The 60,948-nt window shown below is 38.3% G+C and overlaps 1 protein-coding gene across 1 annotated transcript; it reads left to right on the top strand.

Moving 5' to 3' along the window:
* The first annotated feature begins 21,056 nt into the window (after positions 1-21,056).
* Positions 21,057-60,645, top strand: RANBP9 (RAN binding protein 9). The gene is made up of 14 exons (XM_063298936.1): positions 21,057-21,712; positions 27,258-27,369; positions 40,686-40,738; positions 43,140-43,307; positions 48,978-49,000; positions 50,081-50,265; positions 52,070-52,182; positions 52,991-53,099; positions 53,884-54,074; positions 54,801-54,948; positions 55,739-55,860; positions 57,465-57,616; positions 58,807-58,918; positions 59,688-60,645. Exons 1-14 carry the CDS (start codon positions 21,283-21,285, stop codon positions 59,816-59,818), a joined length of 2,049 nt encoding a protein of 682 aa, XP_063155006.1. The 5' UTR covers positions 21,057-21,282; the 3' UTR covers positions 59,819-60,645.
* The last annotated feature ends 303 nt before the right edge of the window (positions 60,646-60,948 follow it).

Consider the following 60,948-nt stretch of genomic DNA (forward strand, 5'->3'; position numbering starts at 1 on the left):
ACTGTGTGGACCATAACAACTTGTGGCAAGTTCTTAGTGGTATGGGGATACCAAGTCATCTTGTATGCCTCCTGAACAATCTGTATAACAACCAAGTAGCAACAGTAAGAACAGACCACGGAACAACAGACTGGTTTAAGATTGGGAAAGGAGTACAGCAGGGCTGTATACTCTCACCCTACCTATTCAACTTGTACGCAGAACACATCATGCAACATGCTGGGCTTGAGGAATCCAAGGCTGGGGTTAAAATCGCTGGAAGAAACATTAACAATCTCAGATATGCAGATGATACCACTTTGATGGCTGAAAGCGAAGAGGAACTGAGGAGCCTTATGATGAAGGTGAAAGAAGAAAGTGCAAAAGCTGGCTTGCAGCTAAACCTCAAAAAAACCAAGATTATGGCAACCAGCTTGATTGATAACTGGCAAATAGAGGGAGAAAATGTAGAAGCAGTGAAAGACTTTGTATTCCTAGGTGCAAAGATTACTGCAGATGCTGACTGCAGGCAGGAAATCAGAAGACGTTTAATCCTTGAAAGAAGAGCAATGACAGATCTCGATAAAATAGTTAAGAGCAGAGACATCACACTGACAACAAAGGTCCGCATAGTTAAAGCAATGGTATTCCCAGTAGTAACATATGGCTGCGAGAGCTGGACCATAAGGAAGGCTGAGCGAAGGAAGATCGATGCTTTTGAACTGTGGTGTTGGAGGAAAATTCTGAGAGTGCCTTGGACTGCAAGAAGATCAAACCAGTCCATCCTCCAGGAAATCAAGCCAGACTGCTCACTTGAGGGAATGATATTAAAGGCAAAACTGAAATACTTTGGCCACATAATGAGAAGACAGGACACCCTGGAGAAGATGCTGATGCTAGGGAGAGTGGAAGGCAAAAGGAAGAGGGGCCGACCCAGGGCAAGATGGATAGATGATATTCTAGAGGTGACGGACTCATCCCTAGGGGAGCTGGGGGTGTTGACGACCGACAGGAAGCTCTGGCGTGGGCTGGTCCATGAACTCATGAAGAGTCGGAAGCAACTGAACGAATAAACAACAACAGTCTCAGGCTTCATAAAAATATCTACTACTGTAACGGTTGCCTATTCCAATGAAAGGAGTCTCACCAGTAATTACTAGAGAAAACTGCTTTATTCAATGAATAGTATGCAAAGTACAAAGAAAGCTGAGAATGAGCAAAAGCGCGCCAAATACAAACTTAAAAAGCCTTGCTCCTGTTGCGAACCCTCCCCTCAGGCTAGCATAGCAACCACCCACCCCAGATGCTAGCAACCGTTAGAATCGGCCTGAGAAAGTAACCTTGAACAACAGAGATAACCCAAACATACATTCCAGAAGATCACAAGTCAGCACAAAGGAAATTTACCAGCGTGGCCAGGCAGGCACGCAACCGCAGACATGACATGTGAAACGTTACGAGGAACCATAAACATCGGAACAGGAACATGACATACCGGCCCCCCCCCACAAAGAAAAGAAACTTAATGGTTAAGGCGCGGGTTTATCAGGGTAAGCAGCGTGAAACTGAGCAACCAAGTGGGGAGAGCGCACATCCAGTGCAGCGACCCACTCCGGATGAGGGAAATGCTTCCAGCGAATCAGATACTGCAGAGTGGAATGGAAACGTCTAGAGTCTAATATTTCCTTGACTTTGAAATGTTGTTGACCATCAATCATTATGGGGGGAGGTGCAGCCGGTTCAGGATGCCAATGTGTAGACTCCACGAATGGTTTAAGCAAACTGCAATGAAAAACAGGGTGTAAGCGCTTGAGATTGTGAGGTAAGTCCAACTTAAAGGTAACAGGATTAATCTGAGCAACAATAGGAAATGGACCTATGAACTTGGGCGCCAGTTTTTTGGATGGTTGAGGGGATTTGATGTATTTGGTGGAAAGGTATACTCTATCCCCTATTTGAAAAATAGGTTGTGGTGCCCTTTTTACGTTGGCATGTCGTTGATAAGTGGCTTGAGCATCGGCTAAAGCTTGCTGTATTTTTGGCCAGGAATCTGCCAGTTGTGAGGCCCAATCGGTCGGGGTGGTGGGTGAGGTAGACGGTGGAGGCAATTCAGGAATAGGGACAAAGTCACGCCCGAATACAGTACGGAAGGGCACTGCCCCACTACTTTGATGCACAGCATTATTGTAAGCAACTTCAGCAAACGGCAGGAGGTCTACCCAGTTGTCTTGTTGATAATTAACAAAAGCACGTAAATATTGTTCCAACGTGGCATTGACAGCCTCAGTATTTCCATCTGTCTCAGGATGGGACGCCGTGGATAACGCCTGTTTAGTGCCCAATAGCTTCATAAATTCCCGCCAAAAGCGTGACATAAATTGTGTTCCTCTGTCAGTCACCAAGCGGGTGGGGCTACCGTGTAATCTGTACACGTGAACCAGAAAGAGGCGTGCCAGCTGTTGTGCAGATGGTAGAGACGCACAAGGGACGAAATGAGCTTGCTTAGAGAAAAAATCCTTAACAACCCAAATGACAGTCTTTCTCTGGCTAGGAGGTAGATCCACAATAAAGTCCATAGAGATTTCCTCCCAGGGGTGGGAGGGATTGGCCACTGGCTGCACAAAGCCCTGAGGTTTCCCCCCTTTTCGTTTTGCAGTAGCACAGACAGGGCAAGACTTGACATAGGCTTTTACATCTCGCCGCAGGGTTGGCCACCAGAACTGTCGGCGCACTAGATGAATAGTTTTTGTAAAGCCAAAATGCCCAGCTGTTTTATCGTCATGAGACCTGAATAGCACGGTTTTGCGCAAGGTTACAGGCACATAGAGGCGATCATCTTTCCATGCCACACCTTGCTTCAAAGTAACCTCGCTCTGATTGTTTTGCAACCAAGTATCCGATTTCAACTCTGTCAGAAACTTTTGTTGCAAATCTGCAGGAACGGATACAAGTATCGTGCTAGGACTGGGAGAAGTGTCAGGTTGCTGCGCTCGCGTCTGACTGCGAGTCACTGCTGCTAGTGCCATTTGGGAATCTGTCCAGAGGGTGCCCACCACATCTGGGGCTGTTCCCGAATCTTGGGGTTGCCGAGACAGTGCATCAGCTAAAAAGTTTTTCTTTCCCGGAATGAATCTGAGTTTGAAATCAAAGCAACTGAAGTACTGAGCCCATCGCACTTGCTTAGGGCTGAGCTTGCGAGAGGCAGTAAGGGACTCCCAAGTTTTTATGATCAGTCCACACTTCAAAAGGGTGTGCCGCCCCCTCCAATAGATGCCTCCAATTCTCCAAAGCGGCTTTAACCGCAAAAGCCTCCTTTTCCCAAACATGCCAGTGCCTCTCTGTCTCAGAGAATTTACGTGACAGATAAGCACAAGGCTTTAATTGTCCTTGCTCATCGGCTTGCAATAAGAGGGCACCAATAGAAAAGTCTGAGGCATCGACTTGCACCACAAATGGTCTGTCAGGATCAGGGTGTTGCAAGATTGGTTCAGAGGTAAACAGCCGCTTGAGTTGGTCAAACGCCTGTTGACAAGCAGGCGTCCATTTTAGGCGTGTCCCTGGATTCTTTGATTTGCGGGTGTCTCCTACACCCTTTGTTTTGAGTAATTCAGTCAGGGGTAAGGCAATCTCAGCAAAATTTTAAAAAAATGGACGATAGAAATTCGCAAATCCGAGAAAAGATTGTAGTTGTTTGTGTGTGCGTGGGGGTTCCCATACCAAAATAGCCTCAATTTTGGCAGGATCCATTTCAATGCCTTTATCTGAAATTCTATACCCCAAATAATTTGTGTTTTATGAAATGCACATTTGGATAGCTTGGCATATAATTCAGCATTTCTCAATTTGGTTAACACTTGCCTAACCAATTGCACATGTTCTTTCATTGTTTTTGAATATATTAACACATCATCTAAATAGACCAAAACACCATTGAACAAGTGGTCGTGCAAGGCCTCATTTATCAATTGCATAAAAACCCCAGGTGCCCCAGACAATCCAAACGGTAACACCTTATACTGAAAAGCCCCAAATGCACAATTAAAAGCTGTTTTCCATTCATCCCCCTCCCGAATGCGAATGCGATAATACGCCTCCCTTAAGTCCAATTTAGAGAAGATTTTCCCCCCCGCCAAGTGGGCTAACATTTCCTTGATGACCGGAAGAGGAGATTTGTTTAATAGGGACACTGCGTTTAACCCGCGGAAATCCGTGCATAGTCTTAAAGTTTCGTCTTTCTTTGATCTAAAGAGTACTGGAGCACCCACTGGTGAACTGGCTGGTTCTATGAAGCCCCGCTGTAAGTTTTTGTCTATGAACTCACGAAGAGTAGCCAATTCCTTTGGGGTCATTGCATATACCTTTGGTCTGGGCAACTTTGCATTGGGAAGAATTTCAATGGCACAGTCAGTTTTCCGATGAGGTGGCAGCCAATCCGCCTCCTTCTCCCCAAACACATCGGCAAAGTCCTGGTATTGGTCCAGTAGCCCTTCCAACGGTACAGCGAGGGTATGCCGCGTTGACACTGCTGCCCTCCCCACATTGCTATCCTCCTCATCATCATCCCCAGGAAGGGCTTTATAGAACCCATCTGCAAAAGTAACAGTTCGGTGTACCCAGTTTATACTAGGGTTCTGTTGAACAAACCAAGGCATGCCCAGAATGACCAAGGGACCACCCACCGGTGCCACCACAAAGGGCAACTTTTCCCAGTGGCTACCCAGTTGCAAAGCCACTAATGCTGTAGACTGGGTGACCGGTTTCCCCCCCGATATAGATCCATCCAATTGGGTGAAAATCATGGGACGTTTCAAAGGGAAGGTGGGTAACTCCAAAGCAGCTACTACATCAGGATGCATTAAGGAACGTGAGCATCCCGAATCAATCATAGCCCATAGTTCCACAGTTTTTGTACCCAGCTTAAGTCTCACGGTCAACGTTGGGAAATTTCCACTCACCGAGACATGATCGCGCCCATCTTCCACCTGCTCCTCAGCGCTTTTTAGAGCAGGTGGCTGGAGTTTTCCGCTGGTTGGGAGGTTTCTTTTTCGTCTTGTCCGCCATAAAACAAGTCAACATCCTCCACCAGCTCTGCTACTGTCGCTTTCATCTTCCTCGGTGCCACTGGTGATTTCCCTGCCGATCTGTCTCTCCGTTCCTCTGGTTTCCTGCGGGGACATGCAGCTGCCAGGTGCCCCTCCTTTCCACACCACAGGCACAATCCTTTGGCAAAATGGCTTTCCTTCTCTTCTTGCCACGACCGTCTCACTGGTTTGCTAGCACTAGCTGCTGGCCTTGTAGGTTTTGCCATTGCTTGTTGTTTGGGACCTCTTTTAGTTTGAGTATACTTAGCTTGGGCTTGCTCAACCTTCGCAGCCAATTGTATCCACTCATACAGCGTTGCTGGGTCGTCCCATACAACTGCCCATTGTAGTATATCTGGTCTTAGTCCATCTTTGAACATCTCTACAAGGGTGGTGGCAGACCAATCCTCTACTTTGCCAGACAGTGCTTGAAACTCCAGCGCATAATCTGACACTGATCTGGAGCCTTGAACCAACTCCCTTAGGGCTACCTTTGCTTTTTCCTCAGCTAGAGGATCACCAAAATGCATTTTCATTGCCCACATGAAATCCTCAAAGCAATCCAACTCCAAAGCGTCCATGTCAACCAGTCGCACGAACCAGTCTGCTGCTCTCTCCTCTAGTTGGGTCGCGACAGCATTAATCTTAGCCCGTTCAGAACGAAACACGCTTCCAAACTCTTCCATGTAGCTTTGGGCATTAGTCAAAAAAAATGACAGATTTGTAGGATCCCCATTAAACTTCACATTAAAGTCTCGATATCGGACCCTGGTTGGGCTATCGTGTCTCTTTTTGTGCTTAGCCTTTCGTTGCTGTGGCGGCTCTTCCTCCTGCACCTCTGGAGCTATTTCTTGAGCCTCTGCCAGTCGAACTTTCACACGCCTTCCCCCCTCCCGGCTCCGTCCTCTCTCCTTCCGCTCCGTACTTGGGGACGGTAAGGAGGCTTTCTTTGGAGGCCTGCTCGGCGGGGGCCCTCCCCCCCAATATTTCCGTTGCTTTCCCTGTTTGTCTATTGGGGGGGGTGTTGGGGACGCGGAGGTGTCAGGAGAGTCACTGCGTTCTTCACCTCCCATCTTTTCCTTTTTTTGAATGTCCCTGGTAAAGGTTAACTTTGCCAACAAATCCTCTATGGATTTCATCCTCGCCGCCAGCTGCTGGGATTTCTCCGTCTCTGTTGGTGTCACTGCCTTCGTCCTTTTTGTGATCTGCACGGTTGGAAACAGCAAGGAATACACCGGCTTGGCTGGGGCTGCTGGCGACCCATACAAGGGTCCCTCCGTTTTCTTGACCACCACTGACTTCACTGCCTTCTCCGTATCACAACTGGAATCTGTTGCCTCGGAGAGGTCATCCGACCCTGGCGTGAGAGTCCCCTCTCTCCGCGGTCCCATGGGCTCTCTTTCCCCACCTCTGGAGAGCTGACTTACCCCCGAGCTGGTGGTTGATTCTAGGGCAGTTTCAGTCATCGCTAACTAAACTCACAGGAAACTGGATGGATGCTAGCAGACTGATATTAAAGATTCTCAGCTTTATGTAACAGTTGCCTATTCCAATGAAAGGAGTCTCACCAGTAATTACTAGAGAAAACTGCTTTATTCAATGAATAGTATGCAAAGTACGAAGAAAGCTGAGAATGAGCAAAAGCGCGCCAAATACAAACTTAAAAAGCCTTGCTCCCGTTGCGAACCCTCCCCTCAGGCTAGCATAGCAACCACCCACCCCAGATGCTAGCAACCGTTAGAATCGGCCTGAGAAAGTAACCTTGAACAGCAGAGATAACCCAAACATACATTCCAGAAGATCACAAGTCAGCACAAAGGAAATTTACCAGCGTGGCCAGGCAGGCACGCAACCACAGACATGACATGTGAAACGTTACGAGGAACCATAAACATCGGAACGGGAACATGACAACTACATTTGTCTTACGGGCCATATGAAGTTTAAATTACACACTTCCAAAACATTATTAAAATATCTTTTTCCAGTTAACTTCTTAAATATCTGTGTTAACTTCTTAAAATTTCTGTTGGGTTATATTGTACTTCTTTTTCCTACAAGTTCTGTTGGATAGAAAAAAGAGACCAACTGACCCCCCAAAAACTCCCTAAAATGTATGGGAATGTTTCCAATGTTTGCTGGAAATGTAATAAACAAGAAGGGTCATTTTATCATATGTGGTGGACGTGCAAGGTTGCAAAGAAATTTTGGTCCCAAATACGTACGTTGACGCAGAGTATATTAAAGATACAGGCACCATTGAAGCCAGAATTATTTTTGTTGGGGATATTGGATTTACAAATAGAAAAGCACCTTGTCAGAATTATACAATATATGATCACTGCAGCAAGACTTCTTTATGCACAACTTTGGAAAACTCAGACTTTACCAATGATACAAGAATGGTTGTTAAAATTGATGGACATGGCAGAAAACAATAAATTGACTTGTTTGTTGAAAGAAAACTTAAGTTGTTATTATCTCAAAGAGTGGAAACCATTACTGGATTATTTACAAAATTCAGGAGGGGCAAAGCTTACATGGGGATTTGAAGATTAGATTGTAAATATAATAGGATATATTAGACAAAGAATTATTTCTATATATTGTATGAAAAACTAGTACTTAGGATAGTTTCTTATGTTCTTATGAGCAGAGATAGATTGGAAGTTATTTATCTTTCATACTTTTATCGTTCTATTACTTTACTACACTTTTTCTTTTCTTTTTCTTAATTTTGTATTTCTATTTCCTTTTCCATTTCTAACTTTTAATTATGTATTTAAAATTTCAATAAAAATTTAAAAAAAACAGAAAAAAAAAACAGACCAACTTACACCATGAACTTCATAGCTGAAATCTAAGTATCTTGTGGCATTCCTCCCTTGACAAGTTAAATCCCAAACAAATAATAGTTTGTTGAATAAGCCATAGTGGTCTGGTTCACACATAACCACAATGACTTGGCTTGCAAATTGCTGTAAGCCAAAAGCATTAAAATGTCATTACAAGTAGTACTACGTGCAAATGAAGCCTATGTATCTGAAGTTGATTAGTACTAATTTTTGCGGTACAAATTTAAGCATACTTGTGCTCTTCATGAGACTTACTCTGTGGTAAATGTACACAGGACTGCATTCTCATATAGTCTCATGCTAATAGGGCAGTTGCACTGCAGAGGCCAAATTACCAAATTATTTTATACCATATTCACATCATACCACATATTACTTAGAGGCTACAAGGAGAAGAATCTATTCTTGGGTAAGGAAAACCAGGGTTCAGGGAAGCTGCCACATTGAGGTCTGAATAAAAATAAAATCTTGTGCTCAAAATATCTTGTCTACAGCATTAGTGTTAATGAAGGTTTGCCTGAACACAGTGGGCAATTAGATAGCAGGTACTTGGCATGAGATGAAATACTGAATAGATACAATATATGGGAACAGGACATACTTAACACAATGAGAAATCTATCTTTTTTAAAATTTGTGGTTGTAAGCTCTTCTCCCCTCCCCCCCAAAAAAAATTCCCTGTTAAAGAGACCGGGGTTTGACTTTTTTAAAAAAGTGAGTTACAGAAAGAAGGAATAAATATGGCAAATAACATAAAAATATGGTTTTTATTAACTTAATTGGTGTTGCTTTTCTTTCCATGGCCTCATTAGTTTATTTTCCAGCCCTGAGATCTTTGGGATGACATGGAAGAATTAGGTCACTTGGCTCAAGAGCAGATTTATTGTTCAAGGCAAAACTGTTAGCTGAGTTTTAAATGCACATTTGTCATCTGATTGGCTGGACAAGGAAAGCAAAAACAGATTTCAAAGTCAGGTCTAAGAGAGGTAAACATTAGGCACTTATGGGCTTATTAACATAATTCAGTTTTACAGTCACAGCTTGATCTGCAGCAGTGTAACCAACCTTTATTATTTATTTATTACTCAGATTTAGCCACTGCCCATCTCCCCCAGAAGAGGGACTCTGGGTGGTTTACAATAAAATCCTACACAAAACATAAACATTAAAATCACATAAAACAATTATGATAAAACACCATAAATAAATAAAATCCAAGAGAGATGTAAAATCCAGGCTGGTGGGAGGGACTAGGGTGTGAGCCAACGCCAAGAATGGTTATTCACTTTCCCGCCCTAGGCAAGATGGCAGAACCAGGTCTTCAGGGCCTTCCGGAAGGTCAGGAGTGAAGGGGCCTGCCTCACCTCCGGGGGCAAGATATTCCAGAGAGCGGGGGCCACCACAGAGAAGGCCCGCTTCCTGGACCCTGCCAGATGAAATTCTCTTATGGACGGGGTCCGTAACATGCCCTCTCTGGATGATCAGGTGGGGCGGGCCGATGTAATGGGGATGAGACGGTCCCTCAGGTAACCTGGCCCCATGCCATGTAGGGCTTTAAAGGTAATAACCAACACCTTGAATTGGACCTAGAAGCAAACTGGCACCCAGTGCAGCTTGCGCAGCAACGGTGTTCTATGTGCCCACCTAGGGGCACCAAAAATAGCCTGCGCAGCTGCATTTTGGACCAGCTGAAGCTTCTGGATACTCTTCAAGGGTAGCCCCATGTAGAGTGCATTGCAGTAGTCTATATGGGAGATAACCAGGGCATGAGTGACTGTTCGGAGGGCTTCACGATCCAGGAACGGGCGTAACTGGCGCACAACCCGAAGTTGCGCAAAGGCCCTCCTGGCCATGACTGCCACCTGCTCTTTGAGCAGGAGTCGTGAGTCCAGGAGAACCCCCAGATTACGCACTGAGTCTGTCTGGTGCAGTGCCACCCCATCCAGAACTAAAGATGACAGTTTCCCGGAAGATGAAGCCCCATCAATCCACAGCCACACCGTCTTACTAGGGTTCAGTTGAAGCCTGTTGTTCCCCATCCAGACCCCCACAGCCCCCAGGCACTGAGAAAGGGCAGTCACTGCATCACTTACCTCACCCAGGATAGAGATGTATAATTGGGTATCATCAGCATACTGATGATACCTCAACCCATGGTGATGGATGATCTCACCCAGTGGTTTCATGTAGATGTTAAACAAGAGAGGAGAGAGAACCGAACCCTGCAGCACCCCACAATGGAGGGGTCGAGGGTCGGATCTCTCCTCTCCTATCACCACCGACTGGGACCGGCCCTGGAGGAAGGAGGTGAACCAGCACAGAACTACGCTGCCCACCCCCAACTCCCTGAGCTGTCCCAAAAGGATACCATGGTCGATGGTATCGAAAGCTGCTGAGACGTCAAGGAGAGCAAGGATGGATGCACTGCCTCCATCCCGCTCCCGCCAGAGATCATCCATAAGTGTGACCAATGCAGTTTCTGTCCCATATCCTGGCCTGAAACCTGACTGAAAGGGGTCCAGATAATCTGTTTCCTCCAGGACCCTCTGGAGTTGTAACGCCACCACCTTCTCAACCACCTTCCCTAAAAAGGGGAGGTGGGAGACTGGATGAAAATTGTCCAGCACAGTTGGGTCCAGCGATGGCTTCTTGAGGATGGGGCGCACCAGTGCCTCCTTAAAGGCGACCGGGAACACCCCCTCACTCAAGGATGTATTTACCATCGCTTGGACCCAACCACACGTCACCTCCCAAGCTGCCTTCACCAGCCAGGAGGGGCATGGATCTAAATAACAGGTGGTGGCATTCACAATCCAGAGGATCCTGTCCACTTCCTCGGGTCCAACCGGATCAAACTACTCCCAGATAACAAGGCTAAAATGTTCCCTCGGTATCTCCACAGACCCTGCTTCATGCATGGAGTCCAACTTAGACCAGATCCGAGTGATTTACATGCAAAGGAAAGCAAAAAGAAATAATCCATTGCTTTACATAAGTCATTGTACTACCTGTCAGTGAGAACATAATCTTACTTTCACTGTGTTGTGAAATCTAAAAATTATAAGATTATCTTCAGATGGCAGTGGCCCATCAGGTAGTCATATTGCCAGCTCCTTCCCTCCATCTTCTGTTTTGTTTTAAAACTCCATAGCAGCTAGAAAGTGCTATTCTGTTTCTGCTTAAGTGGGAATAGTCTGGTAGTGATGGTAAAGGAGATACAGAAAGATGAATTACCTGCATACTAATTAGAAGGATATTTACAGAAATATAAATCTTTAACAGCAGTGCTGGTTGCACATAAAAAAAGGGGAAGAAAAATACTCCAGTTGTATTAGGTACCTCCTGAGATCTGGACGGGATCCAGACTCAGATTCAAACTAGGCCTATTGAGCCTATTAGGACTTAGAGAAATTATGACTACTTTGCTCATTTATTTCAATAATAGACAACTGTGAAAAATGGGGCTGGAGGGGGAAGCCCAAGCAAAAATAAATAGAGGAAAGTATGTTATTGGTGCAAAAGTTTCAAAACATTTCATTTCAGAATATAGTGTCTACAGAATTAAGATTTCCCATTTGTAGTTATGACTATGAGCTCTATGTGCACATACCCTTTTATTGATGTCTCTCAAAATCATAAACAATTTCCTAAGAGAATAGCATTGCTGTCCATAAGATTTATAAGATGAAGAAAAAAATCCCCTCTTCATTAGAGGCTGTGAATAAAGAACTTTTTGCAATGTTCTTAAAAAGGACTCAGGTATATCTAAAAGAACTGATATTTTATTCTGCGTCAAAGGAATACTGTCCTTAATACTCTTGTCTAACAGAAAAAGTCTTTTCCATACAAGCAGTAGGGTGCCATTACCTGTACACACTTTAGAATACCACTGATCCTTTACAAAATGTACCTAGAGAAATAGTTTGAATCTTGCCTATAGATGCATCAGTGCAATTTTAATGGCTTTTGCTTTATACCTGTTGACAGCCCCTTGGCTCCATGTCATGCTGTTACCTGGCATATGCAGACACATAGGTAAAGATAATAAAATTACAGTTTCACTACAGAAGTAGGCCCATAAGAAAGCAGTTCTGAAATTGTTTCTTCCTTTGATCCCAAGCTGTGATTGCTGGCAGTCTAATATAACAGACTGCTTGAACAAACTAGGGCAATGAAAGACTAAGAACTGCTGATTATATGGAATGCTGAAAACAACTCTCCTCACAGTACTTGTTTTCCTAAATGTAGCCTTTCTGTGCATTTGTCATTCTGTTCCTCAGTGCAAAGACTTTTAAGGTTTATTTAAATAACACAAAACCAGTGCTTTGCTTTAAATAAATGTTTAATCAGGAACATCAACAGTTTCATTATTTAGCTGATGTTCTAATATCCTGACTTTGTCCCTCTGAGGTTCAAGATAGCATTCTTAGTTCTTTCTTTCATTCCTTTGTATTTGTACAAGTACTGTGCAACTTAATCTGAATGATAGTGAATAGCCCAAGGATGTTCAATGAGCAGAGGGTTAAATCTGGGCATTCCTGAAGATACAGTTGTAATCAAAATTATTCAACCCCCATTGCAAATCAGGTTGATTCTCAAAATGTACAGACTTTCAGCTGTTTGCAATGAACAAATCAAACAAAAGCAGTTGAAATAGCTCAACACAATGAATGCTTCAAGTGGGGTCCCCAAAGTCAACTGAAAATGCAACTTATGACAACTTCTCCAGTCTCAAAATTATTCAACCCCTTCATGGCAAGCATCTTCAGTACGTAGTAGAGCACCCTTTTGCTGTTATGACCTGCTGTAAATGAGATGCATAGCCAGACACCAGCTTCTGGCAGCGTTCCTGAGGAATCTTAGCCCATTCCTCACGAGCAATGGCCTCCAGTTCAGTAATATTCTTGGGTTTGCATGCTGCAACCGCCTTGTTCAAATCCCACCAGAGATTTTCTATGGGGTTCAAGTCAGGTGACTATGATCGCCACTGTAGAATCTTCCAGCACTTCTTCTGCATCCAAGCCTTAGTGGAATTTGAGGTATGTTTGGGATCGTTGTCCTGTTGGAAGGTCCAATGACGCCCAAGCTTCAGCTTCCTTACAGTCGGCATGACATTTTCTCCTAGGATTTCCTGATACTTCAATGAATCCATCTTGCCATCCACACGCTGGTTTCCAGTGCCAGAGGATGCAAAGCAGCCCCAGAGCATCACTGAGCCACCACCATGCTTAACTGTAGGCAGAGTGTTCTTTTCAGCGTATGCATCATTCTTCTTCCTCCAGACATACCACTGATCCATCAGGCCAAAAAGTTCCAGTTTTGTTTCATCGCTTCACAGAACAGAATCCTAAAACTTCTGTGGCTTATTTATATGATTTTGAGCATATTGGAGCCAACTTTTCTTGTGCTTTTGGGTCAGTAGTGGTGTACATCTTGGCATGGGAACCTTCTGTGTTTAGTACGCACCTTACTGTGCTCACTGAAACCTCAGTGCCTGTTGCCACCAAGTGTTGCTGCAGATCTTTTGCAGTCACTCAAGGGTTTCTCTCAACCTGCCTTCTCAGAAATCTGGTTGCAGCTATTGAGAGCTTTTTCTGCCCTGTCCAGGTAATGTAACCGCTGTTCCTTTAACTTTGAACTTGCGAACTATGTTTCCAATGGTGTCTCTAGGAACATTCAGTGCCTTCGCTATCTTTTTGTATCCTGTTCCTTGTTTGTGAAGGGTGATGATCCCTTCTCTTACCGTTTTGGACCATCGTTTTGACTTAGCCATACTGTATTTCTAGCATGCAGTCAAACGTGACACTCAACAAACCCCTAGCCAGTTCCAGTACTTCATGTGTTCCAGCTCAAGCACACCTGGTGCAACTAATGAAGCCCTTGATTAGTTGCATCAGGTGTGCCTGAGACAACACCTGTTTTGCATACTGTATGTGTGCTGTTGTGACGGATTCTATTCAGAGGGTTAAATAATTTCGAGACTGGAGAAGTCATTATAAGTTGTATTTTCAGTTGACTTTGGGGACACCACTTGAAGCATTCGTTGTGTTGAGCTATTTCAATTGCTTTTGTTTGATTTGTTCATTGCAAACAGCTGAAAGTCTGTACCTTTTGAGAATCAACCTGATTTGCAATGGGGGTTGAATAATTTCAATTACAACTGTAGATTATAGAAAGAAGACAGACATGTTTATAAGCCACTTTGTATCTTTTTTCTTTCTATTTTTTACTTTTTTCCTTTCTTGCACTTTTAGCTTTCTCTTTGATTTTTCTTTTTTCTTCCTTGCTTTATATTGGTTTGCATTACTGCTTATCTTCCTTTTTAAAACTTTTAATAAAATTATATATATTAAAAATGTTAATATTTCTCCACTCTACTATATTCACAGATTATAGCCATGTTTAAAATCACCAGAACCATATTAGGGAAGTATGTTTGTTGGGCCACAGTGAAGTTTTAAAGATGCCTGGAAGATAAAATTGCTCAGATTCACTTGGATTTTGACACCAACCGAGCAAACAACATCCTGCAAGTTTATCTGGGATGAATCTCATCCTGCTGGTCTTGAGGAAGTGGATAGGGTTAGTTCCACCTCCTGTGGCTTGGATACCTACCCTTCCTGGTTGGTGAAAGCTTCCAAGGCAATAGCAGAAGGTGGAATCAGGGTGATGGTTAATGCATCCTTGAGGGGGGATGGCTCTCCCAGGCTTGAAGCAATGTTTTCTTCAAGAAACCATCTCTCAGCCTAACAATATCAGATAATGACCATTATCAACCTTCCTTTTTCAGTTGTGGAGAGCCCTACAGGCAACAGATTATTTGGACCATATTGATCATGTTTATCAATGTCCTGTGGTGGGACTGGGATAGGGGTATTGTGACTCTCCTGGTCCTGTTAGAATTCTCAGTGCCTTTTGATGCCATTGGTCATGGTAGTCTTCTGAGGGTTTACTATGGTTCTTCTCCCTCTGGAGGGGGTGGCTTGTGTAGAAGTGGTTGTGGGTGCCATAGGGCTTGGCATTCTCACCCCTACTTTCAACATCTGTATGAAACCCCTGGGATAAGACATCTATTGGCATGGGGTCAGACATCATTGGTATGCAGATGATACCCAGTTATACAGTATATCTTGACCCAGGCTGAACAGAAGATGTGATAGAAGTCTATCCCAGTGCCTACTGACTGTTGGGATTTTGATTAGGAAGAACAGACTCAGGCTTAATCTGAGCAAGACAAAGAGGCTGTGGTTACAGAAATGTTCTGATTCCATGGATATTCGACCTATAGTTCTGGATGGGGATCACACTTCTTCCTGCAGAACTGGTTTGTAAGCTACAAGTCCTCTTGGATTCATGGCTCCTGTTCAAAAAGCAAATGGCAGCTGCAGCCAAGAAAGTTTCTGCCCAGTTACATTTTACACTGGTGTGCTAGTTACAACCATTCCTGGAAGAAGTGACTCTGTAACAATCACTCATGTCTTAGTCATCTCTGTTTGGGTTAGTACAGTTCAAAGGAGGTTTTGCCCTTGAAGATAACTTTAAAGTTCCAACTGGTCCTGAATGCATCTGTTCCAGTAGTGATGGAACATGAAAGCTCCCCCATGTAACACCTCTGCTTCACTGCACTGGTTATTAGTTTGCTTTCAGGTATGAAGGTGCCGGTTGTCACCTTTAAAGACCTACATGGCTCAGGCCCTGTGTATCTATGAGATCACATTTTTTCAATGACTTCTGCCTATCCAATAAAATCAGATAGAGGAGACTCTCTCCGGTCTCTTCTTTTGGGGAATGTCAAAAGCCACAGAGCCAAGCTTTTTCAGTTGCAGCCCCCTTCTTTGGAACTGGCATACTTCAGATTATCAGATAAGCTCCCACGCTGTTATGTTTTAGAAAAGCCATTATATCCTGGCTTTTCAAGACAGTCCTTTGGGTGGAACTGTTATGAACAATGAGCCCCCCTCCTGAGCTTTTAATCTGATGCCTGTTTGTTCCTTGTATGCCAAAGTTTTTGTAACTGCAACTGCAGCTGTAATTATAAATTGTTATGTTGTTCACTCTGATTTGAACCTTCTTTTTGTAACAGGGGAATATAAACTACTCAGAGTCTTGGACTGGGGTAGCACATAAACCTAATTAAGTAAGTAAATACATGTCCCCCTATTAGGCTGTTGTTAAAGACTAAGAGTTTTCCTGTGTATAGTAGTAAGTGGCAAATGCTATAATACTGGATTCACACATTGCCTAAATCATAACATGGTTTTATCTCAGCATGTTGTTTGAGCCATTTGGCTTATAAACCATAGTCTACAGTTTAGCACAAGATATGAACCCGCTCAACTTTGATTTATTTTGTATGGTGTGGTTAAATAATCCATAGTTTAGTATGATGTGTAAGCCAGTCTGTCCATTATAATCTGAAAAAGAGTTCTAAACTAAAGATAGTAGTTTTCTAGCTTTCCCATGTAATTTCTACTTGTCCAGAGCTAAGCTGTAAAAGCCAAGCTCTCAAACAGCCTGTCATCAAATCAAGGCATAGTGATGTAGCACAAATAATTACAAACCCCAACTTGTAATTGTGAGGTCCCGATCTATTGACAAGATAGTCAAGTCCCAATTTACTGAAAATATGAGTGGAATAGAAAAGAAAATAATGAAAATACCCAATGCTGTTGCCCTATGTGCTATAAAGCTGACATTGTATTTGTGCAGTGAAGGGATAATAGCAGCTATTACATATTGAACTACGTGACTCTACTAAAGCAGATTCTCTATTGTTATTTTCTCCAGTGTGGTGCTATCCAAAAAAGTTCAGCAGAAGGTGGTGGGAATTGGAGTTCTATATATCTGGGTGGCACCAAGATGAGGAATGCTAGAAAACTATTTAAATTGTAAACTTCAGACATATAAATATAGAATGAAAATGCTACTTTTAAGCTGTAGTATTTTATTCTCTTCCACTCTACTTATTTTTATATGACTTCCTCATCCTCTTGTATAGATTTTTGATAGGTAAAGCCAATTTCTACAATATTTATAACCTTTAAGGTCCTGAAGACAATTCCAGGCATGCTAAATTAAAATAAAAACCAAGCATTATACAAAATGTATTTTTATATCAAAATATATGAAATATTCTCAAAATGTCAAAAAATCATAAATATTTTTTAAAGGGCTATGTTGGGTGGAATTTGCTGAGACTGGGAAAGATACCCACAAAACAAGAAGATGAACTTTATTTTGAAAACTCAGTGTTATAATGCAAGATGTGGTGAACTTTGTTTCTGAAAAGCTAGGTCAGTTTTGTGCCATTCATTATAAACACATTTCAATGCACTTAGAAGTAATTCCAAGCTGTGAAGTTGGCCACTGCTTCAAGATTTTATTATGAGCTGTGAAGGTGGCTACAGGATCTGCAGTAGAGCCTTCAGCTTTCTCAGTAGTATGTGGCTTTGCAATTGTGCCTCTAAATTATTCCTTAAAACATATAAGAATTGTTGTTCCATCTGTGCTTGTGAAATATCCTAATTTGTATAGGTAATTGTCATTTGGTGGGAATTCCAAGCATTTTCAGGGTTACTTCAGAATACATATCAGGGCACTCTCAGCACATTAGTTCTTCCTGCCAAAATGAATACTAACTGACCCAGTCTGGTAGTGATAAAAGTGTTGGACTAGGACTGGAGAGGCTCAGGTTCAAGTCCATCTTTAGTGATAGAAACTCACTGGGTGACTTTGGGCTAGTCACACTCTCTTAGCCCAACTTACTACAGGGTTGTTGTGAAGGGAGATCTCCATATACAGGAGGTTGCCTTGAGCTCCTGGAGAAAGGGCAAAATACATTTTATAAAAATATAATGTTACATATATTTATATTTACAGGAAATGTGGGTGAGTTTTATGAGGGGATGTTTTGGAGGGAACCTGGTTTCTTTAAAAGAGCCCCTAGATATCACTTTTTACTGATGCAGAACTTCTTTGGTTATTGGAACCTCTTAATTTTAGAATGACAAGCTCACCCTGATAACCGGCAAATGATTTCAAGTCCTTGGCAAATGCTCACACCAGCACTTAGCATTTGCTAGCAGGAGCTGTGCAGGGATATTCAAAAGGTGGTTCTTCTGCTTCAGATTCTCCCTCGCCCACTTCAGAGGAAAAATCTATAAGAATTCCTCATCCACATAGTCCCACACAGTTTGTAACTCCTGGCAGCAGAGACAGATACTGATAAGGGGAAAAGGTGTTTATAATCTGCCTTTAATCCTTAAATAGGCGATGTACAACATGCAATCTTCAAAGGTTGCAAATTTGTAAATTTTAATGTTATAAAAATGTCAGAAATTTTAATGTTATAAAAATATCAGAAATTATATTTAATTAATTTGATTTAAAAGAAATTGCATTTTATCCTACTGTTTGCATGCCACTCAAGGCCAAACACAGTTCTAAGTTCGAAAAAGTATTTAAACTTAGATGTCTTATATGTTCCACCATTCTAGATTTCTCATACCTTTGATCTGAAAGTTTGAAAATCAGTGTAAAATAACACAAAAGTTGTACGACATCTCAATTTACCCATGCAACTGGCAAATCAACATTAGGAATATAGTTAATTCTGCTATTCTACACAAACACATCCATATCTGAAAGGGATTCCAGGCTCTAGTTATGGAGTTAGCTACAAAGGACCTTCCAGAAAGTTAGATGGCTGTGCAAGAGTTTACCAGTACAGAGCAAAATTCTGTGAAGTAATAATTCTAGCATAACATATAGCAACTATGACATAGTATATATGTACATATACTATGACTTAATAGTATATGTACATGGGTCAGGAGTTTTCCTTCACTAACATGTAATGAAAACCAAGAATCTAAGTAAGTAGATTATGTTTTTTAACTGCAGAAAGCAGGCTCAATTTGCAGCACCTGGAAAACATGCTTCTCTATTACTCATAAGTAAGGGACTGCATTTGTTTTTAGAAATAACCCGTACATCTACTGCATTTATAAACAAAACCACCAAAAATGATTAGTGCTTTATACTGAACTCCATATAATGGACTAAATTTGTATTCCTCCCAAATTTTAAATAAAACATCACGATAATAGTCCTGAGAATCTTTTGCTAATGAGATTAAATCAGCTAATTTACTGTGTACTAAGCAATGGCTAGAAAAGCAACTGGTCTTGCAGGAAAAGGTAATTGTTTTAAAACAGGCTGAGACCTAAGACAGAGATAGTAGTCAAGAATACTGATTTGCTGATATACTGTCAGAAATTATTCACATGAAAGTCAGCCTTCCATGGTTCAGGTATATCTGCATATAATGTCCCTGAACCATAGACAATATGTTTGATTAGGAAAATAAAATACTGACTAGTTAACAAAGCCAGATGCAGGTATGACTCCATTTTCTTTTCTCTGTTTTATGAAGGTGCCTCATTCTTTTAAAAGAAGGTTTAAATACAATTGTTTGATGATATCACCATTTATTATATTAAGACTGTATTTCTTATATGTATTACATTTTTATTCTGCCAAATTCAAACTAACGATCTAAAGGACTTTCACATAGCATTCTATCCAGTCACTGATTAAATCCAGACTACCCAATATTATGTGCCTTTACATTTAGTTTATAACCTATTGTGTTAAAAATACTATAATTTTCTGACATTCCTGAGTTATTATCTAAGTACCAATTTTCATTAAATAAATCTATGTGATAGATGATTTGTTTGTATTTATTTTAAGGCTGCTTTAATGTACATGTACTTGTCCTCATAAAAATACTTTGCACAGTATATCCATGAAAATGGACATGTATTTATGTTATACTTAATTTTACTTAATGGTAAGAGAAATGTGACATGGAATCAATTATTGAGAGAGGAAATGGGCTTTTCTTCATTAAATGTGTTTAAGCAGAAGCTGGAAAGCCAACTCTTGGGGATGCTTATTTGGATTCCCTCACAGAACAGGAGGGTAGAGTCAGTGACCAAGTGCCAGCTCCAATTCTGTTGTTTCTGGGCTTCCCAAAGTCAGCTGCTTTGAGAGTACAACACTAGAAAGGCCAGCAGTCTCATCCAGCACATTTTTTTCCTTTTGTTTTTAATTCTATACATGTTCACTGTCATTCTATCCATTGGGGAGTCCTCCTACTGAACTCAGCATGTTAAGATAATAAATTAACTTCTATTCGGCAGTGACACTGATCAGCATATTTAATTTTACTCAAAATAGCACCTACTATTTATTCCAAGTTGTATTTCCACAAGGATCCAACAATGGGGATGGCTGTCCTTTAACTGTCAGGGTGAGGGAAAGGCAAGCCTCCAGTTCCTATTGCTGGACACAATGTCAACTGTAACTGAGTAACTGAAGTAGACATTAAATTAAGGCTATACCTATAGAGCTACCTGATCTGGCCTGCAAAAATTCGGATGGCCACTGAATGGCAGCAAGGAGACAGAGAAATCCCTTACTCGTCTGGGGGGTGTGCGTGTGCACGCGCGCGCGTAAAAATAAATAAATAAAAACGGGGCCAGTAATAGGAATTATATACTTGCTTCGTTTTACAAAATCTAAGATATACTGAGATAAGACAGACTCTACCCTGAATATATTTTCTTCCTGGTTACGTCGCAGCCTCCCACTCCCTGTCCTGTGGACAACTCTTAAATGGCAAGGAGCGGAAATAGTCCTGTTGTGCGACACCGCGGGGCGAGGTAGCCGGTCTGCCCTGCAGGTCGCCGCCTGGGCCATCTGCAGCTCCAGCCCCGCCAGCCCACTTCCTCGTTCCTTTCGCCCGCCCCCTCTCGCGAGTGAGGCAACCAGCACGACCCTCGCTGTCGTCCCCTCACGCACTCCATGTCACTGGCAGGCAAGCGCCTCCCCTCGGCTCCTGGCGTTGCCACGCCGCTCAGCTGATTGAAGAGGACGTTCTGCGGCGGCAGCGGCGGCGGTTGCCGCTGCTGAGTTAGGAGTAACACCCGCGGCGGCAGCGGCAGCGGCAGCAGCAGCAAGGAGGTTCGCGGCCAGAGCTCTCGACTCCCTCTCCCCTTCGCGTCACGCGCGCGCGCAGGCCCCCGAACTCAAGGCCGGGCAACTCGCCCGCCTCCCCGCACGCGCCTGCACACACGCGCGCGCGCGCGCGCGCGCACCCCCGCTCGTCATCACCTTCGTCGTTTCCAATCCCTTTCTCGTAGTCGCGCGAGCTTCCTCAGCCGAGCCGACTCCTCCGCCTCCCCCACCCCCCAGTGTGTGGCTCCCCAGCTCTCCGCATCTCGGACTGTCACTCCGGTGAGAGCTGCTCGCATAAACCCCCGTTCTAAGCCTTCGCTTCCTTCGAGAGGGACGAGGCCGGCATGTCCGGGCAGCAGCCACAGCAACTGCCGGCGACGGCTCCTCTACCACCGAGCAACCCGACTCCCTCGCCGGCCTCGGCCGCGCTTCTCCTTCACCCTCCGCCGCCGCCACCACCGCCGGCCACTTCGGCCCCTCCGCCTCCCCCTCCTCCGCCCGCTGTGGCGGCGACGGCGGCGGCAACAACAACAGTCTCCGCTGTCTCCTCAGCTGGGCCCATGTCTGCCGGGAGCGGCAGTAGCGCCCCGGCCCCTTTCCCTCACTGCGGCGATCCAGCCCTCAACGAGCAAGAGAAGGAACTCAAGCGGCGCCTTAAGAGGCTCTACCCGGCCGTGGACGAGCAGGAAACCCCACTCCCTCGGTCTTGGAGCCCGAAAGACAAATTCAGCTACATCGGCCTCTCACAGAACAATCTGCGCGTCCACTACAAAGGTGAGAGGAAAAAAGGGGCGACAGACAAGGCCGAGGCCAGCCCGCTTCTTTCCCCGGCCTTCCTTCGGCAGAGACGCCCAGGCAGCCAAGCAGGTTGTGACAGGATGGTCAACAGCTCCCGCAAGAGTCCGAAGGGTTGTCTATCTTTTCCACTATCTAGAGAGTGAAACCCCAACCCGAATATTTCCTGGTCGACCCTTGTTCCCAAAACACCACCCCAGTTCTGCCAGCAAAGCCCTCCCAGGACTACAGTAGAATTGACTGCCCTCCCAACCCACTTGCACCCACTTGCACCCACTGGTGTGAATGGACTATACCCCACTTCTTAAAGCATCATTTTTTGCTTCCACCTTAAGCAGACAATACTGACGCCACCACTCTCAACTGTCCACTTTCCAATAGATCGAATGGCATATTCTTTCTCTTTTCCTACAATCAACCCCGTTCTTGATGCCTTTTGTTTTTCTGGTCTCTTTTTTTTTTCTTTCTGCCCCCATCTACCTCCACTTTCCATAACTTCATTCCTTTGAACAGGATTATGAGCAATCTGGCCTGTTCTTTTAGAAACTAGGCCTGGGATTACCTGTTTTTAAACCAGATGCTCCATCTCTAAACCCCTGTCCTGACCAACATTTTTTTTCCTCATTGGGGAGGAAGCATCACTTTTAGAAGAAATCAATATGGGGGAGGAGAAGTGTTAAAAAATAGAACAACAGGAAACAAATCTCATTGGGTCCTCTGTGAAAAAGTTAGGAAGCCAAGTAGCTTCCCTCTCAGCTTCATTTTTTCACCCTCCAAATATAGGGACGCTTGGATGATCCTTTACTTTTGGGTTGGGGGTGATGAGAGGAGAATGGGTATATAAACTGTCATTTTCTAAAGCTGATCATTTCCCTTGTAGAATAACAACTTGGGGTCAGGGGAGGAGAAAGCAAGTCAGTCAGTGTGATGTGTCCAATTAAAAATAACCGGTTAGGGCAAGAAATGTGTTTGTTTAGCAAGAGAGTAAAGGTCAGCAGAAGTTAGAAGAATAAATGTAAAACTGTTAAGCATGTAAAAAATGAAGAAAAAATATTAGAAAACCATTGTTAGTTTTTGTGAATTCACCCTGCATGATGGTGGACATTAGCCTCAATATTGGCTAATGAAAATTTAATTCCTTCAGATTTGGTTTCTATTATGTGTTGAATTTATCTTCCTTCTTCTGATATTAATATCAGGAAGTAAAGAGGTAAAAACTGATGTACAAAAGAAGCTGTATTTTCTGTTGTGCTGAAATCATTTGGGACAGTTCATGTTTCCTTCTGCATTACACACACACACAAACACACACACACACATACATACATTCATCTAAAAATGGAATAGGAAAGCAAGATATAGTTAAATGAAGCAAGATGAAAGAGGAGGCAACTGGTTACTAATTGCACATTGTAGAAGACTTGTCTATTGTTCTAAAGTTACCTTTTGGATTTAAAAAACACAGGCTTTGTTAAAATTGTATACAGAAAGGACCTGACTAGTTGGTATTCACAGAATATAAAATTGTGTGTCTGTCTGTCTCTCTAAACAAACAAACAAACAAACAAACAGCACTTTGCCTAGAAAGTAGGCAAATGGAAACAAATCAGACTCTATTATGTAGTTTTCTGATTTGCTTCTTAGTACATAGCAAGTACCAAGTTCTCAGTATTTGGAAATGAGCATGCATCTTCCACAAAAGGTGGTACAGTGTACTGATAGTCTGACATTCCCTCTAAGAACTGGAAGAAGTTTCCTTGTTTTGATACTGAATTCCTACAGAGTGAAATAATATTTTTAAGTCCAAGCATAAAGATTTAGATAACTAGAAGTTTGGAGTTTTCCAAGCCAAGTTTTTCTTAGGATGACTATCTTTTGTGTGTTGTATGGTAGTGCTGTAGTCTATATAGGAAATATGTAACAATTTAATGGTTCAGAGATAAAGCTAAAGTACTAAATTATCGCTGAGCAATATGAGAATGATTTTCTTTCCTTAGCCTTGCATGCTTCTCCTTGTGGCTATGAGAAGGACTTTAGAAGCCATTGCTTCTATTTTTATTAACTGCAACTCTTCATGTCATCAAAAGCCAGATCAGCTTTGATTTATCTTAGTCATGGTTAGAAATAGGCTAACTTCAGCGTATTATAAAGCTATGCCCACTAACCATAATTATCAAACTGTAAAATTTGGGAGACATGCTAAACTGCACAGGCCCGCAACTAGGGTCTGTGTCACCCAGGACAAACATGGATTCCATGCCCATTTTGGTGCCCCCCCCCCCAGTGCAGCATCTGGGGCAATGCCCCGCTTGTCCCCCCCCCAGTTGCGGCCCTGAAACTGCAGATAAACTGAAATAGAAATGGATGCTTTTGAACTCCTTGCAGCCTTGCTGAAGGATGAGGTGGTAGCAAGGGGGAGCATAGAGACTAAACTTGTTCTTGTTAGGCTAACCATGGTTTATGTACTGCTATGTCTGAAATGCAGTAATTAACTTCCTATGGATTTTTGGTTGGCTTTGAGTTAATAAGCTTATTATGATTTACATTGTTAATCAGGAGATACATTATACTTTGAGAATAATTTGTAGCTATTCCATAATCCTCATGTATTTTATTTTGTATTGTACTTCTTTTTTGTGTGATAGTTTGTTAACAAGTAAATGTAGTTTGGCTTAATGTAAAAGTATAATAGTTGCTTCTTTTTTTTCTTTTACTGCAATGCACAAAAATAGTTCCACTTCAGAAAATTTGGATTGAGCTAACTTTACCTATTCAGAAAAAGAAATAAAACTACATAATTCATTATTCATAACAACTATGATTCATTAGCAATTATGGTAATTCAAACATATATTTAGTTAGCTGAAGATATGTAAAGAGAAGAATATTGAAGATTTGGCTGTATTGATACCGTTTGAAATTTATCTCAGAAAAAGTATACACGGAGAGAAACTATTTCAGTTCAAACAGTGTATAAGACCTAAAGAGACAATTGGAGAGTGCATCTTTTCTCAGTCTTAGGTAAAATTCTCAAATGTAAAGAACAATTCTTCATGCAGATAGTAGCTTTGCTGTATAAGCTACATAATCTAGTAGTGTCAAACAACATGTAATAAAAGACAGTAGAAAAAGTAGAAAATCTGTGCAGTGACTAAAAAACTAGAAAACGAAGGCACTTACTCAGGAAAGAAAGACATTGTGTATTTTACCTGAAGTTCTGAATAAGCTGAATAATACATTTAATAGTTTTGATACTAGCTATATAAATTTAGCATTTTTAAACTATAATGGATGTTCCATTAAACTTTAGATTCAAATGAAAGTTTGTAACTGATATATAGATGTGCCACAGCAAACTTTGTTATTGTGGAGAGGAAAAAATGGTATACTGTGGTTTTTTCCCTCAAACAGTTACTTGAATGAATTTCTTAGCAGTGATTCTTCAAGCATATTCTACAGCAATAGGATTATATTGGAACACACAAACTATTTTCTATAAGTGTCTGCACTAATTTTCAGATAGGTGAAATCCAAGTGCTGCTGATTAAAACCATCCCAGCTGAGCATTAACTTACATTGAACTAATAGTATAGCCTTGTTTCTTATTATCATTTTATAGTGTAATTACAAATTAAAAATATATGTTACTGCTTAACCCAAGCTGCATATGGATATGAATGGAATAGCATTGTTACTTTTTTTTCCTGCTCTTTCTCTTGCTCAAAAACTCTGAATTGAATGTTGCTCTTCAACCCTGTATTTTAATGGGCTGTTTGCTATCTTTTGTTTTCTTAGCAGCAATATGATTGTCTGCATAAGCATTTAACTCAGCATTAACTTTTACTTTGATTTAACTTTTTAAAACTGTTAATCTGCTCCAAGAAAAGGAGGAAGTACATTTGTAATTTATCCATAGGGCAAAGACTACCTGTGCCAACAGAAAATAATGTTGGTATAAAATTTGCAGTCCCTATTCTGGCAGTTGGTACTATACTTATTGTTTTAAAGCAGTACAAATTAAGAAAAGTGATTGGTGGATTCCACTAGATTCATTTCTCCTTCCACCAAATGTCACCTGCCAGCAGGAAACAGTTATCATTCACTTTCCCTGATGTGAAGGTAGTGGTTAGAATGGGATCGAGCAAGTTTAGGCAAGTGCTTGGATGGTTTAGCTATTTGTCAAGTTCTGCAACTAACAGATCTCAGGTGCAGTGGCATTGGACCCTCTCAACAGATTACTTCTGAATACAGATCTAGCACTCTTATGAAAGAAAGCTAAACCTGTGTCTAAAATTAGCCCTGACAAGTTGCACGCATGAAAGAGGAGCATAGGATGAAGCAGGAGGGAACAATCAATAACAAGAACTCCATCTTCACCTAGTGCTGCAAGGGAAGGTCAGTGCTGGCATGTGAGCATCCAGAAGTAGCTATGGAGCCAGAATGAATTGGGCAAAATGGTGTTGCATCCCCCACCATCAGCATCATAAAAGTACAGCCACCTGAACCTTTTGTTGGTAGAAGCAATGGAAAACCTGTAATGCATACAGTGGTACCAGAAGCAGCAATATACAGTTGGCGGAACTCAGCTCTTTTACCCAGCTTAAATCAACCTTCTAAGCAGTGTAAGACTAGCAATCTCTTTATAAGGAGACAAGCACTTCAAAAAGCACCAGTCAGGCAATACAAGAGGAGATACATGTAGAAATGTATGTACAGTCATTTCAAATGTAATCATCGGTTTCAAATCATATGCAGCTATCTAAATAATCTTATATCTGCAAAAATATTTAGCCATGATTAATCTTATTTACTGCTTTGAGAGATTATTTTTTCTTTTTTATTGAATACTAAGAGCAGATGTCTTTTTCTGGAGAATAAAACAAAAATAGTACTTAGTTACATAGTAGTAGTAAAATATTCTGAGTATGTTCTTTGCTTTAAAGAAACTAATACATAATGCAATGCTAAACTCATTGTAAATTGCTCCAGGTACAAGGGGATAGTTGTAAATCATTATTTTGATATGATTTGTTTTACAAATGGATCTTTCCTTGTTTTCTAGTGAAAATGATGATGAAGATGATGATGATTTATTAAATTTATATGGCAGCCAACTCCCAACTACTCTGGGCAATTCACAATTAAAAACATTAAAATCAAGAAAAAAAAATACAACAGGCAAGAATAAAAGATGGGAAAGATGGCAGGAATTAGACAGGAACAAAAGAGAACAAAAAACCTATACAATCCAAAGGGGGCTTCACTCACTCTCGCCAAAGGCCTGGGCAAAGGCTCTTCAAAACACCAGCATAGTGGGGGCATCTCAGAGGAACCTCATTCCAGAGGGCAGGCACTGCTGAACTGAAGGCATGCTTCTGGGGTCCCAATAGATGGTATTATTTGATGGAAGATACCATTAGGAAAATCAAATTTTTAGCCTCTCACATATACTTGATTTTGTAGCTGTTTTATTAATGAACACACGGTCTTCAATTTCTGAAATATATTTTAATGTATTTTTCAGGCCATGGGAAAACTCCAAAAGATGCTGCTTCTGTTCGCGCCACTCACCCCATACCTGCTGCTTGTGGAATATATTACTTTGAAGTAAAAATTGTCAGTAAAGGAAGAGATGGGTAAGATTTTCATGTGTATTGTTGCAAATGTAGCTTGATTTATACAGGCTGACATTTCAATGAAAAATTAGTGAAGTGCATGCAACTACTGTTTCTATTTTTCTCCATATAAAGATTTAATTCTGTTTATTCAATTGAAGAGTTATAGACCAACATTTTTCAGTTTTTTCAATCATCACTTTCTAAATAGTCCAGAGGAATCAAATGCTCAGCCTGACAAGCCTACTTGCATTGCGAACAAGTGCATTTTGGTAATTTAGTACAGTATCACTGTCAGATTAATAGTATGTGTGTATGTGGCCACTTCATAGATTAGAATAGAATGCTCTATTCTTCATTTCTACTTTCTGACAACGTTCTAGTGAATTCAAAGTTTATGGCTCATTTTAAATGACCTAATGCAGTCTAGAATTTCAGAATGATGATTTCTCTGAGTTAATTTCTTGGTATATAGCAGGGTGCACAGCTTCCACCTCCTGAGGGGCCATACCAGGTTTTGCACAACATGCTGGTAATTATGCTCCAAAAGTGAATGAAGCTGGGGCCGTTTTTTGAGGGATAGGGGTTTTAAGGAGTTAAATTAGTTGCCCTAAATGTCTGTAATTTCTTCTTTCTAGACAATTCCTAAGGCTGCAATCTATAATTCTCTATTTATGTATGAATATACAGTCGAGGTTTGCACAATATACTAAAGTTAAATGTGGTTGGCTCATGTGTAGCTAAGTATGTTGTGTAAACCCATGCAGTTCGATCAGTTCAGTAAACCACGGTTAAATAAATAATAAATTAGCTGTTGTGGAAATAAAGCTATCAACTCTATGTTAATGTGATTGTAATTATGAATAAAGACTGTAATGTGCTATATAAGTAATTAATAATATGATAACAATTTTGTAAATCATGTTAGAATGTTGGATGAGCTAAGTGCGTCCTCAGCCTGTGGCTAGCAAGCTAGACTTCATTTAATACTTCCTAGTTTTGAGGAATGTGATAATGTGAGAGTTTATATTAGTGATATTGATAAAGTAAATGTCAGGATATAAAAGATTTTTAACATTCTTAATGAAATTCTTTTAAGTATAACTCAAACCATGAATCTAAAGAAAAATGAATAATTAGATACAAATTTCATAATCACTTTGGAAGTTTTTGCTATGGAAAAAATGTAAAAAAACATTTACTAATTCCTGCTTGTTTCTGAAATGATGCACATTTATAGTAGGATATTTTACAATGCACTGTTCAGTACATTTTTGGGGTTTATTCACTGCATTTCATAATGTCTTATACTTTTAAACAGTATATTATATAACTGGTTTTATATTTTTTTTGCAGACAATTATTTAGTTAGAGAGGATCTCCTCATTTTTCATGTTTCAAGATTTGCTTTCTCTCTGGGCCAGTATTTCTATTGAATAACATTCCATACTTGAATATGATAGTTTTATTATTTCCAGTGCCTTATGTCCAATATTTAATTTGTGTCTTTGATCCAGCTGTGACAGGTTCTTTTAGGAAAATGCAGAAATAAACAGCTTGCCTTATAGGATAGAGAGAGTCACAGACCCTGGTGGATAACAACATTGGGAAACAGTGGACTTCTAACTGGATAACTTTGGGTCAGTCACTCTTTCTTAGCTGAGCCTACCTCACAGGTTTGTTATTGTGGGGAAAAATAGGGAGAAGTACAATATATACTGACTTGAGCTCCTATACAAAAGCTGGGCTATAAAATAAAACCAATAAATAATAAGCAGCCTCCTTATGAGGTACTTGCCTTCTGTTGTGGAAATTAAGAAAACAAAGCATTAAGTTGTTGAAATATTTACAAGCCTTTTTTGTTCTAATTTTGTTAGCTCTCTTGAACATTCTTTAGAACAGTTTCTTTACAGCTAGTCCTTGCTTAACAACACTAACTGGGATCGGAAACTCCATTGTTAAGTGACATTTTCCTAAGTCGAAAAACCACATGACTGCTCCGCTTAGCAGTAGCAGTTCTGGCAGTCCTGGTTGCCATCGTTAAGCAAGGACCTCATGTGACTGCATGTCTGCCTTCCCAAGTAGACCAGACAGGAAACACAACCAGATGAGTTAATTTTACTTAATTGTAAAGCTACATTAACAGAATCTTGCATGTCTGAAAGTACAAATCTCCCACTGTCTCCTTTACAGCTTGAGAAGTTAGGGAGGGTCTTTTCTGAGCCTCTTTCTCTGTCCATTATATAGCTGCGGGCTATGCCCTCTCTTATCTGACCATCCCTAGGCAGCATCTTTCCCCCCCATTTCTCAAGGTCTTTCTCACATACCATTACACCGTGACTTGCAACTTCCTCATTGGCTTTGTTTGTCATAAGCCAGCAAGGAAGGTTGCAAATCATGATCACGTGACTGCAGGGATGCTGTGATGGCTGTAAATACGAAGACCTGTCATAACTACCACTCGTTCAACGCTGTCATAAGTTCAAATGGTTGCTGAATGAGTGGTTGTTAAATGAGGACCACCTGTACTAACACTGTAACTTTTAATTTTATATTTACATACATGTGCACACACAAACATTTTCCACTGTTACTATTTCTGTTAAGCGTTTCAGTTACTTGAGTTTTGCACATTCAGAATTTGATTAATTTAGAAGTAAAAATGTACTGGGAAGTCATTTTCTAAGCGCTAAACTATGTATACACTAGGTGGTATGTACTGATGCTCTTTTTTTAATTGCAGAATGAGAGTGGGTAGGATTAAAGTACACAGGAAGTGTTATCTTTGTCAGCCATCATCTCTCAAAAATCTCCCTTTTTTTCATGATATGGTTGCATGCATTAGAACAGCTATTGGTGAAGTTTGTGCCAAAAAGAATCCTTCAGAAAATATACTTTAATATATTTATTGTTCTGTTGAATCTATTGTTTGCCTGCCCAAATGAATGTTTTTCTTCTGTGTATTCAAACCAGGTTTTGTTAACTATTTTTCTATAGATTGTTCATACATATAGGTGAGATAATAAAATTTCTTGTGGAGAATTTTTTGACCTTGGTTACAAAATGGCTATCAAATCACTTAAAAAGTACGAACTTTACTACAATTTTCTAGATATTTGTAACCCAGAAGATTATACAAGTGTATCTGCTTTTTTTCTGGAACCCCTATGAATAATGTTAGCGATGGAAAGATCTGGAAGTACAGTTGATGATCTTTAATATTATGAATAAACTAATTTGGAATGCAATTAAAACTACACCACATAAATCCTTAACTTTTTGAAAGTAACATTTTGTAGTAGGATGTTATTCCTGTTGAAATAAAAAAGTCTCTATGTATTAGTAACTGTGTATTCTGTAAATTGAAATTATTCATAAGGCAAAGAGTAGGTAGAGTTCCCACCCAGCTTGCTACTCTTCTTCAGTGCTTGCTATCTGAGTTTTAAGAGGGGAAAGGGATGAAGAATGAGTAAAAACAATAAGTTAATTCAAACAATATGGGATAAATACGTCAGGTTAGTCCAGATTTAGCACTTCTGTATTCCATTGATTTCAGGAGTGGAATGAAGTATGTTATATTCCTTGACAGAAAGTATTGGACATATTGTCAATCCCACTCTACACATATTCACATGTAATGCTAAGAGTCTTGCCCAGGATGACATAGGAATTCATTGTCAATAGCAGTTTAAATTTTCCCTTTCTCCTTGGCCACTATATCAGTCATCTCTGTGATGGCTAACCAGATGTAATTTTGGTACTGTTCTGATTTTAATAAACAAAAACATAATCATACAGTGTTGTGATCTTAAACCATGGCTGGTTTTAACTTACCTGAGTCATGGTTTTGTATATTGTCCAAATATTTGCTCTAAGCTAGTTTCTGTCCACTCTTGGCAGGCAAAACAGAGGAATATCTTCTGGACCAAAATGGGTTTGGGAACACTATTAATTAGCCTTCCCCAGCTGCTTACTATATTAAAGGAACAGCCTGTGCATTATAAGAAGAAAACTGTGGAACTCTGAAGAAGCTTCTGTGGAGGGGATTTAACTCTGCTGCTCTTCTTGCTACCTAGCTATGTGTCTAGTGTGTGTGTATGTGCATCTTCAAGTCAGTGTTGACTCCCAGCAACTGCCTGGACAAGTCACTGCAGTTTTCTCGGCAAGATTTCCGAAGTGGCTTGCCACTGCCTTCTTCCTAGGACTGAGAAAAGATGACTGGCCCAAGGTCACCCAGCTGGCTTTGTGCCTAAGGCGAGACTAGAACTCACAGTCTTCCAGCTTCTAGCCAGGTACCTTAACCGCTACACCAAACTGGCTCTAAGTTATGTCTAGAGAAGAAAGTCAACCATTGGTCATTCCCCAATTTGAATTTGAATAATAGAGTCATATTTTGCAGAAGTTAACCACAAATGAGCCATGGTCCCAGAGTGTAACTAAAGCTCTTTGCTTTAACCTCGGTCTGTTATCCAGGTTTGGAGATCATACTAAAGCCAGCCACAGTGTGGTTTAGCAAAATGAGCAAATGCACTTTACAATTCTTGCCTTTTGCTGTATTAAACCATCACTAGTGCCAGTAGTTTGTATTTGTTCACCATCTTGCAGGTTTTCCTCATTTCTCTGTTCTTTGAAACCAGAAAGTAGAAGTGAAATAGATAGCTGCTGTTTAAAATAAAATTTATAATTTATTTTAATTGTCTAAACAATATAGAATCAAAACTTGGGCTGGAGAAGACATGAAGATGTTGAAGTCTATTTCTGTACAAATACCAGTACTCCTTTGAGATTGCAGAAATTATTGACCAGTAAGCTAGGCTATATCCTTAAGTTGTCTGAACATGTCTTTGTGTGTCCATTGAAACAGGAGCTTCTGAAAACAAAAGGATTGTGTATTCAAGGTGATGTTTAAAACTGCTTATTTTCATGTATAAAATGCGTACTACAGATGGGATAGTGAATACTGAGCAGAATTTCCAAGCATGATACATATACTGAGCCCTTTTGCAGTGACATTTAAGACCCAGCAGCCACATGTGTAGCCAATAGGTGCATTACATCAAGAAGTGCATAGCTTGTGGATATAATTATGCTCCCCTCCTTAATATGTGATAAGGTATATCTGAACAGCCATAATGTGCTTGGATCTTCTGCAAATTCTGGATACAAGAAATTGGATTCAGAAAGTCCATTTCTTACAGTTTTTTCTGATCAGGATAGTACAGTTTCAGCTTAGTATTTGCCATAATTTTAACCATGTAAGACTTAATGTAATGAAACAAAAATAAGTGCATATATTAGGTAGTGGAAATATTTAACCATGTGCTTTTTGTTGCTTGCCTCATGCAGTTCTAGAGAACATTTTAGAACCTAAACCTGGCTATGTTTACTCAAACATAAGTCCTATTAACTTTCTCTGAAGTGTGTGTAATATTACAGCAAAAGAGTTGCAATCTTGTAACCAATTTTTAATAGAGCTCTATAGGATTCTTCTGTAAATCTGTCATTTTTTAATAATGAAAATAATTTTTTTCAACGAACATTGTATGATAATGCAAAGTTCAGGCTTTTTGTAAAGAAGGAGTTTTAATCTGTTTAGGTTTATTGTAATTATTCTGGAATAGATATTCAGGAAGGAAATCAGATACTTTTAACTCCACAACTCAACTATGTTCTATTCATTTTATTTTATTTATATTTTATTTTACTTTATTTGCAATGGAAATTTGACTTCTGTGTTATTAGGAAATTGAAGCAGAAGAAAAACTGAGTGAAAATATTCTTATATTTACACCTCATTTCTTCAAAGAATTTCAGGAGGTTCCCTCTACTACTACCATCCCTTTATTATTAAAGCCATTTCATTGTTCAGTCTGTAATACAAAAATGCATATAGGATCTAGACGCTTTGCCATTTTCATTTGGGGGGACATAAAAATCAGTGTTTTTTTAAATAAATAGTTTTTAAATAACTATTAAAAATAAAGATATACAAATATCTTAATGTATGTTATGGATTCAGTTATAATACCTTATGTTTTATAAAATTGTTATTAAAGCTTGCATCAAGTTTTAAAATCATTTTGAGTTATTGTAAGCACAATTTGGACTATGAAAAACTGTTCAATGGCAGTGTATTCAGTTAAAACAACTTTTGATGCATTAGCAATATCTACAACTTCTGAGTTAGTATTGCAATGAGTTTGGAATGATCCAAAATATGCTATAATTTTATAGACAATTGAAGAGTCATGTGAAGATGGATATTATTAATGATAACTTTGAAACAAAAAGTTGCAGTAATAGTATGAACAAATATGACTAAGAGTCTTAAAGAATGTTAAGTCTGTTCTAATCTTGAGATTAATTCAACAAAATATTGTTGTCATATTTATTGAACATCTCAGAGAATGTTTTTAAAAGGTTGGCTGTGAACTTCATTATGTTGGAAGTGGAAAATTATGTAAAGGCAGTTACATGTATGGCTTCCCCCACTGTTGTCCTGTTTTTGTTTGATATCCATAACTTTGTTAATAAGGTTTTGGGAAAAATAATGTGATTTGATTGTAAATTACATACCTAAACTTTGGATTCTGTCATTATATGAAAAAATATGGATCTGTTAAGCATGAAGCATAAACAAAAAAACCCCTCCTTTTTACACTGGAAAGACAGTGCCATGTTGGATTTACAATCTTGGAGTGATCATGTGTTCACTTTCTGCTTATGAACTGGTTTTCTGTTGACATAAATGGAAGACTTAACCAGCATTGCTACATGTGGTGAAGGTGTTAATGCTGTGTTTAAAAACCACTATTTTCTATATGTACAGTAACATGTTTGTTTGTTTTTCTTCTTCCTACCTTTTTAATTTGCTTTTGTTTTCTGTTTTTGTATTTATGTATATTAAAGAAACTAAATAAATAACATGCTATTAGAATCATTACTGGCAATGGTGCCTTCTCAGTTGGGAAATCAAAATCAGAAAGACGGCAGATAAAATGTCACAATGTAAGCCTCACCCTTTTTGAATGTGCATGCAGCATTGACACACATGCTAAAGTATATTTGTGTGAGCTTTCATTGCAACTCTCTGCTGTTTCACTGATTTTGTCTCACTCATGAACACAACCGATTACTGGTTTGCAACTATACTGCATAGAGTATGGGTGGTCCTAATGACCACTTGCTTGATGACCATTCAAACTTATGGCACTAAATGAATGATACTTACGACTGGTCCTCCAAGTTCCAGCTGTCACAGCATCCCCGCGATCATGTGACCACCATTTGCGACCTTCACTGCCGGGTTCTGACAAGCAAAGTTAATGGAGAAGCTGGCAGGAGGTTGCAAATGGTGACCACATGATGTTGCTCTTAACGAAAGTCCAGGATTCATTTAATGATGGTGACCAGAAGTGCCAAGAGTGCCATTGCTAAGCAGCACAGTCACGTGAAGTTGCACTTTATGACCACATTGCTTAGCAACAGAAATTCCAGTCCCAATTGCCGTCATTAACCAAGATTACCTGTAGTTTTGTAATGGATGTTATGATGGATTATTTCCCAGTTTAAATAGAATTATGTTGGACTGCAATCAGTTTAAAATATGAATTGGTGCTTCAGTGCAGAACTTTTGTGATCATCTGGAAAGTTTGCACCTTTTCTAATATCCTTATGTTTAGAATACATTGCAATTGGTCATATGAGCTGTATGAAAAGAGAAGCATGTGTTTTTAAATGATAGAAGTAAATGGAATTGATCAAGTACAACGTGTATTTTTATCTGCCTATGGCTACTGTATGTCATTTATTGATAAGTTATTTGAATGTCTCAGAATGACAATATGATAGTACCAGTGAATTTAAAAAATTACTCCATGTTGTCTAATAAAGATTAGTTTTATTGAAAGAAAGAGCTAGGGTTTGGGGAGACATGCAGTAAAAATTGTAGCCATTGCAATGTTGTAACAGTCCTTTCTTTGGACCGCTGTGACAGCTAAGTAAAGATGATGGGAAAGGAATTAAATTGTGCTACATCTGAGATTCCATCATTAAAATGTTCCTGTTGAAAAAATCAATAAGGGCCCCTGTAAAATAGTATTACTTACTCAGTCAGAATAATTGTCAGAACCCACAATCAAAGAGTTGTTAGATCTGTTGATTGTGTTCTCTGTCATTTGAACAAATCTCAAGTTCTGGATGGGGGGGGGAGTTGTTGAGAGTGAGAAGAAATCCAAAGTTTTACCAGCCAGCCAGGAGTGGAATGCTGGACTGTTAAGGGAAAAGTGGGGGGAGAGTGGAGGAGGTTTTGACGTGCCTATGTGTCTTTTATCAGGTAGCTGTGTGAGAACTTTTTCCAGTCATGGCTTTTTGTTTAACATCTGTACACATCATCAATAAAACTGAAATCTGCATTTCATCTGGATGCATGAGTCAGAATTTTATTGAGTCAACTGTGTCAGAACTTTACTGGATATTCTGAATTAATTGTATTCTGGAGTTACCCGTGGATTGTTCATTGTTTTGTTTTATCAATAAGCTCAAGTTATATGTGTATATAGAGGCCCATTCTAAGTGGCTTAGGGTAGAAAATAGTGTATATGGAGAATACACTATTTGAAACCCAGTTGCAGGAGAAGTGATGAAAATTAGATACTGGTTTATCAGTCAATAGATACTGGTTTTCTGCAGATGCAAAAAACAAATGCAATTTTAGGCTATATCAACAGAATAGTCAATAGTTTCTGAATCATAGGAATTAATAGTTTATCTTGCATTGGTGAAACCCATCTTGAGCACCACTGTCCTGTAAAAGAGGTTCAAACATTTACATGAAGTCAGTGAATAAACTCTGTCCACACATGGTCAGGTGTCATCAGTATGTTGATGACACTCAGTCTTATATCTTAATTCCAGGCCAAATAGGTGAGGAAGTATTGTCAAGGTGTCTGAGGCTGTTAGGGGCTGGATGGGGAGGAACAGGTTTAAACTTAATCCTAGCGAGATGAAGTGCTTTGTATTATTTTTTTATTCTGTTTTAATTGCTAACCACCCAGAGACATGTATATGAGATGGGCAGCCATATAAATTGTTTAGATAGATAGATGATAGAGATAGATAGATAGATAGATAGATAGATAGATAGATAGATAGATAGATAGATAGATAGATAGATAGAATCACAGAATCCTAGCAGTAGAGAACTGGATGACTGCTAAGTGCCGCTTTAGGGAGCCCATTATCTCTTTCCTGTAATGGATTCTGTGCTTTGCCTATAATATCCATAATGAATAGAACTACTGGAAGTTAGTGTTTTTTTCATTGTTCTTGTTAAAGATGCATCACTTGACTGAACAATTCAGCTTGTACTTACCTGTATTATATGGGTATAGCTAATTTTGGAGTGAAGATTTTAATTTAAGCTTTTTTAGTTCAAAGCAATACTTAGATGATTAACCGTATTTAAAACCACAGGATTTAATGAATGCTGGTTACTAGTTTTATGCATAAAACCACTCTTAATATCAGCTGCTGTTCTGATCCATGTTACATTTTTTAAATGCTCCTCTGTCTTCACTTCTTGTCTAAATATCTATATTCTACTGTCATGGCACCATTTAATCCCTGGCAAAAGAAACGTTAGGATTCTGATAGTTTACATTTTATTTTTATATAGATTCTTACAGATTAGACATCATTTTTAGCTATATGTTTTCTGAAATTCTTCAGAAACAAAGAAATAAATTAGTCAAGAATAAGCATGGAGCCCAGAATAGGAGATGTTGCTCTGCCGCTATCTTTCCCTTCCCAGCAATGAAATAGGTATTTCATTTGATTTGATTTCATGTTTTTATGTAATATGTTTTTGGCTCTTTATAATACTTCAGAAATAGATATGCATAACTAGCAGCTGGGACTTAGTTTGTGCTCAGGCCTAGTGTCCACTGTAAGTGCTAGTCTTCAACCATAGAATAGTATGAAATATATGAAAGGCCTGTGCTGCTAGCAACCAGGAATGGAGATGAGAGTAGTCAACGCTGTCCTTGTATACACAGTATATAGCTTCTTAGCATTCGCTCAAGCTATAATATATATTGAAGTATATTCATCTGAATATATTTAGTTGAAATTAAGTTCCCAAAATTGCTTTTAATTAAAAATACGGAAGAAGTAAACTAGACACAGATACTGTAAGGGAACAATTCCAAATGCAAGTATGAAGAAAAAGCAAAAACCAATATAAATATAAATACAAAACTGCAGAAATTACATTAATTGATGGATTTCACTTGAAACACTGGGTATAAATAAAAGCCCCTGAACCATGCAGACTACATTTCATTCACATAACACTTAATGGATTAGGACGGAAGAGACCCAGGATCAAGTCAGTCTCAGTCATGGAAGTTTACTGAGTGATTTGTGGCAGTCACTCTTTCACATCCCAGCTTACCTCACAGGGTTGTTGTTGGGAAAAATTAGACTAGGGAGTGCTATGTACGTCATCTTGAACTACTAGAGGAAAGGCAAGATATAAACAATAATAATAATTTCTTAAACTTGTATGTTACCTGATTCTCAGTGACTGGGCAGCTCACAGCAATCTAATAAAGAAATTACAATAAAATCAATAAAAGATAAAAGATAAAGATAAAAGTTAGCAAGTGTGATGAAGTGAAGGGAAGGCACACTTCCAGTGTCCTGAGAGATGACATTGTGTAACTGAAGGAGCCTGGAGTGCACCAACCCTGCAGGATCAGCTGGGCAGATGTTATGGGAGATAGGTGGTCCCTCAAGTAACTGGGCCCTGTGCCATGTAGGGCATTATAGGCAACAATCAGCACCTTGAATTACATCAGGAAGCAAGCCAGTAACCAGTGCAGCTTGTGAAGCAGAGGTGTTAAATGGGCATATTGATAATCTAATTATAATATTATGTTATGCTATGTTATATTTATAAGGAAACAAAAGTTTTAAACACCATTGTAGAATACATATTCTCCTCATTTTATCTCTGCAATGACAATCCTGTAAGCTAAGAATGAAGAATTGATGCCAAGTCACTCAACTCAGCGGTTAAATAGGAATTTGAACCTAGGTCCAGTCCAGATATCTAGCCTACTGCAATAATCTGGCTGCATTGCAGTTGATCTGGCCAATTAAATTTAGGTTGTGGGAAAAGAAAGCAGTTACTAGAAAATATGTCCCAGTTTAATTGCTTGATAAACTCATATTTTCTGTGATTATTGCTATTAGAGAAGCTCAGTAATATTTAGTTAGTTTTTTTTTCCATTTAAAATACTGAAAGATTTGTCACCAGGAAAATATTGAGTGTGTTTGACAGATGTGAAACACAACAGGGTACAGGGTGGGGTGGTTGTTCTCTGGGAGAGTAAAGAAGGTCCTGCTTATTATTGGTGTCAGTAAGTAAACACCATAGTCATTCCAACCATTCTAATAGTTGCTGTAATAACGAGATAACATAATCATTTGTAGCAAAAGACCTTTATAAGACCTAAATGCAGAGTTGAACATCCTTGTTAATGTAAATAAACAGAGAATAAGGCTTTGGATCTGTTCATTCTGTTTTGGAACACATTCCACTGAATGAAAATAATACATAAGCTTAGCCCAGGAATAATCAACCTCCAGATGTTTTAAAATATATTTCCAAAAAATCCTAGGTTGGTGTTCATGTTGGCTGGGGTTAATAGGAGTTGATGTTCAAAACATTTGGGAAGGATTGGATAACCTGGCCCTGTATTATGGTGGAACATACAGTATATCTAGCGCCTTCTACAAACAAAAAAGATACTAACTTAGCAAAATAGAGTTTCTCCATGAGGTAGATAGGGAATGTCTATACAGTTTTGTTTGCAGTCATAAATACTAATTTTAGAATTGAATCCATTTCGAGCATGAAGTAGGGCATGGTGGATAATCCTTGAGAGGATTCTAGCACTTACAGTTTCTTAAATTCTAGTCAAGCCTGCAGCATTAAATATAAATTGCATAATTTCTTTTATCAGTTACAATTTTTAATTTGATAATTTCTTATTCTCTCACATAAAAATATATTGAATTGTGTGATTGATTATGAGTGAGCTTCAAGTGGTTATAAGTGTAAGTTTTGTGATGCTAAGTATCAACAATCTCCAGTTTATTCTTGATCAGTTTACTTTGAAATAGTTCATATGTGTCTACACGTACACATACACACACCTATATAAATCTTTAAAGATTCAATTTAAATTTTGAATTTGAATTTCCCTATCAGGGTCCTGTTGTCTAGGTGTTGGCATGATATCTGCTTTCCTCTGCTATTACGCAGAGGGAAAGAAAAGCTATTGTTCATGTTAAATGCCTCTGCATACAAAGATGTTTTTCTTTTTTCTTCACTAATGTTTTTAGAGGTTGGGCACCTCCATTTAACAGAAACAACAAAACAGAGAGGTGGATGTTCCTTTGAAAAGTACACATTTTGCAGAATTGCATTAAAAGCCAAACAAACCTTTGGGGAAAAATCCACCTTTAACATGCTAATTCAAAATACACATTAAAGATGTTTAAATTATTCTTCTTTTCCAAAATCTTACTTGCTAGCTAGATATTAAACACAGAAGATTGCTTTACTTTGCATTATAATTCAATTTCTTATTTTGGTCATTTTCATGAGTTGTGGATTGCTTTTCCTTATTCTAGAAAAAGATTCTAGAAATCAGCATTACTTTTCCACAACCTATAGGTATCATATCCTAGAAGACATCTGACTTGTATTCCAACAAAATATTTCTTTCTTCCCTTTATTCTTACCCTAAGCTCATGTATTTTTTCCCTGGAACCATTTAGGGCATTTTTACTTGTCAATGTCTAGGTTACATCCACTATTGCATACATGTTATCTCTCAGGCAGATTCTTAGAATGACAAAATCCAAGGTTGGAGATACTTCCCTTGTGTGTTCCTTGTTGAAGTAGTTCTTAAATCTTGGTAAATGTTTTTTAATTTGTAGAGCAAAATATAATCCAAATGGTAAATGTACAGCAGGGTTTTTTTTTCTGATTGGAGGTCCACCAGAAGAAATGCTTAGTAGCTCCTCATTATCTGAATATTGGAAAACTGTTTTAATGAGTCTTTAATACTCTCAGGAAAACAAAAGAACAATAAAAATAGAACAAATAAAAACATTTTGAGTAAAATGCCGAGAGTTTTGGTATACCTTTGAAAATTTGGAGTAAAATATAGAAACCAAATTGCAAAGTTTTTTGTTTCATTACTGTTTTGAAATAAGTATTTATGAGGCAGAGAAAGATGACCTGTTTAATTTCAATTTTGCAGTTATATGGGAATTGGGCTCTCAGCTCAAGGAGTGAACATGAACAGACTACCAGGTACGACGAAGAATAATTACTTTTTCAAAAAAATACTTCATTGTTATTATACACTAATCAATCCATCTTCTCTTTCTTCTAGATGAGAGCTGTTCTTAATAAGAAAGTTTGTAATGTAATCTAGGATCTAGAAAGGAGGTAGTGCAATGGCATTTGCTGGTTGTTATTCAAGCTAGTGGAAATGTAAACATTGGAGACACAGCTAAACTAATTTGGACTTTTAGTGAGAATTAATTTATTAGTTAAGCGGATAATATATCGCAAGATTTTTAAATTCTCAAACCGTAGTCTAAAAATTAAGACTAGTTTGTCACTGCTAATCAGTCTCAAGTCCAGTCCAAACACAGTTATGTTTGTAACAGTAGTATAAATCTGTTAATAAATAGATAAAATTATCTTAAAATGCATTTTAAAATTTTTAATTTTATATACCATTACAACAGTAAATACTGAAAAGCCAGAATACAGTTAAAAGGCTTTTATAGTGCTACTGGAAGGAAAGCATTATTCTGGGATCATTGGAAGCCATCCTGGATTTAAATAATCTATTCTAGGATTGGTTATGATTTCCTCCCCAGTTGCAGCACTGTGTGTGCTAACTGTTCTTAAACAATAGAGAGGAAATGTGTTTTTGTTTCTGCTGCTGAAAATATTCCTGGTTTGAAAGACTTAACTACAACCATATACACATATTTGGGAATATGTCCCCTTGAACCAGGGGACTTGTTCCTGAATAAATTCTTATATTTATAAACTTATTTATATGCATTTATTTATATACCTAAATATTGTACTGGGAAAGAAAAGAGGAAGGGAAGGATTAATTTCATTACTTTGAACCAGGTTTTAAGTATAACCTCCATTCATTCACATATAGAATTCAGCAGATTACTGATGCAACTACAAAATGCTAGGAGTCCATATATAACTTTCTATACATCATCCCTTCTTCCTGCTTGTCTAACCTCACAGGTAACACACAGTTTCATGTTGTAATGCCAAAACCAGGTTCATTTTCAAAGTCATTTTATTGAAGATTTCTAAACTCTGTTAATTTGTTTGTATAAGGCTTATACAACTAAATAATACAGGAATATATGAGAAAATTTAAACCAAACAGTTTAGTGTCAGTCAAGTTGTAGCAGTAGAACAGACCAATAACAGTCCTGATAGAACTGACATTTGAGAGGATGGCTTGGGAAGAGGAGAACACTGTTGCCTAGCTACAAAGAGAACATCTCAGTACCTCTTCTGTTGCTTTCAAATCTTGCATTGAACAAGGATTTCACAGTCAATTCATACATGCTGAACCTTATAACCTATGGCTTGTACTGAATCAGGGAAAAAAGTACTTGATGAGTGGGTAGCTACTATAGCTAAGAGACCTTTTCACAAGTCCATCTTGTGCACCAATTAAGGCCTTTTCTGGATTGAGAGAACCTGCTCATAGTTATTCATGCTTTAGTCACCTCTTACTTGGACTGTTGCAATGTGCTCTTCATGATCACCCCAAAGCTTCAGCTGGTTCAACTGCAGCAATTTATATAGTGATGGGGCCTCTTAAGTTTTCCCATCTAACACCTCTAATGCAAGAACTTCATTGATTACCAGTTTTCTTCTGGGTGCAACTCAAGTGCTGGTTGTTACCTTAAAGCCCTAGGTGGCTTAGGACTTGGATATTTATGGGATCACTTTCTTCTAGTGGCTTCAACCCACCTACTAAGTTTAGAAAAGGAGAATGCTCTCTGGGTCCTTAGGGAATGTCGTATCCAGGCATCATGGGGATGAGCCTTTTTAGTTGCAGTCCCCCATCTCTGGAACAGCATTCCTCCTCTGATCAGTGTGGCTTCTCTACTTTCCCATTTGGAAAGCCATTAAGCCCTGGCTATTCCAGAGAACTTTGGAAATAGCTTTGTGGTGATGGGGGCTCTCCTGCTAGGGTTGGAGACTATAGGCTGTTCCTTGGAGTGCTGTTATTTTGTCTGGCTATTAATTTTACTATTGTTTTATTGCAATGTTTATTATATTCTGTAAATTAATTACAGCCTTGTTTAGATTAAAGCAGCATTTAAATTATAGCAAAGAAATAAACTTTCTCCCTATCTAATAGCTCATAATGCTGCAAACACATGTGGCTGCCTTATATATCCATGTTACTTACTGTTTCCTGAGCTCAGAAGCATAATCTGTCCCCATTCTCTATAAAACATTGTTTTAAAAATCTTATATTTTAAAGCTGAAACAGTCCATACCATTCGCTTGCATCTAGCCTTAAATAAGCTAGTAGGATTTGATATAGTATTTGAATCTATTCAAAGAAAGATTAAATTTGGATTCAGCTCTCAGTCTATTCCTGGGCATTTCATGATGTAGTAAACACTTATTTTTGTTTTGTTTCTAGGTTGGGATAAACATTCATATGGTTACCATGGAGATGATGGGCACTCATTTTGTTCCTCAGGAACTGGACAGCCCTATGGTCCAACATTTACAACTGGTGATGTCATTGGTTGCTGTGTAAACCTTATCAACAATACCTGCTTCTACACAAAGAATGGGCATAGCTTGGGTATGAAAAAAATGGTTATATTTTGTGAAAATATCAAATACTGTATGACAGCAAATTTGACCAATCTTTCCAAATTTTAAATTTATGTAATTTTGATCAGAGCTTAACTCTGACCAAAAACTAAAAACAAAAAAAATATTTAAGGGTTAAAGTATATTTGATTAAAACAGGTCTTAGTTTCTTGAACTAGGTCCTTGTCAGTACCTCTCTGAGGGCTAGAATGTTTTTGGGAAATGTAATTTCCACAGTTGCCTATTTTAAAAGAAGAAAACATTTTTCTGTTCTGTGGAAATGACATTTCGCAAACACTAAATGAATTCTGAATGTGTTTCTGATATTTATCAATGAAAGTTCAGAAATCTTTACGGTACTTTGATAATAGCTTTGCAGTGTAAATAGTTTACTTATTTTAAAGTAAATATAGCATTTTAATATGATTGCTAGATGGGAAAGTAAGACACTTAGGTTACCTGAAGAATTAATGTTTCAGTCAGTTAATTATTTTTCAGTACAGCCTAATTAAACAAACAAGGATGCAAAATTATACATTCCGCTTTTTTTTCCATGTTGTATAAATTAACACATACCAGATAGCTTTCCAGTTTTGGTCTTCCTGGGTTCATGTGTAATTTCTGTAACTGCTTTTAGTAAATACTGTAAATACTGTATAATGAATTGCATTACGGGTTTAATTTTCATCTTGAACAAAAGTGGAAAATCAATGGGCCCAATTTTATGAGGCAGTTTCTTAATGTAAAATACTGTATTTGATTTGAGAATACCAGATAAAATGCATAGTGTTTTAGCTAGAACAATTAGACCTGCCTATAAATTGTTGATATCTTAGATAATATGTTGTCATTATAACCCAGGGTTGTGAATTCCATAGAGAAAAGATGAGTTGGATTTTTATTAATTATATATACTGTGTGTGTGTGTGTGTGTGTGTGTGTATTCTGTTCAATCATGTCCAATTCTTGGAGACTGCCTGGACAAGTCCCTGCAGTTTTCTTGGCAAGGTTTTTCAGAAGTGGTTTGCCATTGGCTCCTTTCTAGGGCTGAGAGTGTGCAACTGGCCCAAGGTCACCCAGCTGGCTTTGTGCCTAAGATGGGACTAGAACTCATAGTCTCCCAGTTTCCAGCCTGATGCCTTCACTACAACACCAAACTGGCTCTCTACTGTCTAGAAATAATTACAGTAAAGCAATACAAAACACAGAAACAGTGACCAAATAAAACAGAAGTAATGAAACGGTCATGTAAACCTTTGACATTGTGAGTTAAAAAAGAAACAAAAGAAAAGCCCCCACTCCATAATTAGGACATTTTATCCTTAGCTATGGAAATCGTTGCAGATAAAAACTTGGCAACTCTATTATCGATGGTAGGATTTTGACCTCACAGTAGGAAACAAATTGCCTCTCCCTCATAACACATTTGATTTTTGGTGGGAAAAGGTAAAAATATACTTGTACATGTATTATTGTAGGAGGGACAACAAAAAAATAAACCAGTTAGGGTCTCAGTTTCCTTCTGAGCACAAGAGTAGCATCTGTTGCTGAACGGGATTCTGTTGTACCACCCTTCTAATACTGTTGAAGGTAAAGTGTTGAAATGAGCCAAAGTGAAGGAATTATAATATGCTAGACAAATAAGAATAAATAATTTGGAGGTATAAAGTTTGTCAGACTTGGAAACCTACCACTGGTGATGGGCTGTAGCACACAACTCTGGCTGCTGAGTGATGTCAGAAAGACTTTGAGGATTTCAGTCTTAATTCTCTAGACCTAGGATCAACAAGGAGAAGAGAAAGAAGCTGCAGGGGACACAGGTTGGCTAAGATTTTGCTTCCATGTTGATGAAAAGTTATCAAATAGTAGTATTAGGGCCAGTGAACCATTAGAAAACAAACATTTAAGCCATAAGAAAGTCGCTAAGGCACAGGCTGTGGGGATCATTCCAGTTTTACTATAGATTAAGTCATTTGAAATGACTCAATAGGACTTGGAAGAGTACATGTAAAATCCTAGGTTGAACAATATCTAAGAGCTTTAGATCATTGTAGGTGTGTATCTGAGTAGTGTACAATATTTGAGATATAGTTTTAGCTTTAAAAAAAGTTTGATGGCAACAGGTGCAGTATGCATCAATCCCTTTAGAATGGAAAATCTTGGAATTGCCTTGACGCTATTGTTAGCTTTGGCTGTTATGGATCTGATTTGTTCCCTCCAAATTTCTGGAGCTTGAAAAATTATGCCAAGGTATTTAAAGCCTGGAATTTGTTCAGTTTATTATTCCAATTTGCCATTGATATTTATGGCCCCTAGCCCTTCCTGAGATCATAATTTTGGTTTTGATTTGGTGATTGTAAGCCCTTCCTCTTTACAGTATTCTGCTAAAGTCTGCAAACTTCTGCTAAGGCTGTCCTGGGTAAATAAAAGATTTGTCCCATCTTCAGCATACAGGAATACTGCCAAATGCCCATTAAATTATTTAGGAAGCTGGAATTCCTTTTTGTTAAAGGAGCTATCACTGCGTTCACATAAATATTGAACAACTGGGGAGTTCTAATGCAATTCTCTTTCATGCCTTGGCAGATTGCAATGTCTGTATTAAGATAGCCAGGCCTATCTCACTGACTTGGGTGACTGTCTTTTCATACCACATCCTAATTGGAGAGAGTAGCTGCCAGTCGAACCATGTGATGGGCATTTTCTACTAGTCTGTCTTTTGGAATATAGTTGAAGATTTATTTTAAATCAATAAAGACCATGTAGGGTGATTTTGCCCACATGTATATTTTTCTATTAGAAATTGCTTACTATCCAGTTTACTATCAGGATGTACTTTAGAAATAACTGCCAAAGTGGAAAACAGGACTGCATCATTGGGGCCAATTCTAACATAAAGTCACCTGCCATTATTATGGCCACATTTGGATAATTGCAAGTGGGTTTAGGCAGATAGTTTTCTAGTTTGTCCCAGAGGGCATTTGTTGAGCATTTCAGCCTGTATGGAAGAAGATAAGCATTAAAAGTTAAAACTCTTGATCAGACAGATTAATTATGGATACTAAAGCCAAGTTCTTGAAAGATTCAAGCTGGATGCTTGCAGTTGCAAGGTCGTTTGAGATGAGCAGGCAAAGGCCCCCTTGAGCATGACATCCAGGAGAACTTCGCCTTTACTTACACTGCTATAACAATTGTAGCTCTCAGTTTGGATGCTTTGGAGACCTCTGAAATACATGTCAGCATTTGATATAAGACTGATAGTTGCTGTATAATTGCCCTTCCTTTTTTCTTAGCTTAGTTAATAAAGTATTTGCAAACAGTGCTCAAGTCCTTTTCTGCTTGTCACTCACATATACAGTGGTGCTTAAAAATTTGTGAACCCTTTTGAATTTTCAATATTTCTGCATAAATATGACCTAAAATGTGATCTGTTTTCCACACGTCCTAAAACTAGATAAAGAGAACTCAGTTAAACAAATGAGTCAAAAACACTACACCTGTTCATTGGGGTGGGGGTGGGGGTGGGGGCAGAATGATCCAAGGCTACATATTTGTGTGTGTTGCAAAAATATGTGAACCTTTGCTTTCAGTAACTAGTGTACCCCCCTTGGTCAGCAATGACTGCAATTATGCATTTCCTATAACTGTTGATCAGTCCTGCACATCGGCTTGGAGGAATTTTAGCCCATTCCTCCTCACAGAACAGCTTCAACTCAGGGATGTTGGTGGGCTTCCTCACACAAACTGCCTGCTTCAGGCCCGTCCATATTTCTATCAGATTAAGGTCAGCACTTGGACTTGGCCATTCCAAAACATTAACATTCTTCTGCTTTAACCATTCTTTGGTCAGGCAACTTGTGTGTTCTGGTTTGTTGTCTTGCTGCATGACCTACAGTTCACAGTTACCTGACATTTTCCTGTAGAATTTGCTGGTACAATGCAGAATTCATAGTTCCATCAATGGTGCAAGCTGTCCTGATCCAGAGGCAGCAAAGCAGGCCCAAACCATGATACTTTCACCACCATGTTTCATAGATGGGATAAGGTTCTTATGCTGGAATGCAGTGTTAGCCTTTAGCCAAACATAACACTTTTCACTCTAGCCCAAAAGTTCTGTTTTGGTCTCATCTGTCCACAGAACATTCTTCCAGTAGCCTTCTGGCTTATCCATGTGGTCTTTCGCAAATAGTAGACAGGCAGCAATGCTCTTTTTGGAGTGTAGTGGCTTTCTCCTTGCAACCCTGCCATGCACACCATTTTTGTTCAATATTCTCCTGTTGGTGATCTCATGAACACTGACATTCACCAATGAAAAAGAGACCTTTAGTTCCTTAGATGTTACTCTGGGGTTCTTTGAAACCTCCCAAGAATTGCCTCCATTTGTACACAATCTGACTGACAGTGGACTGGTGGAGTCTAAATTCTTTGTAAACAGTTTTGTAACCTTTTCCAGCCTGGTGAGCATCAACAACTGTTTTTCAGAAGTCCTCAGAAATGTCCTTTATTTGAGCCATGACACACTTCCACACCTCTCTGTTGTGAAGATCAGACTTTGATAGTGAATACCCAGAATTCTGTTCTTTAAATAAGGCAGGACCTCCCATACTCACACCTGATTATCATCCCATTGATTGAAACACCTGACTCTAATTTCCCTTCAAATGAACTGATAATCCTAGAGGTTCACATACTTTTGCTATACACAAATATGTAGCTTTGGATCATTTTTTTCAATAAATAAATGAACGAGCATAATGTTTTTGACTCATGTGTTTAACTGGGTTCTCTTTATCTAGTTCTAGGACTTGTGTGGAGAACAGACCACATTTTAGGTCATATTTATACAGAAATATTGAAAATTCAAAAGGGTTCACAAACTTTTAAGCACCATTGTATTAAAAAGGGAAAAGAGTTGCCTATGCATATTTGTCCTTCATATCTTACTCGATAAGGTGCAGTTTGTATAACACCAAAGTAACTTGTCATATGAAAAGTACATTTCTGCAGTAGCAGAAAGCTTTAGCTAGAATACCACACAACAGACAGTGGTTATTTTACTACTGAATTTGGCAACAAAGAAAAAAACAGAGGTAATATCTCATTGCCTAGTAGTAGCATTTTTAGTCGTAATACCTTGCAACTTTTAAATAATACTTGTTTAAACGTGGATGAAGTAAGCACTGGAGGAAGGATTGCTAGGTTATGTTTATTGGAATTACTCTGAAATTTTAATCTTTGAGTCATAGTAGAATAAGAATTTGAATATTTAACTAAGAATGGTAACGCATTGCAGTGAGGTATACAGTGATGGAAAGGTAGTATGATTCATAAGACTAAACTGGAAACAAGTAGCTTTTCTTGAAGCCGAAAATAAGACTTTTACTTGGTAAATTGGTGCTTGATAAATACTGTGACAATCCTGTGCTTTCTGGCCTGCTCTTCTGCCTTTTTTTTCTTCATTAAAATGTAATTATATAAATAATGTAATATGGCTGCTTTTGGATACCCTGGCTGTATAAACATAATTTCTAGCAAAAAGAAGTGCATAACTGTTAATATTTCCCTCATATAGAGATATATTTTGACTATAAGAGTATTAAGGCATGACTTGCATTGACTATGACAGCTCAGATTTTAATTAAATATTTCTTGATTACAGGTATTGCTTTTACAGATTTGCCGGTAAGATCAATGTATTAAAGTATAAAATATCTGTGCACAAAGAGCACTTTTTCCTTGCCTATATAGTATGCATTTTTCAGTTTATTTCTATTTTTTAAATCATAGAAGCAAAATGCATTTTAAAAATCTCAAAATTACTTAATAAGCATTTGTTTTCAATAATGTCAGAGGATTCTAAGGAATTATAATTACCATTTGGTGTTTTAGTATTTGTTAAGTATTTCTAACTTTTGATGCTTTAGGGAATGTATTTGGAGGATTTGCAAGCATAGAATTTTAAGTTCAGTCAAGCACATTCTTTGTATATAGAAGGTCTCTGATTAGGTTTCTGGCATCTTCAGACATAGAAAAAGAAGCACTAACAACAGGAAATCCTTGTGCTGAAGTCCCTAGACAGCAATTGCTAGTTTTTATGGACAGTAATGAGGTGAAAGTACTGTACTGCGGTAAATACCAACTTCTGGCCTTCCCCAATCTGAGCTCCCTCAAGTTGGATGGATTTCAACTTCCAGAATTCTCAGCAGTAATACTGCCATCCATTATGCAAAGTCCACACATCTAGAGGACATCCAGGTTGGGAAATGGTGCTATAACAGCTACATTACACTTTGAGAATGTATTTTTAAAATTCTTTTTTTTTTTCTGGTAGATTTTGAGAAACATTGTCTATCGCATTAACCAAAAAAAAGAATATATTGTTTTAGAATGCTAATTTTATCATCATGTTCATGACAAAAATTACTTTTTATTTTTATAATTTTTCATACTTGGAGAGATAGGCTTGCTTCTTCAAACTTCTTGAAACCTATGAAGCTGCCTCATTCAGTTCATAAAGACTATCAAGTCTATTGCTTATCCTGGTTGTCAAGAACTCTGCAAGTTTTACTAAGTGAAATTTTTGCTCCCAAGTATTTCTTAAATACGCTTGAAACTCAAGTTAAACATTAACTACTTAATTTGATTTTTCTGTTAGTGGAGCTTCCAGAAGTTATTTTTAACTTAATTAAGTTGTTTTAATGCTAATTTCAAATTATTTGCATTTTGTAAGATTAAATTATGTATTGTAATTATCTCTTGCAGCCAAATCTATACCCTACAGTTGGACTTCAAACACCCGGAGAAGTAGTGGATGCTAATTTTGGACAGCATCCATTTGTGTTTGATATTGAAGATTATATGCGTGAATGGAGAACCAAAACTCAGGGTCAGATTGACAGATTCCCTATAGGAGATCGGGAAGGAGAATGGCAGACGATGATCCAAAAGTATGATTTGAAGATTATAATGAGTGTCTGTTTAAATTCCTGTTCAATTTTGAGAAATTTTAAAACTGGCCTGTTTCAGTCCTACAAATCCTGTTCTGTATTCCTTGTACACTTGTGCAGTGAGATAAGACATGCAAATATGATATTTGTTCCCAAGAGGGTAATTTTATCTGATGTAGTTATCTCCATGTAAAACCATGCATTTAGCTTCTTATAATAAATGTTACTCATTTTTTGTATGTGGTAGGGCTGTGCAGCACTTTGGATTTGAAGGGAAAAGTGTACTATGGAATGTATAGATAGTATGCATTAGCATTTTCTTAAACCAAACGTTTTTCCAGGGCTGCGCTGCAACTGTGAGGACAGCTGTGTGAGCCTGGAAAAAGAGTAGCTTTAAGGAATTCTAGACAGATGGTACATCACGCACACACACACTCACACCTCTTTACAAAGCACTTTTCCCATCTTCATATCTGAAGCATTGCACAACTCTGGTATGTGATTACTGTAACTTAGTTTTGTGAGATAGTATGTGGAAACACTGCCTGGTGGCAGCTGCATTGATTTCTGGTCCAAACTTGTTCTACATAGTGCATCTAATTTAAAGTATCTGTTTTATGGGAACATCTTGAATCATTTTTGTGCTTGGAAATGTTAGAATTATTATATGTGCACTAATTTCAAGTTTAAAAGTGATTTATGAATGCAAGATGTAGTTGGCAAAAATTGTTTTAATTTAACATAAGTGCTTTTTTAAGCTTTGCATGCTTCATATTGATAGTTTCAACAGAGTATGCAACACACCCTAGGAAAGGATATTTAGCATATTCTTGATTTAGGACTAATCATTAATTCCTACTGTACATGCCTTAATTCATACTACATCATGCAAATTAAGCTGAGAGTCCTGTTTGGTAATCGTTTCACTATGGAATCTTCAAAATCATGATAGGATATTTCATGTTATTGTGAATTTTCATCACTGAAGTGGATTAAGAAGATAATGTTCTAGTTATTTGATTGGGAAGATGAGTAGAATTATTTTCTCTTAATTATTTTGTGAACAGTGTACTCCAGGTTTGATTCTGCTTGATTGAGGATGGAAAGGATAAATTGTGTGTATTTTTCAGTGAAAGCTAAATTAACACATGCCATTTACCTACTTGTTGCTGCTTTTCATTCAAAGCCATTTGTAACTAATAGTATGTTTTTGAATCAAGAGTCATGTGAACACCCTTGGATAAATTTGACGGTAGAGAAGTACAGATAGTATTTCCTCTTTAATATCCAGAACTATTTTGTCCCAAGACAAAGAATACCCTTTGCATGCACATTGTTAACATAGCACCACTCTGTTACTGCTTTTACCACATCTCTCACCATGCTGAGCGACTTCCTCATTGTGTGTAACTCCATTTTCTAGAGTGAATATTCTCTGTTACCTTTAGCACTCTAGAATGCTCTGTTTTAAACCATTAGACTTCAACTGGTAATGAACTGAATGTACATATGTATTTAAATATACATATGTGTACAATTTTAAATTGAGAAAAGTTAAACACATATAATTTGTAAATACGTATCGTTATATACTTATTTATATCATATTTTAGTTTTAACAGTGTATATTAGAATAAATGTAGCATTTTTTCTCAAAGTAAATTTACCTAACCTACTGATGAAGTTTGTATTGAAGTGAATTTTCAAGAAAAACAGATGCTTGTAAATAAATAGCTGCCTAATCGGTGGGATTAAATGGAGAAGCTGCCTCCATGCTATATTTTGTATTAACTTTCTTTTACAGGATGGTTTCATCTTATTTGGTACATCATGGATACTGTGCAACAGCAGAGGCATTTGCTAGATCTACTGACCAGACTGTACTAGAAGAATTAGCTTCCATTAAAAATAGACAAAGTAAGCCTGAACAGTGCTGTTTTGTTAAATCTAAAAGATTTTAAATATTCAGATATAAAAATGCTTCTTAACTGGCCTTTGAATTTCAGATATCTTATTTCATTGCTCACTGTTTTAAATATCTGAATAATCAGTAGAAGCATGATGGATTTGCTTTGCCACAGATAGATTATGCAGAGAAAATTTGATTAATTGTCACCTAATAAAAACAATGGTTATTTACTTAATTTCATTTTTTCTACGTTTATGGAATTTATATACTTCCTTTCAAAAACAAACTAAAAACAGCTGAATAAACAAACTGATAAATGCAACCAAAAATATATAGATATTTCTTAATACCTTTCCACTGAAGGAAGCCTTAATTGCTTTATAATTGATAACTTTTGGTTAAATGTCAATTTGCAGTTCAAAACCTCTGTCTATATACATTGTAATACATATTAATAGATATATAACTTATAATTGTGATAAATTAAATCTGTTTTTAATATTTTATATACTCCTTTTGACAACACTACATTAGAACTAAAGCAGAATGAAAATAAACAATTGTCTGAATCCTTTGGGTTTAATTATTAACTTTAGAGCCTAGAGATTTAATCAGTTATATCCGATTCATCAATTTAAGTGAAACAAAATTAGAAACAGATGTATGGGACCCAAGGAACATATCGATACTGTCAAAACAAAGAAAGAAATACGGACTCTTTTACCAAAACTGGGGAGATCCAGAAGTATTCAATTGTTGCTTAAACTGGTCCTGAAATAAACATTTTTAAACTTGTGCTTTTGTTTCTGCTGACAGGAATTCAGAAACTGGTTCTAGCAGGAAGAATGGGAGAAGCCATTGAAACAACACAGCAGTTGTATCCAAGTCTATTAGAAAGAAATCCTAATCTTTTATTTGCTTTGAAGTGAGTCTTCGAGTAAAGCAGATGCTTGTATATAAATAGCTGCCTAGTCTGAGGGAGTATATGTATGTCTGTTTTATGACTTTCAAGCTCCTACAGCAGCAAATTACCTTGTTGATGATCTAGGAATCTGCGTGGTTATGTTCATTGAATGAATGACAAAATAATGGCTCCAGGCTTTGCCTTACGTTTTTAATCTCAAGATTCAAAATTAGACACTTAAAAACAATATTAAAACAATTACAAAACAAGATTAAAAATTAAACACTTCTGATCCCATTGGTTGTAGAAGAGATCATTAGATGAAGATAAAATCTGCTTACATCAATACTGCAATTCATTTCTTAACTATAAAGTTGCGTCCCATCATTTCAGGGCTTTTTTGTTGTTGTCAAAATATTAAAAAAAAAAAAACCCACCCAGAAGTGAAAGAGTCAAGCCTAGAATTTCCTTGCAATTGTTAGCCAACCAAGAAGTAAAGCTGATTTAATTAAATGGAACATATTTTTGTGTAGGCATATTGCGTTATTGCTTATTCTCTAATGTACAGATTTCTATGGGGGAGGAAGAGGCCTTCTTCCTTTATTACTTCCTTTTTTTTTTAATACACCAACTTCAAAGACAAGGGTCATCATTCTGTCGTAATAAATAGATGTGTAACTGGCTATCATTTGTATAAAATAGCAGTAAGCACCCATTGTACAAATCTTTATTACTATTAGTATAAGCAAGGTTTTAAAAATTATTATTTAACCTTCATACAGTAACTTCTCTTCGTGTTTTCCAGGGTACGTCAGTTTATAGAAATGGTCAATGGTACAGACAGTGAAGTACGATGTCTAGGAGGTCACAGTCCAAAATCTCAAGATAGCTATCCTGTTAGTCCACGATCATTTAGTAGTCCTAGTATGAGCCCCAGCCATGGAATGAATATACATAGTCTATCAACAGGCAAAGGAAGTAGCACACACTGTTCTGGTGAGTTTGATGGGAGGAAGAAGACGACATGCCACTTCTTTATCTTCAGAGTTTAGACTCATTTGTCATTTAGCATATGGAATAGTTGGTATTGTGTGTGCTGGCCTGCAACGTTGAATGGGAGATTCTCCCTTGGCACTTTTTGTCATCTACTTTATGGGTTACCAGCTGTTTTGTAATACTCTGTCCCCACTGTGGGTTACAGCCCTGTGAGTAGTTTCCATAATGTAATCTAGTTTAAACTAGAGTTCCTGCTTTGTGTGGCACCATTTGTTTTCAACAATGTTGATTTAATAAAAAAAAAGTATTGATATTCTGAAAATTTGAAAAAAATAATAGAACTGGGGCAGGAGGAAAAGGATAAAGAAGTCACACTCAACAAACTGCTATAGCTGTTACCATTGCTTTCATTATGAGAATAAAGATCACTTGGAAGCTCTTGCCTCAACATGTCTGCCTAATAGTAAGGAGGGTGGTTTCCTCTGTATTTTTATACCGGGTTTGTTCACATAGACTGTTCATAGTACTATATTCTGGGAGATAACTATCCTTTGAGCAGGACCTGCTTGTTAGGTATTACGAGGCAAGAATTAGGATTTATTTTAAATTAGCTTACTCTCTATATTACTTGAGGCACACAAGCTACATGGAATTACCTATACTGTAATCATATAAGAACACGTTCTATTAATTCAAATCATAATGTGATTCTATCTCTTTTTTTAGGTTTTGAAAATAGTTGCAGTAATGGAGTGATATCAAACAAAATTCATCAGTCTTATTGTCACAGTAAACATCAGTCTACCAGTTTAAATGTACCAGAACTCAATAATATAAATGTAACAAGATCACAACAGATTAACAGTTACTCCAGGTACATAAATGTAATTCTGCCTAGTGCTACTGTTCTTCACTCAGCTGTTGTGTTCTGTTCTGTTCCACTCTTTCCTTCTTCTCCCTACCCCCACCCCAGTACTCCTATATCACTCTGGTGAGATAGAAATGGGCTGCCACTGAGGATTGGGTTAATAGTGGCTGGGTATCAATTCTCATGTAAGTTTGGGGACAACATAAGTAAGGTAACAAGTGTTAGCAGGTTAAGCATCATGGCCAGAACTCCACAAATCATCATGTATGGGTAGGCTATCTATCTGCCAACTTCCAAATTGCAAAGATTGTTGGAAGAAGGACATCAGCAAGAAAGCCCATGGCTTGACTTATCTCCCTAGAATTTAGAGCTGGGCCTATTTTGTATAGTTTGAGTATCATTTTTCAAAGATTTTTCTAGAATAAGAGTTATCCTAGAATAACACTATGCTGAGATGTAAGAGAGTCTGAACTTCTGTAACAACTCTCTTACCCTAGCATAGGGTAAGAAAGGAGGTCTCTTACCCTAGCATAGGCTTTGTTAGGGTGGTGAAATAGTCAAGAAATGGCAGAACTTCTGCAGGATGCTGGGAGCTATAATTCAGCAGTATTTGGAGGCAATGGATTCTCCATCCATGGGCTATATCATCTGCCCAAAACAGAGTTTAATTGTATTGTGGATATATAGTAAAATAATTGTTGTATCCTGCCACAGCTAGCATGTAGATCACAATGTGAATATTTATAAATGAGATCTAATTCTAAATCTACAAAATTATCCATTATTTTCTTCACAGCAATGATGTAGACATGGAAACAGATCACTACTCTAATGGAGTTGCAGAGACATCATCTAATGGTTTCTTAAATGGTAGTTCTAAACATGATCATGAAATGGAAGAATGTGACACAGAAATGGGTCTGCAGCAATATTTTTTATCTATTTACTTTTGCAAATATTGTTTTTTATTACCGTTATTTGAAATGATTTCCAAACGATAGAGACATTTAACTCGTTTCAGTTTATATAGTTAACATTATCATGAAAATATTTTATGCGATGTGTACCTCATAGATACATGGTATCCTCCAGATAATTTGTATTGCCCATGCTCACACTGAGAATTGGGCCAAAACACCTGGAGGGAACCAGACTTATCTTTCCTTGAGTAGCTAAATACTAAGTGTCTGTAAATATTTGAATTAGGATTATTTTTGTTGGATACCTTTCCTGTGTCAGTTCCATGGTTCAGCTAGGCTACAGAATAGTGAAGAGATCAGACTGTTAAAATGGGGGTAAGCTCCATTTGTGTTGTGCTTTGAGTAGGCAAGTGCTAGAAATGGGGACACAGATGAACCTGTGAATCTGAGGGTACTTGGCAAGCTTCTTCACACCATTTGATTCTTATGCATTGAATAGCATGTCTTAACATCAGCCACATACTTTTCTTGGCAAATGGCTGATGTAAAAAAAAAGATACAGAATGAACTATACTACACCCTCTACAAATGTTTTAGAAAACACACTATTACAGACCACAAAAGGTTTTTAGTAGTTTTGGTGACTGTCTCTAAATTCTTCATATGTTCTTACTATTTGAGATACAGAACAGCCTAATTTGTAGAAATAACAAAATAATTCTATAACTATCAATTGAATTTTCAGTGGTCATCAAATGGAGTTGGGATAGATTAAAAGGTTGTTAACAGATACAAACTTTTAGATACTCAAGAGGCTATATTGTAGAACAGTATTTGCAACCTGCAAAAGGTTCATGTGCACCTCTCACAGAGGCTTAAAGCAGTAGTTCTGTTTATTTAAAGGATTTCAAAATTGGCCTGATTGTCTTGATTTTAAAAAGGGATAGAATTAGAACTATAAGCCTTTGTTAGATTCAAGGAAGTTATTTTATTCTTTAACCTCTCCCACTCCCCCCAAACCACACAAATTTTCAGGCATGTATATTCCATAAAGGCAGAGAGTCTTCAGATTGCCACAATTTTTGGCCTTGGTTTCAGCTTTGTAGAACTCCTTTTCCAAGTAACACTTAGTATTCATATTTCTTGGTGCCTTCGGAAAAGCAGTAAAATGGTTGGGGGGGGACATTTATGCCCTTGAAGTTTCTAAATTGATGTGTCATATGCAGGTTCCTGTGATGGTGTGGCATAGTGGTTAAGATGTTGGACTTGGACCAGGGAGACCCAGGCAAATCCTCAGTTGACTTTCAAACTCTCTGAGTGACTTTAGGCTGGTCACGCAGGCCAACTCACATTGTGAGGATACAATTATGAGTAGTTCTCATATAATTATAACAGTCTGAGATAGCTGGCTGGTTGGCTGGCTAGCTAGAGAGAGATAATAGATGATAGATGGATGGATGATAAATGGATGATTGATAGATGATATAGACAAATACACAATAAGCAGTAATCATGTTAAAAAGTAGCAAATAAATTGAAGACTTAAATAAGAGATCCCATGCCTGAATTGCTTTCATCATTATCTAATTACTGTTCTTAAAGAGGTGGATTCTAGTCAGTTAAGACGTCAACTGTGTGGTGGTAGCCAAGCAGCCATTGAAAGAATGATACACTTTGGCAGAGAATTACAAGCTATGAGTGAACAACTAAGAAGAGAGTGTGGCAAAAACACAGCAAACAAGAAAATGCTCAAAGTAAGTAATGCATTATCACTTTTGTATAGAAATTGCTAATAATATGGTGTGTCTAGACTCTACTGCTACTCTATTTATATCATGTAAGGGGATGTAGGGGAAAATGTGAGCACTTGTGAGCTGCATGACTTGTTATCTGTGCAGCAGTGCTGGTAACTACAGATATTTCTGTGTAAAATAGAAGATAAAAAATAGCAAAACGTATCTAAAAAGCAACTGGATTTGTTACTTAAAATATATGGAGTCCTTGGTGCTCTCTGAGCTTGGTTGTTTCCTTGCAGACATTTCATTGCCCAACTAGGTAACATCAGTGTGATGAGTGTGGGGTTTGCTCCCTGTTTATATACAGTAGCTTGCCCTGCCAGTGTTGTTGGGGGAGGGGGGTTCGCCTTGGTAGTTCCTTGATTAGGGTATTGTTTTCTGCTTGATTGTTTGCCTGGTGTTAATCCCTGCTTATCTGGGTGTTGGCTGCTGGAAGGGGATGTATTCCGGTCTTTTTTGTTTCCTTCTTAGTTTTTTTATTGTCTCTCTTGAATCCTAGACCAAGCTAAATCCAAAAATGCTGGGGAATGCCTGGAAGCTTGACATTCAGACAAATCAGCCAATAGACACATAAAAATAAACAATATTTACACACCATTCAAAAGAGCACCAAAGACTCCACAGTCTACCCTGAGCTACATATATTCTATTGGTACTTAAAATATAGATAGCAGGAAATTGTCCTGGCTTTTCCTTTTGCATAAGTGACTGGAAGACTGAATTGTATGGAGGAGAATACAATGGAACAAGTCCTATTAGAATCTGTTGTAGGAAATAATTAAACAAAACACTTGCCAACTTTTTAGACAGTTCTCTTCCTTTTCTCTTAACTAGCGTGCTGTCAATCTTACGTTAGACATTACTGAGGTGTAATACTAGAAACTATTACTTTATTAATACACAGAAATGTAAAAATCTTTTTAATATATTAAAGGGTTAGTAAAAAGTAATACTTAAAACGTCCTTAGCTTATTTAAGTAGGCAGAACAAAGTACATTTATTAGTGACACAATTCATCGAATCATAGAATCAGAAGGGCTCATTTAAGTCATGAAGTCCAATCCCCTGCTTTATCTAGCCATTTAAATTAAAGCATCCAGAATAAATGGCTGTTCAGCCACTAATTTTTAAGATTCCTTTCTTAACAGGATGCATTCAGTTTACTTGCATATTCTGATCCGTGGAATAGTCCAGTAGGAAATCAGCTGGATCCCATTCAGAGAGAGCCCGTATGTTCAGTCCTCAACAGTGCAATACTAGGTAAGCCCGTTAATTTCCTTCTTTATACACATTTGTTAAGGTACATTAAGCACAGAGGAATTATGATTATCTGATTACTGAAGGAAATTCTGGAAACCTCCACATTTTCATTATTGACAGGTTGGAGCACTTACCTTTTCAGAGTCAAATTTTCCACCTATAAGCCATTAAATGTTAGTATTCCATAGGGTCTGCCATTTATACACTCACAATGCATCATATACAAACAAGCAATTCTATCCAGAAGGTTGTAGCAGCCAGGGTGGGAAAGTGGTGGGAAAATGGCCATTTCAGTCCCCCAAGTTCTCCCCACTGCACCCCACCCCTACTTTTTCACCCCTCTGGTCATGGGGAAATCTGTAATATGATGGCCTCTCAGCTACTGATCTTAGAAACTAAGAATTGCTGTATTACATTTAAAATAATTAGTATCTTTCATGAGCAATCTTGAAATTCAGGTAGTGTGACACAGGCAGAGCACCTCTGCCAAAAGTAGTTGAGAGGATACAAATGGGTATACTCTTTCACCAGGGTCAGAACTTTCTAACAAGAGTTTATAATATTCAGTAAATATTGGAGACATTAACATTTTATGATTTGATATGGTCTGCATAGTGAATTAAATTACTATTTAGTAGTTAAGTTGGCAGAACTTCAACATTCCATTCAGTAATTCTGAAAGTATAGGTTATTTGGGTTGGGTAGAAGTAAAAGAATAATTTTTGAGAAGTAAAACAAGTTAAAATAGTGCATTGTTGAATTTTTTCAGAGACACACAATCTACCAAAGCAACCTCCTCTTGCTCTTGCAATGGGACAGGCTTCACAGTGTCTAGGTCTGATGGCCCGATCGGGAATTGGATCCTGTGCATTTGCCACAGTGGAAGATTATCTACACTAGCTATGCATATGAAGATGTCCAAGGTGTATAATGTGGCATATATTCAACAAGAAAGTAGACCAACTCTGCCATTGGAGTTTGGATTTTTTTTTAAATTATGTACTAAGGACAGGTCTGTTGCTTTACATTGCTTCCTAGTTTACAGCATGATGCAAATGATTTTCTAAACTACTGTTAGGAGATATTTTCCATCTTTAACCAGAGTTAAATATCATCAGTAACATCAGATTGAAAAACCTTTGAATTGTTACAAACCAAAAAGTTCTGCCTTCATGGAGGGCAGGGCAAAATAGATAATGTTGTGGATGTGTTAGTATGTGGGTGATGTAAACTTCAAGCAGGATAATTTGCCAACTTTCACCCTCATTACATAGATCAATCAATGTAATTTGCAAACTGCATATGTACCTGACAGTTTGGCTGTATAGTATTGATGGGAAGAAATATTTTTAATGTGTACTGTAAAACTTGAAATACTCAGGAGCTGAGTGAATATGTTTGTTGCTACTTACAATCTCAACCTGTTTCCTAGTGGTTTTTGTTTTAACATGGTCTTTTCAGCTCTGTTTCCTGTTTAACTGCAAACAACTTATGTTGTAGACTCACCTGTTTAACTGTTGTATTATAACAGTATTACATGTCAACACAGTGTGGTTATGGCCTATTTATATAAAAACCAAATATTTAGTCAATTTCAGTCTTAATTTAATCTTTGTACATCCTGCATTTTAAAAAGTGCTTAAATGAGTACTCTATTGCAATAAAATGTAGTGATATCATAATTAATCAGCCATTAAATACTTACATATGGTAGGTTTGCTACCTTACTTTTCTGCTTGTGTTGTATTTTGGATTCAAGTAGGTAAAAATTTAAATATATAAATTTAAATATTTAAATACTCTGGTTTCTCTTCTGATCATATGAATCTTTTGCCTTTTAAGTATTACTGCTATGTCGAGTGACATATACTGGACCAAAATCATGTTGCTTCATCCAGCTAAGGCTGATGAAACAAAATCAGTTGATTAACTGCACTGAAGTATTGCAGTTAACTTTTGCTTTTTATATGCATATACAGCTGATATAGATACTTTAGTCTTTTGACCGTAGCAGAAATAAGAGGAAAAGA

The sequence above is a fragment of the Candoia aspera genome, chromosome 3, assembly GCF_035149785.1.
Source record: "Candoia aspera isolate rCanAsp1 chromosome 3, rCanAsp1.hap2, whole genome shotgun sequence".
In the NCBI taxonomy this organism is placed as follows: Eukaryota; Metazoa; Chordata; class Lepidosauria; order Squamata; family Boidae; genus Candoia; species Candoia aspera.

Coding starts and splice junctions, on each gene's coding strand:
- RANBP9 (XM_063298936.1), top strand. CDS start 21,283: ATGTCCGGGCAGCAGCCACAGCAACTGCCGGCGACGGCTCCTCTACCA. Junction 43,308..48,977: donor AAAGAATGGGCATAGCTTGG/GTATGAAAAAAA, acceptor TCTTGATTACAG/GTATTGCTTTTACAGATTTG. Junction 54,075..54,800: donor AAGTAGCACACACTGTTCTG/GTGAGTTTGATG, acceptor CTCTTTTTTTAG/GTTTTGAAAATAGTTGCAGT.